General features: G+C 42.0%; 4 protein-coding genes and 1 long non-coding RNA gene across 5 annotated transcripts; 1 reads left to right on the forward strand and 4 right to left on the reverse strand.

The window, feature by feature from the left end:
• Window positions 1–30,465: 30,465 nt before the first annotated feature.
• LOC123174767 (transcription initiation factor IIB-like) lies at window positions 30,466–31,170 on the reverse strand. The gene is made up of 2 exons (XM_044590085.1): window positions 31,089–31,170; window positions 30,466–30,917 (listed from the first exon to the last, which is right to left on the reverse strand). The coding sequence occupies exons 1-2, from the start codon at window positions 31,168–31,170 to the stop codon at window positions 30,466–30,468; spliced, it is 534 nt and encodes a 177-aa protein (XP_044446020.1).
• A 2,968-nt stretch (window positions 31,171–34,138) lies between these two features.
• Window positions 34,139–36,240, reverse strand: LOC123174779 (transcription initiation factor IIB-1-like). Its single transcript, XM_044590090.1, has 3 exons — window positions 36,162–36,240; window positions 35,677–35,986; window positions 34,139–34,277 (listed from the first exon to the last, which is right to left on the reverse strand). Exons 1-3 carry the CDS (start codon window positions 36,238–36,240, stop codon window positions 34,139–34,141), a joined length of 528 nt encoding a protein of 175 aa, XP_044446025.1.
• A 5,077-nt stretch (window positions 36,241–41,317) lies between these two features.
• On the reverse strand, window positions 41,318–42,455 carry LOC123174794 (transcription initiation factor IIB). Its single transcript, XM_044590092.1, has one exon. The coding sequence runs from the start codon at window positions 42,393–42,395 to the stop codon at window positions 41,448–41,450; it is 948 nt and encodes a 315-aa protein (XP_044446027.1). The 5' UTR covers window positions 42,396–42,455; the 3' UTR covers window positions 41,318–41,447.
• Window positions 42,456–47,195: 4,740 nt separating this feature from the next.
• Window positions 47,196–49,834, reverse strand: LOC123182876 (uncharacterized). Its single transcript, XR_006492357.1, has 4 exons — window positions 49,624–49,834; window positions 48,685–48,873; window positions 47,686–47,765; window positions 47,196–47,620 (listed from the first exon to the last, which is right to left on the reverse strand). It is a non-coding gene; the product is annotated as an uncharacterized lncRNA (long non-coding RNA).
• LOC123182874 (ABC transporter B family member 5) lies at window positions 48,577–54,611 on the forward strand. Its single transcript, XM_044595548.1, has 12 exons — window positions 48,577–48,849; window positions 49,076–49,130; window positions 49,627–49,802; window positions 50,066–50,287; window positions 50,358–50,596; window positions 50,763–51,288; window positions 51,375–51,648; window positions 51,726–52,353; window positions 52,424–52,652; window positions 52,914–53,180; window positions 53,267–53,530; window positions 53,651–54,611. Exons 1-12 carry the CDS (start codon window positions 48,577–48,579, stop codon window positions 54,305–54,307), a joined length of 3,810 nt encoding a protein of 1,269 aa, XP_044451483.1. The 3' UTR covers window positions 54,308–54,611.
• Window positions 54,612–72,089: the final 17,478 nt, after the last annotated feature.

Consider the following 72,089-nt stretch of genomic DNA (forward strand, 5'->3'; position numbering starts at 1 on the left):
ACCATATAATCATCGCATGGCCATAGGCATGTTTTGGTGGCGGCATCTCGTATGGAACTTTCACTTGGTTCAACATAAGACCGACGAACGGAGCTGTCACTAGAAGATGCCTCCGAGGATCTCCTCCTCGAAGAACTCCTTCCAAAGAGGTTCAACATATTCGTGTAAAATTTTCTAAAAAAATTTGGGTGGCAAACATTTGTCAAGAAAACTTCACAATATTAATAGCAACTACTCATAGGGATGCATAGAGGCCATAGCAAGCATTCAAACTACTTAAAACTCTAAGAATTCAACATGCAAGCTCATCTAGAGCAGCACCAAGAATAGCTAATTATTCAAAACATAAACCAATAAAGCAAAAACTAATTGGACAAACGGAGGAGTCACATACCAAGCAACAATCCCCTGAAACAGTTTCAGAAATGGAGCTTCGAGCAAAGAGATTGAAATACGCGGCTTTGAGAGCAAGAACACGAGAGAGGGAGCAATGGCAATTTTTTTCTGGAGGTAGGTGGTGATTTGGGATGAAGAGATAAGTGAGGGGGGCCACGTGGGGACCACAACCCACCAGGGCACGCCTGGGGGTCCTAGCGCGCCCAGGTGGGTTGTGCCCACCTGGTGCACCTCCCTCTGATATTATTTGCACCAAAAAATCTTAAATATTCAGAAAAAAAATCGTATTAAATTTTCAGAGCATTCTGAGAACTTTTATTTTTGGCTCATTTTTTATTGCACGGGAAATTCAGAAAATAGACAAGACATGGCATTTTATTCTATTTAACTAATAAGAACAAAAAATAAAAGGTAGGGACAGAAGGTAGTGCTCACTAAATTCATCAACTTCATACCTCTCAAAAATGACCCATTAATAAGGTTGATCAAGTCTTATTAACAACCACTTTCGATTAGCATGAAACCGAAGAACTTTCATAAATCACTAAGTTACCTCAATGGGGATATAAATGTCCCCAACAATAAGCATTTCATATTTCTTTTTAATAGTAGGTAGAGGTAGTTGAAAACTTCCAATAGTGATTGTCGGAGATTTTTCAATAACATTAAAACCATTCACCTGGAATTGTTTCTTCGAAAAGTTCACCGTATGCTCATTACCATTGATATGAAAAGTGACCTTGCTTTTATTGCAATCAATAACAGCCCTGCAGTATTCAAGAAGGGTCTACCAAGGATAATCGATGATACGTCCATTTTGCATCATGTTTTCTTACTGTTATTTATGCTGTTTTTATCCATAATAATGCTTTTTGGAGTAATTCTAATGCCTTTTCTCTCATAATTTGCAAGGTACACACCACGAGGGAGAATTCTGGCAGCTGGAAATCTGGACCTGAAAAAGCTACGTCAGGCCACCTATTCTGCACAACTCCAAACAAGCTGAAACTTCACGGAGATTTTTTATGGAATATTTAAGAATTATTGGAGCCAACAAGTACTAGAGGGGGGCCACCAGGTGGGCACAACCCACCTCGGCACGCCCTGGTGGGTTGTACCCTCCTCGGCCCACCTCTGGTGCCCATCTTCTGGTATATAAGTCATTTTGACCTAGAAAAAATAAGGAGAAGGCTTTCGGGACGGAATGCCGCCGTCTCGAGGCGGAACTTGGGCATGAGCACTTTTCCCCTCCGGCGGAGCGATTCCGTCGGGGGAACATCCCTCCCGGAGGGGGAAATCATCGTCATCACCAACAACTCTCCCATCTTGGGGAGGGCAATCTCCATCAACATCTTCAACAGAACCATCTCATCTCAAACCCTAGTTCATCTCGTGTATTCAATCTTGTTACCGGAACTATAGATTGGTGCTTGTGGATGACTAGTAGTGTTGATTACATCTTGTAGTTGATTACTAGATGGTTTATTTGGTGGAAGATTGTATGTTCAGATCCATTATGTTATTTAATACTCCTCTGATCATGAGCATGCTTACCATTTGTGAGTAGTTACTTTTGTTCTTGAGGTCACGGGAGAAATCATCTTGCAAGTAATCATGTGAATTTGATATGTGTTCGATATTTTGATAGTATGTATGTTGTAATTCCCTTAGTGGTGTCATGTGAATGTCGACTACATGACACTTCACCATATTTTGGGCCTAAGGGAATGCATTGTGGAGTAGCAATTAGATGGTGGGTTGCGAGAGTGACAGAAACTTAAACCCCCGTTTATGCGATGTTCCGTAAGGGACCGATTGGATCCTAGAGTTTAATGCTATGGTTAGAATTTATTCTTAATACTTTTATCGTAGTTGTGGATGCTTGCGGGAGGGTTAATCATAAGTAGGAGGTTTGTTCAAGTAAGAACAGCACCTAAGCACCGGTCCACCCACATATCAAATTATCAAAGTAGCGAACACAAATCAAACCAACATGATGAAAGTGACTAGATGAAATTCCCGTGTACCCTCAAGAACACTTTGCTTATCATAAGAGACCGTTTTAGCCTGTCCTTTGCCTCAAAAGGATTGGGTTACCTTGCTGCACTTTTGTTACTACTATCGTTACTTGCTCGTTACAAATTATCTTGCTATCAAACTACTACGCTACTTGCAATTTCAGCACTTGCAGACATTACCTTACTGAAAACTACTTGTCATTTCCTTCTGCTTCTCGTTGGGTTCGACACTTATCGAAAAGAGCTAAAATTGATCCCCTATATTTGTGGGTCTTCAAGGCTATTTTTTGGCGCCGTTGCCGGGGAGTGAAGCGCCTTTGGTAAGTGGAATTCGGTAAGGAAACATTTATATAGTGTGCTGAAATTTATTGTCACTTGATACTATGGAAAACAATCCTTTGAGGGGTTTGTTTGGGGTATCTTCACCTTGTCCGGAACCACAATTAGCTACCCCTCAACCTACTGCACCTACTGAAAATATTGAATATGAAATTCCTTCGGGTATGATTTAGCAACTGCTAGCTAATCCTTATGCAGGAGATGGAACAGAACATCCTGATATGCACTTGATATATGTGGAACAAATTTGTGGATTGTTTAAGCTTGCAGGTCTACCCCGAGATGAGGTGATGAAAAAGGTTTTCCCTTTATCTTTGAAGGGAAAAGCATTGGCATGGTATAGGCTATGTGATGATATTGGATCATGGAATTGGAATCGCTTGAAATTGGAATTTCACCAAAAAAATTATCCTATGCATCTAGTTCATCGTGATCGGAATTATATATATAATTTTTGGCCTTGTGAAGGAGAAAGTATTGCTCTAGCTTGGGGAGGCTTAAGTCACTGTTATATTCATGCCCCAATCATGAGCTCTCAAGACAAATTATTATCCAGAACTTTTATGCTCGGCTTTCTCGTAATGATCAAACCATGCTTGATACTTCATGTGCTGGTTCTTTTATGAAGAAGACTATTGCATTATGGTGGGATCTTTTGGAAAGAATTAAATGCAACTCTGAAGATTGGGAACTCGAGGAAGGTAAAGAGTCGGGTATTAAACTTAAGTATGATTGTGTTAAATCTTTTATGGATACCGATGCTTTTCAGAAGTTTAGCACTAAATATGGACTTGACTCTGAGATAGTAGCCTCCTTTTGTGAATCATTTTCTACTCATGTTGATCTCCCTAAAGATAAGTGGTTTAAATATCACCCAACTATTAAAGAAGAAATTAAAAAACCAGTACCAGTTAAGGAAGAAACCATACTTTATAATGTTGATCCAGTTGTTCCTTCTGCTTATATTGAGAAACCACCTTTCCCAGTTAGGATAAAGGAACATGCTAAAGTTTCAACTGTGGTTAACAAAAGCTTTTTTAGAAGACCTAAACCTGATGAACAAATTAAAGTAGAACCTAGCATTGCTATGGTTAAAGATCTCTTAGAGGAAGATATGGATGGGCATGTTATTTACTTCTGTAATGAAGCTGCTAGAATTGTAAACCAGATAGAAAAGATAATCATAGACCTATTGTTGGCATGCCAGTTATCTCAGTTAAAATAGGAGATCATTGTTATCATGGTTTATGTGACATGGGTGCTAGTGTGAGTGCTATTCCTTACACTTTATATCAAGAAATTATGAAAGACATAGCACCTGCTGAGATAGAAGAAAGAGATGTTACTATTAAACTTGCTAATAGAGACACCATATCACCAATTGGGATTGTTAGAGATGTTGAAGTCTTGTGTGGGAAAGTCAAATACCCTACTGATTTTCTTGTTCTTGGTTCCCCACAAGATGACTTCTGTCCCATTATTTTTGGTAACCTTTCTTGAACACGGTTAATGCTAAGATAGATTGTAAGAAACAAACTGTCGGTGTTAGCTTTGGTGGTGAGCCTCATGAGTTTAATTTTTCCAAGTTTAGTAGAAATCTTCATGAAAAGGAATTGCCTAGTAAGGATGAATTAATTGGTCTTGCTTCTATTGTTGTGCCACCTACTGATCCTTTAGAACAGTATCTGCTAGACCATGAAAATGATTTACATATGCATGAAAGAAATGAAATAGATAAGATTTTCTTTGAACAACATCCTCTACTTAAACACAATTTGCCTATTGAAACTCTAGGAGGTCCTCCTCCACCTAAAGGTGATCTTGTGTTTGAATTAAAACAATTACCAGAAACTTTGAAATGTGCTTATCTTGATGAAAAGAAGATATATCCTGTTATTATTAGTGCTAACCTTTAAGAGCATGAAGAAGAAAGATTATTGAAAGTTCTAAGGAAGCACCGGGCTGCTATTGGATATACTCTTGATGATCTAAAGGGCATTAGTCCCACTCTATGTCAGCACAAGATTAATATGGAACCTGATGCTAAACCCGTTGTTGATCACCAAAGTCGGTTAAATCCGAAGATGAAAGAGGTGGTAAGTACGGAAATATTAAAACTTCTGGAAGCAGGTATAATTTATCCTATAGTTGATAGTAGATGGGTAAGTCATGTTCATTGTGTCCCTAAAAAAGGAGGTATTACTGTTGTTCCTAATGATAAGAATGAGCTTATTCCACAAAGAATTGTTACAGGCTATAGAATGGTAATTGATTTTAGAAAATTAAATAAATCAACTAGAAAAGATCATTACCCTTTGCCTTTTATTGATCAAATGCTTGAAAGATTATCTAAGCACACACACTTTTGCTTCCTTGATGGATACTCTGGCTTTCCACAAATACCTGTTTCTCAACCTGATCAAGAAAAGACCACTTTTACTTGTCCTTTTGGAACCTATGCTTATAGACGTATGCCTTTTGGTTTATGTAATGCACCTGCTACCATTCAAAGATGTATGACTGCTATATTCTCTGACTTTTGTGAAAAGATTGTTGAGGTTTGATGTCTACTATGCAACTTTATTCTTGTAGACTCGTGTTGGGCCTCCAAGCGCAGAGTTTTGTAGGACACTAGCAATTTTCCCTCAAGTGGATGACCTAAGGTTTATCAATCCGTGGGAGGTGTAGGATGAAGATGGTCTCTCTCGAACAACCCTGAAACCAAATACAAGAAATCTCTTGTGTCCCCAACACACCCAATGCAATGGAAAATTGTATAGGTGCACTAGTTCGGCGAAGAGATGGTGATAAAAGTGTAATATTGATGGTAGAAATATATTTTTATAATTTTAATAAATAAAAATAGCAAGGTAGCAAATAGTAAACAGGCACAAACGGTATTGCAATGCTTAAAAATGAGGCCCAGGGTCCGTACTTTCACTAGTGCAACCTCTCAACAATGCTAACATAGTTGGATCATATGATTATCCCTCAAAGTGCAATAAAGAATCACTCCCGAGTTCCTATTAGCAGAGAACAAAGGATAGGAATTGTTTGTAGGGCACGAAACCTCCTCAAAGCCATTCTTTCCGTTCGATCTATTCAAGAGTTCGTACTAAAATAACATAAAGCTATTTTTTCGTTCGATCTATCCTAAAGTTCGTACTAGAATAACACCAAAGCAAATTCATATTCATAATACTCAATCCACACAAAGAACTATAAAGAGACCCCAAAGTTTCCGTCGAAGAAAAGATAATAAAAACGTGCATCAACCGCTATGCATAGATTACCCCAATATCACCGCGGGAATCCGCGAGTTCAATGCCATAACACATATCAAGTGAATCAATAGGATACCTCATTGTCACCTCAAGTATTCATATTACAAGACATATATCATGTGTTCCCATATTTGAATATTCAATCCGACAAGACAAAACTTTGAAGGGTAAAGATTCAATTCATCATAACAAGAGTATAGAGGGGAGAAACATCATATGATCCGACTATATTAACAAAGCCCATGATATAGATCATGAGAGAGAGAGAGATCAAACACATAGATACTGGTACAAACCCTCAGCCCCGAGGGTGGACTACTCCCTCCTCATCGTGGTGGCCGCCGGGATGATGAAGATGGCCACCGGAGATGATTCCCCCCTCCGGCAGGGTGCCGGAACGGGCTCCCGATTTGTTTTCGATGGCTACAGAGGCTTGCGGCCGCGGAACTTCCGATCTAGGTCTGCCCCGAAGGGTTTTGGAATATTTGGGAATTTATAGTGCAAATAGGGGGTGCAGGAGGCCATCGAGGTGGGCACAACCCACCTGGGCGCTCCAGGGGGCCCTGGCGCGCCCTGGTGAGTTGTGCCCCCTCGGGGCACCTCCCAGGTGCAGCTCAGGCCCATTGGGTTCCTTCTGATCCAGAAAAATCTCCGTAAAGTTTTGTTGCGTTTGGACTCCGTTTGATATTGATTCCTGCGATGTAAAAAAGGCAAAAAACAGCAACTGGCACTAGGCACTGGGTCAATAGGTTAGTCCCAAAAAATGATATAAAGTTGCTATAAAATGATTGTAAAACACCCAAGAATGATAAAATAACAGCATGAATACTTCATAAATTATAGATATGTTGGAGACGTATCAGCATCCCCAAGCTTAATTCCTACTCGTCCTCGGGTAGGTAAATGATAAAAGAACTAATTTATGAAGTGTGAATGCTAGCAAAGTGCATAAGTTTGATCAATGATAATTTCAATCACTTTTCTAGCATCATAACAACAATTCTTTCTTATAAAACTTCTCATGTTATAGTAGCAACCAGTTCACATGTTAAGGTTCAAACTATGAACTCTCTTGAAACTCAACAACCTATGTTCTCAGTCACCAAGCAATTGCAATTCAACTTATTCAACAGAGTTTAAGTAAGAGCTCCACATACTCAACCATCATATAGTCTTCTATGATTGCTAACACTCACCGCATACACATGAGCAAAACGTTTCAACCGGACACATAGAAAGATAGGGGCTTATTGTTTTGCCTCCCAACGTATTCACCTCAAGGGTGATGTCAACAATAATAACTCATGCTACCCATATTCAACTGGACATATGTGCCTAGATCTTTCCTCACCACATGATGCTAGCCAAATAGAAAACAAATATAAAAAGGAATAGAGAGAAAAACTTTGACTCTTTGCATAAAAGTAAATACTGAAAAGTAAAAGATAGGCCCTTCGCAGAGGGAAGCAGAGGTTGCCATGCGCTTATTTGTTTGTATGCTCAATCCCTTAGTGCAAAAGAACGTCACGTTATATTGCCCCTTATGATAGCAACCTTTATTATGCAGTCCGTCGCTTTTATTGCTTTGCCATCATAAGTTCGTACAACGCTCAATTTTCTCTTACACTAAATGATCTAACACTTTTAGAAGCAATTTTTATTGCCTTATTGCACCGATGACAACTTACTTGAAGGATCTTGCTCAATCCTTAGGTAGGTATGGTGGACACTTGAAAATAAGATTTGGGTTTAAGGGTTTTTGGATGCACAAGTAGTATCTCTACTTGGTGCGGAATTTTGGCTAGCAAAGCTGGGGGCAAGCACCACATGTTGAAGGATCTATGACAATATGACTTCTATGTGAATATGAGCAAACATAAATCATTACGTTGTCTTCCTTGTCCAACGTCCACAATTTTGGCATATAATATTTTGATGGGGGCTCACAATCACAAAAGATTTTCATGATAGTGTATTTGCATGTGAAAGTTCTCTTCCTTATACTACTTATTTGTGAATTGCTTGTATGACCAATATTGTGATTGTCAAGCCTCAAAAGATTTCGCTTTCTAAACCCAATGTGAAGCTACCACTAGTCATGATATGATTTCAACTTCATGACATTCAATTTATTCAACAATTTACTCATAGGATATAAGTGAAGCACAAGAGTGAATGACAAACTACTCCAAAAAGATATAAGTGAAGATCATGTGAGTAGTTAAGTAAATAGGTAGCTATTTGAGGACTCTCTCTTATTCAAAAAATTTCATATCTAAGTACTTTATTAAAAAAAGCAAAAACAAAATAAAATGACATTCCAAGAATAGCACACATCATGTGAAGAGGCAAAAACTTAGGTTCAACCGATACTAACCGATAATCGTTGAAGAAGAAAGGTGGGATGCCTACCGGGGCATCCTCAAGTTTAGATGCTTGAGACTTCTTGCGATATTAGCTTGGGATGCCTTGGGCATCCCCAAGCTTGAGCTTTTGTGTCTCCTTAATTCCTCTCATATCACGATTTTCCTAAATCTCAAAAACTTCATCCACACAATACTCAACAAGAACTCGTGAGATAAGTTAGTATAAATCAATGCAAAAAACCTTATCCTTCTCTACTGTATCAAATCACTAAAATTATTATTCAACATTGCATACTAAATGCCTCTGCATATTTAATACTTCTATCCTCGAATAGAATCATTAAACAAGCAAACATATGCAAACATAACAGCAATTTGCCAAAACAGTACAGTCTGTAAAGAATGCAAGATTCATCATACTTCCCTAACTCCAAAAATTATGAAAATTTCCCACACTTTAGAAAATTTATCAGAGCTTATTATGCAAAAAGTTTCAACATTTTATCATATTCTGAATTTTCTAGGGAATTTTTCCAACAGCGACAAGCTTTCTGTTTTGAAACAGCAACATGTAGACTTGCAAAATAAGCATGGCAAAGGCTATACTTGACATTTTATTGAAAAGAAAGATGAAAAACATTATTCTAAATAACAGCAAGAAAATCCTAACAAAATAAAATGACACTCCAAGCAAAACAGATATCATGTGACGAATGAAAACATAGCTCCATGTGAGGTTACCGATAATGTGGGAGACGAAAGAGGGGATGCCTTCCGGGGCATCCCCAAGCTTAGTTGCTTGGATCTTCCTTGAATATTACCTTGGGGTGCCTTGGGCATCCCCAAGATTAGGGTCTTGTCACTACTTATTCTCCTCATATCGATATCTCACCCAAAACTTGAAAACTTCAATCACACAAAACTTAACGGAACTTCGTGAGATGCGTTAGTATGATAAAGAGCAAACCATTTCACTTTGGTACTGTCAAAGACAAGATTCATAATTTTTTGCATACAATTCCTAATGTATAATATCATTTCCACAATTTATATTGAGCAATATAAGCCATAGAAACTAGAAAACAAGCAAACTATGCATTGAAAACAGAATCTGTCAAAAACAGAACAGTCTGTAGTAATCTGTACTCCAACCATACTTCTGCTACTCCAAAAATTCTGACAAATTAGGAAAACGTAGGGAATTTGTATATCTATCACCTGTAATAAATTCATATCAAAATCACGTTCCAGTGAATTTTCCAATTTCCTTGACCGAGCGCAAAAGTTTCTAATTTTGCACAGATTCAAGTCAACTATCACCCACACTATCCCAAAGGCTTTACTTGGCACTTTATTGGAAAAAAGCAATAAAACATGATTAATACAGTAGCTTAATCATGTGAACACGCAAAAACAGTAAGTAAAAGTGTTGGGTTGTCTCCAACAAGCGCTTTTCTTTAATGCCTTTTAGCTAGGCATGATGATTTCAATGATGCTCGCATAAAAGATATGAATTGAAACATAAAAAGAGCATCATGAAACACAAGGCAAGCACATTTAAGCCTAACCCACTTCCTATGCATAGGGATTTTGTGATCAAATAACTTTTGGGAGCAAGAATCAACTAGCATAGGAAGGCAAAACAAACATAACTTCAAGATTTTCAACACATAGAGAGCAAACTTGATATTATTGCAATTCCTACAAGCATATGTTCCTCCCTCATAATAATTTTCAGTGGCATCATGAATGAATTCAACAATATAACTATCACATAAAGCATTCTTTTCATGATACATAAGCATAGAAATTTTTTTACTCTCCACATCAGCAAATTTATTCTCATAAATAGTAGCGGGAGCAAACTCAACAAAATAACTATCATGGGAGTGAAAATTAAAATCATGATGACAAGTTTCATGGTTATAATTATTCTTTATAGCATACATGTCATCACCATAATCATCATAGATAGGAACTTTGTTGTCATAATCAATTGAAACCTCTTCCAACATAGTGGAATCATCATTAAATAAAGTCATGACCTCTCCAAATCCAATTTCATCAATATAATCATCATAAATAGGAGGCATGATTTCATCATAATAATTTTTATCATCAAAACTTGGGGGACTAAAAATATCATCTTCATCAAACATAGCATCCCCAAGCTTATGGCTTTGCATATCATTAGCATCATGGATATTCAAATAATTCATACTAACAACATTCCAATCATGCTCATCATTCAAATATTTTGTGCCAAACATTTTATTGACTTCTTCTTCTAAAAAGCGAGCACAATTTTCTGATCCATCATTTTCAAGAAAGATATTATAAAGATGATCAATAATATGATGCAACCTCAATTCCATTTTTTTGTAGTTTTCTTTTATAAACCAAACTAGTGATAAAATAAGAAACTAACAGATTCAATTGTAAGATCTAAAGATATACCTTCATGCACTCACCTCCCCGACAACGGCGCCAGAAAAGAGCTTGGTGTCTACTACGCAACTTTATTCTTGTAGACTCGTGTTGGGCCTCCAAGCGCAGAGTTTTGTAGGACAGTAGCAATTTTCCCTCAAGTGGATGACCTAAGGTTTATCAATCCGTGGGAGGTGTAGGATGAAGATGGTCTCTCTCGAACAACCCTGCAACTAAATACAAGAAATCTCTTGTGTCCCCAACACTCCCAATACAATGGCAAATTGTATAGGTGCACTAGTTCGGCGAAGAGATGGTGATAAAAGTGTAATATTGATGGTAGAAATATATTTTTATAATCTGAATAAATAAAAACAGCAAGGTAGCAAATAGTAAACGGACACAAAAACGGTATTGCAGTGCTTAAAAATGAGGCCCAGGGTCCGTACTTTCACTAGTGCAACCTCTCAACAATGCTAACATAGTTGGATCATATGATTATCCCTAAAAGTGCAATTAAGAATCACTCCCGAGTTCCTATTAGCAGTGAACGAAAGATAGGAATTGTATGTAGGGCACGAAACCACCTCAAAGCTATTCTTTCCGTTCGATCTATTTAAGAGTTCGTACTAAAATAACACAAAGCCATTTTTTCTGTTCGATCTATCCTAGAGTTCGTACTAGAATAACACCAAAGCAAATTCATATTCATAATACTCAATCCACACAAAGAACTATAAAGAGACCCCAAAGTTTCCGTCGGAGAAAATATAATAAAAATGTGCATCAACCCCTATGCATAGATTACCCCAATATCACCGTGAGAATCCGCGAGTTGAATGCCATAACACATAAATCAATAGGATACCTCATTGTCACCTCAAGTATTCATATTGCAAGACATATATCATGTGTTGCCATATCTGAATATTCAATCCGACAAGACAAAACTTTGAAGGGTAAAGATTCAATTCATCATAACAAGAGTATAGAGGGGAGAAACATCATATGATCCGACTATATTAACAAAGCCCATGATATAGATCACGAGAGAGAGAGATCAAACACATAGCTACTGGTACAAACCCTCAGCCCCGAGGGTGGGCTACTCCCTCCTCATCATGGTGGCCGCCGGGATGATGAAGATGGCCACCGGAGATGATTCCCCCCTCCGACAGGGTGCCGGAACGGGCTCCCGGTTGGTTTTCGGTGGCTACAAAGTCTTGCGGCGGCGAAACTTCCGATCTAGGTCTGCCCCAACGGGTTTCGGAATATTTGGGAATTTATAGTGCCAAGAGGGGTGCGGGAGGCCACCGGGGTGGGCACAACCCACCTGGGTGCGCCAGGGGCCCTGGCGCGCCCTGGTGGGTTGTGCCCCCCTCGGGGCACCCCCCAGGTGCAGCTCCGGCCCATTGTGTTCCTTTTGATCTAGAAAAAATCTCCGTAAAGTTTCGTTGTGTTTGGACTCCGTTTGATATTGATTTCCCACGATGTAAAAAAACAAGCAAAAAACAGCAACTGGCACTGGGCACTGGGTCAATAGGTTAGTCCCAAAAACTGATATAAAGTTGCCATAAAATGATTGTAAAACACCCAAGAATGATAAAATAACAGCATGAATACTTCATAAATTATAGATACGTTGGAGACGTATCAAGGTTTTCATGGACGAATTTTCTGTTTATGGGAATTCTTTTGATGATTGTTCAAGCAATCTTGATCGAGTTTTGCAGAGATGTGAACAAACAAATCTTGTCTTGAATTGGGAGAAGTGCCACTTTATGGTTAATGAAGGCATTGTCTTGGGTCATAAGATTTCTGAGAAGGGTATTGAAGTGGACCAAGCTAAGGTTGATACCATTGAGAAAATGACATGTCCTAAGGACATCAAAGGTATTCATAGTTTCCTAGGTCATGTTGGTTTCTATAGGAGATTTATCCAAGACTTCTCTAAAATTTCTAGGCCTCTCAGTAATCTTTTGCAAAATGATATTCCTTTTGTGTTTGATGATGATTGTCTTGAAGCCTTTGAAAAACTCAAGAAAGCCTTAATCTCTGCACCTATTGTTCAACCACCTGATTGGAAATTGCCTTTTGAAATTATGTGTGATGCTAGTGATTATGTTGTTGGTGCTGTTCTAGGACAAAGAGTTGGTAAGAAACTGAATGTTATACATTATGCTAGTAAAACTCTAGACAGTGCTCAAAGAAATTATGCTACTACTGAAAAAGAATTCTTAGCAGTGGTGTTTGCTTGTGATAAATTTAGATCTTACATTGTTGATTCTAAAGTAATTGTTCACACAGACCATGATGCTATTAAATACCTTATGGAAAAGAAATATGCTAAACCTAGACTTATTCGTTGGGTTCTCTTGTTACAAGAATTTGATTTACATATCATTAGTAGAAAAGGAGCTGAGAACCCCGTAGCTGATAACTTGTCTAGGCTTGAAAATGTGCTTGATGACCCACTACCTATTGATGATAGTTTTCCTGATGAGCAGTTAGCTGCAATAAATGTTGCTAGTAGTACTCATTGGTATGCTGACTATGCTAATTGTATTGTTGCTAAATATTTACCACCTAGCTTTACATACCAACAAAGAAAAAATTCTTCTATGATTTAAGACATTACTTTTGGGATGACCCACATCTTTATAAAGAAGGAGTAGATGTTATTATTAGACGTTGTATACCTGAGCATGAACAGGGACAAATCCTACGGAAATGTCACTCCGAGGCTTATGGAGGGCATCATGCTGGAGATAGAACTGCTCACAAGGTACTGCAGTCTGGATTTTATTGGCCTACTCTCTTCAAGGATGCCCGTAAGTACGTCTCATCTTGTGATGAATGCCAAAGAAGTGGTAATATCGGTAAGCGTCAGGAAATGCCTATGAATTATTCACGTGTTGTTGAACCATTTGATGTTTGGGGATTTGGTTACATGGGACCTTTTCCTTCCTCTAATGGGTATACACATATTTTAGTTGTTGTTGATTATGTTACTAAATGGGTAGAAGCTATTCCAACCAGTAGTAATGATCACAACACCTCTATTAAAATGCTTAAGGAAGTTATTTTCCCAAGGTTTGGAGTCCCTAGATATTTAATGACTAATGGTGGTTCACACTTTATTCATGGTGTTTTTCTTAAAATGCTTGCCAAGTATGATGTTAACCATAGAATTGCATCACCCTATCATCCTCAGTCTAGTGGTCAAGTTGAACTTAGCAATAGAGAAATATAATAAATTTTGCAAAAGACTGTCAATAGGTCCAGAAAGAATTGGTCTAAGAAATTAGATGATGCACTTTGGGCTTATAGAACAGCATAAAAATCCTATGGGTATGTCTCCTTATAAAATGGTTTATGGAAAAGCTTGTCATTTGCCTCTTGAGTTAGAACATAAAGATTATTGAGCAGTCAAAGAACTCAATTATGATTTCAAACTTGCTGGTGAAAAGAGGTTATTTGATATTAGCTCATTAGATGAATGGAGAACCCATGCTTATGAAAATGCAAAATTATTCAAAGAAAAAGTTAAGAGATGGCATGACAAAAGAATCCAAAAGCGTGAGTTTAGTTTTTTTGTACAACTCTCGTTTCAGATTCTTTACAGGAAAGCTCCTCTCGGAATGGGAAGGCCCATATGTCATCGAGGAGGTTTACCGGTCTGGAGCCATCAAAATAAATAATTCCGAAGGTACTAACCCGAGGGTTGTCAATGGGCAACGAATAAAGCATTATATCTCAGGTACGCCCATTAATGTTGAAAGTAATATTATCCAAACTTTGCCACCAGAAGAACACATAAAACAGTCCTTCCGGAACACTCCAGAATCGTGAAAATAAGGTGGTACGTGATACGGTAAGTAAATGGACTCCGAAAAATCCCCAAAATTTTTTTTTGTCACTTTTGGAATATTTTAAAATTTTGGAAATAAAGAAACTACCAGGAAGCGTCCCCTGGTGGGCACAAGACACCAGGGCGCGCCCAGGTGGGTTGTGCCCACCTGGGACACCTCCCGCACTCCGTTTTTCTCCCGTATACTTGTCCTCCAAGATAAAAAAATCTATATATACTTCTCGAACCTGTTAATCACCGTATCGCGGAGAAATCCTCTGTTCCCTTTTCTTGCTGTTTTCGGTCAGATTTATTAAGCCAGGCATCATGTCTTCCTCCTCCTCCAACAACATGGAAGAAGATGCTTGGCTGATGAAGATCGAGACAAAGAGGGAGGAGCCAACGGACGCCGTCAAGGGAGACAAGAATAAGGAAGCTACCGTAGATCCATCCCCGGTGGCAGCACAAGCACTGCTGGCCGAGGAGGACGAAGAAGATATCCTTAAGCCCTACCTTACTCACCTTACTCCTGTTGAGATTGAAGCTTTTCGCGTCATTGAAATAGTTTGCATAAAAAATAAGTATCTCACTCGTGAAAATATTTTGCATCAAGAGCATATCACCTATCTCCGGAGCGTCATCCGTCGGTTGGAGAATCTATTGATCCTTAAGGATAGGATTGCTACATCACCACCACCATCTTCTTCACCACCAAAGGAGAATTGAGTATCGGGTATGGGCACTCCCCTTGGCTTACCAAGCTTGGGGAAGGTGCCCCGGTATCGTATCATCCCACTATCCTTTTGCTTTTATTTATCTTTTTTCTTTAGATGAAATAAAGTTCAGTTCGATCCTTTCTTTTCGAGAGTTTGCTTAGTGATCTATCATTGTAATCATGTGCAAGTTATATAATAAAGTTTAGTTTGAGTTTTTGCTTTCTTTACTTTCATGTTGCAACTAAAGAAAAGAAATAAGAAAGAAAAAGATAAAGGAAATAAATTTAGAAAATTATATACTAATCCTATGGTAGGTGATGGCACCACATAAGGAAAAGTATAAGTAGAAAATTTTATTAGAGATTGACAAACATAGCATTAGTCAATGATGCAACTCATGAAAAAATTAATAAGGGAAGAGAAGATTCGCATATAAATATACTATCCTAGAAATCTTTTGTGATTGTGAGCCCTCATCAAAATATTATATGCCAAAATTGTTGACGTTGGACAAGGAAGACAACTTAATGATTTATGTTTGTTTATATTCACATAGAAGTCATATTGTCATAGATCCTTCAACATGTGGTGCTTACCCCTATCTTTGCTAGCCAAAAATTCCGCACTAAGTAGAGATACTACTTGTGCATCCAAAACCCCTTAAACCCAAATCTTTTTCAAGTGTCCACCATACCTACCTAGGGATTGAGCAAGATCCTCAAGTAAGTTGTCATCGGGCAAAAAGGCAATAAAAATAGCTTCTAAATATGTGAGATCATTTAGTGTAAGAGAAAATTCAACATTGTACGAACTTGGATGACAAAGAATAAAAGCGACAGACTGCATAATAAAGGTTCTCATCTTAAGGGGCGATACAACATGACGTTCTCTTGCACTACGGGATTGAACATGCAAACTAATAAGCGCATGGCAACCTCTGCTTCCCTCGGCGAAGGGCCTATCTTTTACTTTCATGTATTTACTTTTATGCAAAGAGTCAAAGTTTACCCTCTATTCCCTTTTATTTTATCTTTTGTCAAGCATCATGTGGTGAGGAAAGATCTAGGCACATATGTCCAATTGAATATAGATAGCATGAGTTATTATTGTTGACATCACCCTTGAGGTGAGTATGTTGGGAGGCGAAACTATAAGCCCCTATCTTTCTATGTGTCCGGTTGAAACATTTTGATCATGAGTACAAGGTGAGTGTTAGCAATCATAGAAGACTATATGATGGTTGAGTATGTGGACTTGCCTAAAGGCCCCGACATGCGACTCTTCCTGAAAAGATGATGAATTGTAGTTGCAAAGTTGACTGAGAACATAGTTTGTTGGTTTCTAATAGATTTTTTGCTTTATACTTTGATTAGGTGATGAACTGTTACTTACTCATGGGAAGTATATGATAAAAGTTCTATGATAAAAGTCCTATGTTTAATTTTGTTGCTGTTATAATAACCAACATGATGCTTCTATGTCCATATTTTGTTTTTATCGACACCTCTCTCTCAAAGCATGTGGACATGTTTTTCGATTTCGGTTTTCGCTTGAGGACAAGCGAGGTCTAAGCTTGGGGGAGTTGATACGTCCATTTTGCATCATGTTTTCTTACTATTATTTATGATGTTTTATCCATAATCATGCTTTTTGGAGTAATTCTAATGCCTTTTCTCTCATAATTTGCAAGGTACACACCAAAAGGGAGAATTCTGCCAGCTGGAAATCTGGTCCTAAAAAAATACGTCAGGCCACCTATTCTGCACAACTCCAAACAAGCTGAAACTTCACGGAGATTTTTTATGGAATATTTAAGAATTATTGGAGCCAACAAGTACCAGGGGGGCCACCAAGTGGGCACAACCCACCCGGGCGCGCTAGGCAGTCCAGGCGCGCCCTGGTGGGTTTTAGCCTCCTCGGCCCACCTCTAGTGGCCATCTTCTGGTATATAAGTCATTTTGACCTAGAAAAAATAAGGAGAAGGCTTCCGGGACGGAACGCCGCCGTCTCGAGGTGGAACTTAGGCAGGAGCACTTTTGCCCTCCGGCGGAGCGATTCCGCCGGGGGAACTTCCCTCCCGGAGGGGGAAATCATCGTCATCGTCATCACCAACAACTCTCCCATCTTGGGGAGGGCAATCTCCATCAACATCTTCCACAGCACCATCTCATCTCAAACCCTAGTTCATCTCGTGTATTAAATCTTGTTACCAGAACTATAGATTGGTGCTTGTGGGTGACTAGTAGTGTTGATTACATCTTGTAGTTGATTACTAGATGGTTTATTTGGTGGAAGATTATATGTTCAGATCCATTATGCTATTTAATACTCCTCTGATCATGAGCATGTTTACCATTTGTGAGTAGTTACTTTTGTTCTTGAGGTCACGGGAGAAATCATGTTGCAAGTAATCACGTGAATTTGATATGTGTTCGATATTTTAATAGTATGTATGTTGTGATTCCCTTAGTGGTGTCATGTGAACGTCGACTACATGACACTTCACCATATTTTGGGCCTAAGGGAATGCATTGTAGAGTAGCAATTAGATGGTGGGTTGCGAGAGTGACAGAAACTTAAACCCCAGTTTATGCGTTGTTCCGTAAGGGACCGATTGGATCCTAGAGTTTAATGCTATGGTTAGAATTTATTCTTAATACTTTTCTCATAGTTGTGGATGCTTGCGGGAGGGTTAATCATAAGTAGGAGGTTTGTTCAAGTAAGAACAGCACCTAAGCACTGGTCCACCCACATATCAAATTATCAAAGTATCGAACACAAATCAAACCAACATGATGAAAGTGACTAGATGAAATTCCCGTGTACCCTCAAGAACACTTTGCTTATCATAAGAGACCGTTTTGGCCTGTCCTTTGCCTCAAAAGGATTGGGCTACCTTGCTGCACTTTTTTTTACTACTATCGTTACTTGCTCGTTACAAATTATCTTGCTATCAAACTACTACGCTACTTACAATTTCAGCACTTGCAGACATTACCTTACTGAAAACTACTTGTCATTTCCTTCTGCTCCTCGTTGGGTTCGACACTCTTACTTATCGAAAAGAGCTAAAATTGATCCCCTATACTTGTGGGTCATCAATCGATATGTTGTCGTCCTCGGGCATCTCAAGTATAACAAAGTCAGTCAAAATAGTAACATTAGCAACAACAACGGGCACATCCTCACAGATACCGATAGGTATGGCAGTTGATTTGTCAGCCATTTGCAAAGATATTTTAGTAGGTGTGAGTTTATTCAAATCAAGTCTTTTATATAAAGAGAACGGCATAACACTAACACCAGCTCCTAAAGAGAACCATGTTTTCTAGCAACAAAGTCTCTTTTATCATATCTTTAATTTTTAGATTGTGGGTTATCAAGATCAATTGCTGGTTCTATTTCAACATCATTATCTGGTTCTTTTATTTGTTTGAGTGTCTTCATGAACCTCATCATTATCTTTTTCATTATCAGTAGGTGAATGTTCATTACCAGATTGAGTTTCAGCATGAGAAACAGAAACATCATTATCATTATCAAGAGGTTTTTCCACTTCAGGTTCACTAGAAGCATACAAAGTCCTATCATTTCTCTTTTTCTTCTTCTTTTCAGAAGGACTACGTGCATCAGTGTTAACTCTTTGAGAGTCTTGTTCAATTCTTTTTGGGTGTCCCTCAGGATAAAGTGGTTCCCGAGTCATTTTACCTCCTCTGGTTGCTACTCTAACAGCAAAGTCATGTATGTTGTTATTCATTTCATCAAGCAATTCTCTTTGATATTTAGCAACCTGTTCTAGTTGAGTTTGAACCATAGAGGCACGTTTTCCTACACCTCTAACATCATTGGAGAATCCAAATAACAAGTAACTCAAAAGAGCAATTATATCAGAATTGTATTTCAATTGTTTCATAACATTTGCATTGAAGTGATCTTGTTTTCTAATGTAATTCTCAAACTCATAAAAGCACTGGCTAGGGTGCATATTGTGAGGATTATCATTATCATTGAATTTCATTAGAGAATTTACCTCTACCACCTTAGGCATTGGTGGTGTATCAAGCCCATGTATTTCTTCAATAGGAGGTAAATTTTTAACATCCTTAGCTTTAATACCTTTTTTCCTTCATAGATTTCTTTGCCTCTTGCATATCTTCAGGACTGAGATACAAAATACCCCTCTTCTTCGGAGTGGGTTTAAGCTGTGGTTCAGGAGGAGTCCAATCATCATAATTTCTCAATATGTTATTCAATAATTCTTCAGCTTGCCCAATAGTTCGTTCCCTGAAAACACAACCAGCACAACTATCTAGGAAATCCCTAGAAGCATCGATTAGTCCATTATAGAAGATATCAAGTATTTCATTTTTCTTAAGAGGATGATCAGGCAAAGCATTAAGAAATTGGAGAAGCCTCCCCCAAGCTTGTGGGAGACTCTCTTCTTCAATTTGCACAAAGTTAAATATTTCTGGTAAGGCAGCTTGTTTCTTATGAGCAGGAAAATATTTTTCAAAGAAGTAATAAATCATATCCTGGGGACTAAGCACACAACCAGGAGCAAGAGTATTGTACCAAGCTTTAGCATCACCCTTTAATGAGAATGGAAATAATTTGAGAATATAGTAATAGTGAATTTTCTCATCATGAGCAAAAAGGGTGGCTATGTCATTCAACTTAGTAAGATGTGCCACAACAATTTCAGTTTCATAACCATGAAAAGGATCAGATTCAACCAAAGTAATTAACTCTGGGTCGACAGAGAATTCATAATCCCTGTCATCAATAAAGATAGGTGAAGTAGAAAACTTAGGATCACATTTCATTCTAGCATTCAAAGATTTCTCTTTATACTTGCATAATAATTTCTCTAGATCATCTCTATCCTTACAAGCAAGAATATCTCTATTTGCCTCCTCACCCATAACATAACCTTTCGGTACCTTTGGCAATTCATATCTAGGAGAGCTAGTTCTAGTAGGTGTTTCAAGATTTTCAGTTTCAAGCTCATCATCAGTTTCAACAATATCATGATGTCTTACTCTAGCAATTTGTTCATCGAGAAATTCACCTAGTGGCACATTATCATCAAGCAAGGTACTAACTTCATCATAAGCATCGTTCATAGCAGAAGTAGCATCATCAATAACTTGCGACATATCAGGATTGATAGCATGTGGTGGTGTTTCAAGTTTACTTATAACAAAAGGTGAGCAGAGCTAGATGGCAGTTCCTTACCTCCCCTCGTCTTAGAGGGAAAAATCTTGGTCTTAGCATCCTTCAGATTCTTCATAGTGATAAATTGATAATAATCCCAAGTGACTCAACAAATATAGCTATGTTCCCCGGCAACGGTGCCAGAAAAAGGTCTTGATAACCCACAAGTATAGGGGATCGCAACAGTTTTCGAGGGTAGAGTATTCAACCCAAAATTTATAGATTCAACACAAGGGGAGCCAAAGAATATTTGTAAGTATTAGCAGTTGAGTTGTCAATTCAACCACACGTGAAGATTAATTATCTGCAGCAAAGTGATCAGTAGCAAAGTAGTATGATAGTTTTGATAATAGTAGCAGCAGCAATAGTAACGGTAACAGTGATAGCAGTAGTTTTGTAGCAAGTGCAACAGTAATGATAGTGGTAGTAACTTAGCAAGAACAATATGTAGGAAAATCGTAGGCATTGGATCGATGATTTGTTGGATGATATTCATCATGTGACAGTTATAACCTAGGGCGATATGGCACTAGCTCCATTTCATAAATATAATGTAGGCATGTACTCCGTAAATAGTCATACGTGCTTATGGAAAGAACTTGCATGACATCTTTTGTCCTACCCTCCCGTGGCAGCGGGGTCCTATTGGAAACTAAGGGATATTAAGGCCTCCTTTTAATAGAGAACCGGAACAAAGCATTAACACACGGTGAATACATGAACTCCTCAAACTACGGTCATCACCGGGAGTGGTCCCGACTATTGTCACTCCGGGGTTGCCGGATCATAACACGTAGTAGGTGACTATAACTTGCAAGATCGGATCTAGAACATAGATATAATGGTGATAACATAAATGGTTCAGATATGAAATCATGGCACCTGGGCCCAAAGTGACAAGCATTAAGCATGGCAAAGTCATAGCAACATCAATCTCAGAACATAGTCGATACTAGGGATCAAGCCCTAACAAAACTAACAAGATTACATGATGAACCTCATCCAACTCCTCACCGACCAGCGAGCCTACGAAGGAATTACTCACTCCCGATGGGGAGCATCATGGAATTGGCGATGGAGAAGGGTTGGTGATGACGAAGATCGAAGATCCCCCTCTCCGGAGTCCCAAACGGACTCCAGATCTGGCCTCCCGATGAAGAACAGGACACGGCGGCGGCTCCGTCTCATGGAACGTGATAATTCTTTCTCCCAGATTGTTTTCTGGAAAAATAGGATTTTATAGCGTCGGTTTCAGGGTCTGCGGGGCCACCATGTGGGGACAACCCACCTGGGGGCGCCTGGAGGGGGGCGCGCCCTGGTGGGTTGTGCCCACCCAGGTGCCCCCCTCCGGTGGTTCTTGGCTCCAGAAATTCTCTTTTATTTTATAAAAAATCCTTGCAAAGTTTCGTTCCATCCCGAGAACTTATATTTCTGCACAAAAAACAACACCATGGTAGTTCTGTTGAAAACAGCGTCAGTCCAGGTTAGTTTCATTCAAATCATGCAAATTAGAGTCCAAAACAAGAGGAAAAGCATTAGGAAAAGTAGATACGATGGAGACGTATCAAGTGACAGAAGCTTAAACCCTGGTTTATGCGCTATTTTGTAAGGGGCTGATTTGGATCCATATGTTTAATGCTATGGTTAGAATTTATCCTAATTCTTCTTTCGTAGTTGTGGATGCTTGCAAGGGGGTTAATCATAAGTGGGAGGCTTGTTCAAGTAAGCACAACAACCAAGCACCGGTCCACCCACATACCATATTATCAAAGTAGCGAACGCGAATCAAACCAACATGATGAAAGTGACTAGATGAAATTCCCATGTGCCCTCTAGAACGTTTTACCTATTATAAGAGACTGTTCCGGCCTGTTCTTTGCCACAAAAGGATTGGGCTACCTTTCTGCACCTATTGTTACTATTGCTACTTGTTATTTGTTACAAATTATGTTGCTATCAAACTACCTGTTACCGACAATTTCAGTGATTGCAGATATTACCTTGCTGAAAACCGCTTGTCATTTCCTTCTGCTCCTCATTGGGTTCGACACTCTTACTTATCGAAAGGACTATGATTGATCCCCTATACTTGTGGGTCATAAATAGCTTCTTAGGTAATTTCTGAAAACAATATATATGATAAATGAGCATGTCATGCGCAATTATAAATCAAAGCATACACTTCAATCCACATATATCATCAGATTCAACACAAAGCATATCTTCACATCACTACAGTATGCATATCATCAAATTACTACACTAGTTAAGCATATCATCAAATTATTACACTAATTAAGCATATCATCAAATTACTACGTACACTAAGCATATCATGATTTGGGGATAGTGGAAACACTTGGCCCTAGATCACATAAGGCACTGAATGTATTCAATCCTATCTCAATCTCTATAGTAGGTTCAAAAGCTTCCTCTTGCGTAGCTGGTAACTTATTGTAGAGTTTTTTCCTTTCATCATCAAGTTCGTGTACCTTGGTTGCAACTTGTTCAACAAAGACATTATATGCTTCGTTATTAGTTACCTCCGATAATGGATACTTCATGGATATCATCTTTACAAAATATGCAATGGTACAATTGTACTCCGACACATGGATTGTGTCAAGGACTTCGGTTTTCTCTTCGTTGCTTCTCACCATTTTAACTTATTCAACCGGGTTAGGCTCTGGTTTACCTGCAAACTTACCCAAAATTAGTGTTTGGCTCTCCGCTATTTTAGCCACTTGTGCTTCCATATTCTTGGATCTTCCTTCAAGTACCTGCACATAATTTTTTTAATTCAACAACCTTACTGGTCAAATGACCAGGTAAGTTATCATGATTCTTCAAGATATTCTTGAAGTTTTCATTATGCTTAGTCTGACTAGCAATAAAGCTTTTAAGAGTATCTTCAAGAGTATTTCTATTGCTACCATTAGCTCCATTAAAAAATTTGGATGCTCCTCCATTACTAGGATAAGGAAGTCTAGGAGCATAGTCATTATTTTTCCAATTAGGATTGTAGGTATTACGAGCAATAAAATTCACATCACTAGTTTCTTCATTAGTGATGGCATTTACGTTTACCTCTTCTTTGCCTTTTATCACGGAGATAAGTTCCTCAAGCTTGGCTGTCAACTCCGCGTTATTTTATTCCATGGCATTCACCCTTTTGGTGGTGGTTCTTTCAACATGCCATTGGACATGGTTCTCTTGCATATCATCTAGTAGTCTCTTGACATCTTCTATAGGCTTTCCCATTATTGTTCCTCCTGCAGCTGTATCAAGCATTGTTTTTGACATATGATTTAAGCCATTATAAAACATATGAAGCATTAACCATTCCTCCATTCCATGATTGGGAAAGTTTCATATAGCTTCCTTCATTCTATCCCACGCAAGCGCTAGTGGATCAAGTCCCTCTTGCTTGAAACCTGTAATCTGAAAACGTAATTGCATAATCTTTGTAGGTGGATAAAACTTAGATAAAAATTTAATGCAATAATCTGCCCAAGAAGTAATACTGCCCTTAGGTAGTGCAAGAAGCCATTCTTTAGCTTTTCCTCTCAAAGAGAAAGGAAATAGACGCCATTTCAGAGCGTCGGGATCATAATCCTTTATGTGTGTCATGTTGCACAATCAGTGAAATCGTGTAAGTGCATACCGGCATCCTGAGAAGCAAAGCCTCGAAGTTGCTCCTGTTGAACCATGGAAATTAAGTTCAATTTAATCTCATACTCAGCGGCTGCTACCTCAGGTTGTGCTATGGGTTCACACATGAAGTTGTTGCCGGGAGTAGCAAAACTCCCAAGATTACGAGCCATAGTAATCTTTTTGTTTTTCAACTGACAAGACTTGCAACAAGAACAAAACTTAAATTAAAAATAGAAAGGTAAAAAAACTAGAAATTAACTTTAACAAAAACTCTAAACACACAGGCTAGGAATACTAAACTCCTCCTGGGAAACAGCGCCAGGAAAAGGGCTTGATACCTCCTTTTATTGATCCGGTATTGAAACATAAAAGAGTATCCCACACCTATTTCCCCATAGGTGACCTTGGTTTATTGAACCCACGAGAGGAACATTTCCTCAAAGAGATGGTCTCTAGCAAGCTTTTGTCAAAGTGTCAAATCCAGATTTTGACCGGACCAGCAAGCAAATAGTGATTCAAACACTTACAATAAATAGAGGTACGAGTATGAGGTCTTATGCTTACAACCTTATATTTGTGTTGAGATCAAATAGGACATTAATTTGCGCCCTGGAAGTCACCCATTGAGATGTACTTGTTACAGATCGAAGTGGGGAATGTGTTAAAATAACATCTTGACCGGCGCGAGTCCTGCATCAAGAATCAGTTGTCCTACTGCAGGCCCTATATATCCGTCACGCGGGGTTGCCTCAATAATTAAGATAATAAAATTAGACAAGAGCTTTGGATGTTTAATGACTACACCTCATTTAGCCCCAAGGATATGATCCATGTTACCCTAGTGAACCTTACTATCACTAGCACTCGGTATAACACTTCACGGTCTCCTTGCTCCTAGCCTCACTGGTGCTCGATCTCCATGATCCGGGCTACTTGCAGCGATGAAGATCGTGGACAAGACAAGAGACATCTTCACGGAACAATTTTATTTCACACATACGGGACGTTATGTCAAAGTCTTCCATTGATCCCCTCAACAAATACCTCGGGTAGTTTACATTGAACTGAAAAAATGTCTTATAGTCTACCAAAATATAAGATGTTTATGTAGTTCATTTTGAACTACAAAAATGTCTTATATTTTGATACGTAGGGAGCACCAAAAATCGATCCATTTTATTTTACCTTTGTTATCCCCTCTAATCTACGCGTATATAAAATCTACTACAATCTCAGTCTTGAATTAGTTGACTCATATTACCTCTGTCCTAAAATAGCTTTCAAATCTAAGCCAACTAATTTAGGACGGATGGAGAGGCAACAAGTTTGCTAGCAGAGACGAGGGAGACGATTAGGGATTAACACAGAGATCTAAGTAATGTGATCCATTCACATTATGTATAGTAATAAACGGCCTCGTACCAACCGCTACCTTATGTATCCCTCCTTGGAACCAGCTACATTACGTGTCCGTCCTTGGAGCCAGACGGGTTGCTACCAGTAAACTAAGAGTAAGTACAATAGGGTGACATAAGCAGGCTACAAGGATTAAAAAGTATTATATTTTTACTTAGCTGGAGGAGAGAAAAGAGGAGAGAGAAGGGGGGCGGGTTGTAGAATAAGATACGGCTATAGCACGAGACCCAAGTCATTTTGTGAGAATGTATAACAGGCCAACTATTAATAAAGTACTACATATTTAAATTTTACTATTGTACAAGCCGGCTATTAGGTTGACTCTAGATGACATGACAACTTCTTATAGCCAACTGTTGGCTACATTATTAAGAGCAAGTACAATAGAGCTGAGTCAGCTGGCTATAAGAAATAAATTAGTATATTCTTGCTTAGTTGGAGGAAAGAAAAAAGGAGAGAGAAGGTAAGCCGGCTCTTGGTGAAGAGCTAGCTCTAGCACGTGCTCCTAGGCACTTTGTAAGAGTGAAAGGTGGGCCATATAATAAAAAAATAGTACACTCTCTAATCAACTATTGTACATATTGGTTATAAAATGGGCTATAACCAGCAGTTGGCTATACTATTAACCATGCTTTAACCATGCTCTAATATATCGCTCCTCCTCCTTCTCTTCCTCCATTACTCCCTTCCTCTTGTTCCATCCATTGGCTGCCAACCAAAAAGAGTGTGGTTTGCGCCACCTCATCGATCCATGGCAGCAGGGTCTCCTCATTCTTCTAATCCATCGCTATATATACTAGAAACATTCATTCATCCTCGTGCGGGGTACGCGTGTGACTTAGGACTTGGGCGTGGCCACAGCATCCACGGCGTTCCGAAAGAGGTCGATCGCGAGGATGGACGTAGGCGCGGACGTTGGCCCTAATCGGTATGTTTGCGACGCCGATTAGATCGTCGTTGGCGCCTGGGCTCGCCGAGGAGGAACGACGACAGCCTCAGCGGGAGGGAGTGGTGCTGCCTCCGCCCTCCTCTCCTCGCCCGGTACACAAAAACAAGCTCCCTCTCTCCATCTTGTGCAGCCTGTCCATGACATATATGTTGCTTTGATTGAATCTGGCTCCAAATTCTTGCTTTGATTCTGATCAATTGTTAATAACTTAATATAGCGGCAATCTTCGCACACAAACAACGGATGTCGAAGTACTCCACGGGGATTAAAGTAAAGATGCTATGCAAATTTCCTAGAGCCAAGCTACTTTGCAACGGTGTGAAGGAACTCTCCTACTAATGTGTAACTAATTCTGTAGCTAGTGGAGTAAGCAACAGGGAAATAGAAAAAAAGCATAGGAGGATGCAGATCTAGTAATTGCTTTCAGGTCTGACTTGTAAATGCCAACTCGTGTGTAGTTTGTTTTCTTCGACAGCATACCACTTCTTCCTGTTACAGAATTTTGTGAGCCTCCTCTGCTCCAAACTTTCATTGTCAGAGGTAAAACTGCTATCATCTGAGCTTTCTCTCCGATTAATATCCTCGCTATTAGATGCTTCTACAGATCTATGGTGATGTCTTTTCTTAATCTTCTTATTCTTAGTATTCAACTGATCACTTTCCGAGCTAGCAAAATCAGATCTTTTGTTAAACTTCCTTGGCACCTCTGCTTCATCAGTTGCCTGAAGCCTATTCCTTTTATTTCTGATATGTGGGTTCAGATATTGACTGTCATATGATGATTCTGCTTTCTTTCGATTCGTCCATATCCTACCAAGTTTACTCCTTTTTTTTGGTAAATTCATTCATCCTGACTGAAATGCATATTATTCCTCTTCCTTATAGTGTGAACTCTTTGTTCAGACTCTGTACTTTCAATGTCAATTGATTTTTTAACTTATGATTTTTTTGCAAACATACATGTCGACTTGTACTATACAGAGTTGTACTAAAGCAGCGACCATTAATTTGGATCGAAGGGAATAACATATTTTCAAAATTTCTAGCGAAAACTCCCACGGCTTGTCAAATTTTTGGCCTTGTTTGCAAGAAAATGAAAACTTTAGGGTGTTCACAGCAAAATGTTAGGGTCTTGGCTGCGTGATTGTGTTATTTTTAGGGTTGAAACAGGAAAATGGTAGGTTTTCTTTTACACTATCTTATATTTTGATAGAGAGAGAGAGCACTTCTCTTTGTATGTTGCTTACAATTGGATTTGTATGTTGCGACTCCTTTTTCCACAACTTTGTTGCCACAAGTGGGGATCTACATACGTAGAACGTTCCATTGTGTCACAAGTTTCAAACGTGATGTTGGTACTGCCCAAAAAACACAATACGATCTCCTCCCAGTATTGCATTTCCTTCGGCTATTCCGTTGCTGAATATGGTCTTCACAAACGCTACCCACTGAGGATAGATGCCATCAGCAAGATAGTCTCCCATGTTGTAGTCACGGCCGTTGACAGTGTAGTTGCACGACGGCCATTCCCCATTACAAAGCCTCTTGAACATGGGAGATCGTTGAAGCATGTTGATGTGAATGTGAGAACCCGACACTCCAAAGAAAGCATGCCAAATCCATAAGTCATGTGATGTCACTGCTTCTAGTATGATGATGGCCTCTTTGGTGTGACCTTGATACATTCCCCACAAACTTTTGGTGCAGTTCTTCCATTGCCAATGCATGCAACAATTGGTCAGAGCATTCCTGGAAACCCTCTGGCCTCTCCAATAGCCAACAACTTTTCTGTGGCATGCACATTTGGTTCTCTCATATACTCTGCTCCAAACACCTGCAACATGACACGTGCAAACTTGATAGTAGTCTTTAGGCATTTGCTCTCCCCCTTGCGGACCATCTCACTGACGACATCGATGGAAGTACTAAGTGCAAGCATTATGGAGGGGCCCACTTGTTGATGATCCAAGGGTCCTCGGTCCGGCCCATTATGGAGGGGCCGACGTGGTTAGCACCCCGTAGTCCAGGACACCGTTACTCCTAGAGATTAGTACTTGGATGCCTTGGATTGTGATGGAACCAATAAAATTATGAAAACAAGGAGATCGCTTATTTCATGTGAAATGTACAGAAAATGAGTGGCATGGACTTTTATGTCCTAGGGTAAGGAGAGATAGGTGGGTCTCGGTGTCCCGAGTCCTTGGCGATCTTGAGTGATATAAGGTGACCGGGAAATTGGATCTTTTGCCCCACTTTACTTCTCCATTGGATCATTTGCCCCCCCCCCCCCCTGAGAGGCTACCGGGTGGGGCCTGGGGCCACTGTCATTGAGACAATCAAAGGGCAAATCATCCAACCCCTTGTAAAGTGGGGCAAATCATCCAATCCCCCCTTAATTGAGATATGGAGGCCCTTTGCTCACACAGGGAGTATAAAGCAACAAAAAAATACAATTGCAACAAGAAAACAAACATTCACCATAGACTGCAGAATTATTGCAACATTTCTTCCACATAGACACACTGGCGGAATCATTGCAACTGCCTTCCACGTATACACACTGTTAGGAGGTTAAAACAGCCAATGCACAAGTGCAATAATTCTGCAGTCTATGGTGAATGTTTGTTTTCTTGTTGCAATTGTATTTTTTTGTTGCTTTATACTCCCTGTGTGAGCAAAGGGCCTCCATATCTCAATTAAGGAGGCGAGCCAACCCTCTGGCGACCCTTGCATCACCTCCCCTGGCAGCGGCAAGGGAACCCCTACCAGCGCCGCTGTAGGACCCTTCCATTCCGCCCCATCTCCTCACGGCTCCCAGGAAGGTGGTGGCAAGGCGTGTCGTCCCATCCTCGTGCTCTTGCCCCCCACCCGGCGGCAGCGAGTTCTCTAGTGGCGAACCCCACGTCCATTGACGTATACTTCAGGCCACTCGGATCCGCGCCAGGGGCTGCCGTGTCACCTCCCTCGCAGCGCCTCAGCCGTGGTTCACCAGAAAAGTGGCTTTAGGTTGATCCATATATTTATTTTGTAAGGCCTTGTTGAATAATGCAATAAAGATGGTTGTGTAAGATGTTTTTGGAAAAACAAAATACTCCCTCTGTATAAAGATATAAGACTTTTTTTGACACTGTATGGAACGTTGTCTTTTGCTCTATCTTCGTAGAAACAGCTCCTGTTGATTCCTTCTTCCTCCATTCTCCTTCGATTCCATTTGCACACGTGATTTCTTCCCTTTTTAGCCTATTTCTTATGGAAACACATCAAAGAGAAGGATTTGTGGAATCATTTGCATTCATTAGTCATTAGTACCAATATCGGAGCGAATATTTCTTTTTAAATGAAATATCTTGGTTTAAACAAACGTGAAATGAGTGTAAAAATATCACTCATCAGTAGGCCCATCGCATTTTTCTCTACCTTCTAAAACTGATAATTCTTTTTTGGAAAGATGAAACTGGCAATATTGATGAAACGAAGCTGGCGATTTCTCCTTGTCGCGATCTCACAACATTTCTTTCCTTTTTTGCGGGAAACAATATTTGTTTCCTAATACATTGGACCTATCATATGCATTAAGGAAAGTAATAAATGCCCAGAAATAGCACAAATCAAAAAAAGATTCACATCGACGAGTTAATTGATAATTTCGAAATCATCTCTGTCGAGCTCCGATTAACTAACCAAACAAGTATTATCACGGACAAAATGAAGGAAAGACATAAAATCTTACAACAAACGCATACAAGTCCCTAAGACTTGTATTTTCGGACAAGCAAGGTACAATACAGATCTCCATGAGAATAGGGACAGAGAAAGAAACCATGGCACACCATCCTTCATCCAAATAGCATCTCGGCGTGCGGGCGCAACTTCTTGCACACCACCTGGATGGTATGCATCGACACCCCAGTGACCTTTGCCACATCACTGGCGACTGGCCTATTGTCATCGCTGTGCTCTAGGACCATGCACACGATGCCGGCTGCTATGGACTCGCCGGTGTTTCGCATGCCAAGGTCGTCCTCCTCCAGCCGTCTCGCCGCCTCCTTAGCCGCTGCGACTTCCTGACCACTCATATCAAGTTGCTTACCAAAGTGGTACAAATAGCTCGATGCGCGCACCACACCGACTCCCGTCAGCCCGACGCCCTCCTCCCCGAGGTGCTTCCTGATGCGCGAGGTTAGCTTTGCGATTTCCTTTCTTGCCGCCAAGCCTTCAGCCGTTGCCGAAGCTAGCTCATTGATCGACCGCGGTGAGCCCTCGCTACGGCATGTGATGGCGAGGCACGCTGCATATAGAAGATCATTATTTCAGTGGTTGGTCTTGCTGGGAACCGGCGGCCATGCCCTATCCTTCTCCATCTTCCTGAACACCTCCTTGGCACGGTCTTGGATGGCCGGTGCAATCCCAAGGCAACCCGCCATGCGAGAGATGGCGGCATCGGACCCTTCAGCCCCACCTAGGCCCTGCACAGGCCCAAGTCTGAGCGTGAGGTCGACATGCACCATCGGGATGTGCGTCTGGCACCGCTTCTTTCCCATGGTTTGAGTGGGCGGAATCGAAGTTGTAGTTGATCGTTGTCGCCGGCGTGACACCGCTGTAGTCCGGGCGATGCTACATGTCTAAGTGGGCGACGCCTGGCCCCGCAAGCGTATTGGTGTCCATTGGGTGGCACCAATTGGACCAAGTATTGTGTGGGTGGAGGCGACTGCCGGCATGCCATTTATATAGGGGAGGTTGGCGGCTTGGCGCAGCACACCCTCGTGTTGGTCGTCCATTCTCAATTGTACGGCCTAGATCATAGTTAATAGATCTTTCCTTTTATTTTTCTTTACATGTTTAGTTCTTTTGGTTTGCTAAATATACAAAGTCTAGAAGTTTCCGAGCCGCTAGATGTCTCTGCGCAGACATTCCAGGCACGATAGGGGGGATGCGTTGTCGCATATATTATTTCAACCTTGATCAAACGCTTATTCCAATTCATTACTTTTACTTTTCTGTTGCAATCAAATCTACCATATACTTATTCTTTTAATCCTTGTAACTATTCCCTCCGTTCCATATTATAATAGCATTTTTGACACTACACTAGTGTCTAGTGTAAAAAAACGCTCTTATATTATGAGACGAAGGGAGTAGCAGACTGATAATCCCCAAGTGGAGGGAATCCTCGTAGCAATTCCCAATGGTGGAAGTGATAAGTATGGAGTGTCGAACCCACAAGAAGCTAAAGGTAAGATCAATATTCTCTCAAGTCCTATCTGCCACTGATACGACTATACGTGCACCGAACGTTTGCTTCCAACTAGAAACGAGAAATAAAACTACGTTGTGGGTATGAAGAGGATAACTTTCCATGATATCGGGGAGCTAAAACATAAAAGTAGGTGATGTTATCATAAAGTTAGAATATATTACTAAATATTATAAATAGCGAGCGTGGAATAATGGATCGGTGTGCTGAATTGTCCTAGGCAATTGTTAAAAAGACCGATAGTCGTCATTGCAATTTCATATGAGGGAGAGGCATAAGCTAACATACTTTCTCTTCTTGGGTCATATGCACTTATGATTGGAACTCTAGCAAGCATCCGCAACTACTAAATATCATTAAGGTAAAACCCAACCATAGCATTAAAGCATCAAGTCCCCTTTATCCCATACGCAACAACCCCCTTATTCGGATTTATGCTTCTGTCACTCAAGCAACCTACTATAAGCGAATCATAAACGTATTGCAACACCCTACAGCGGGAATCCCTCACACTTGCGCGACACGGAGGGCACAATAGGACAACACCAAAATAAAACATGCAACTCATACCAATCTAGATCATCAATCAACCCAAAGACAAAGGATATCTACTCAAAACATCATAGGATGGCAACACATCATTGGATCATAATATGTGGCATAAAGCACCATGTTCAAGTAGGGATTACAGCGGGGTGCGGGAGAGTGGACTGCGTAAAAGAGATGAGGATGGTGATGATGATGGTGATGTTGATGAAGACGATCACCGCAACGATGATTCCCCTCCCGATGGCACTCCGACGCCACCGAGAGAGAGGAGGAGAGGTTCTCCCACTTGTGCTTCCTCCTCCATGGCCTCCCCCTGGATGGGGAGAGGTTCTCCCTCTGATCCTTGGCCTTCATGGCGATGATGGCCCCTCCGGGATCCTCCTCCATGGCCTCCAGTGATGATGGCCCTTTCCGGCAGGGTGTCGGAGAGGGCCTAGATTGATTTCTCGTGGCTACAGAGGCTTGCGGCGGCGGAACTTCCTATCTAGGTTAATTTCTGGAGGTTTTTGTATTTATAGGAGAGGATGGCGTCGAGAACAAGTCAGGGGGCCTCACAGGGAGTCCACGAGGCAGGGGGCGCGCCCCAGGGGGGGTGGCCGCGCCCTCCACCCTCGTGGGGCCCACGGGACTCCCCTCCGGTAACTCTTCATTCAAGGTATTTTTTATATTTTTCAGAAAAATTCTCCGTTGATTTTCATTGCATTCCGAGAACTTTCATTTCTGCACAAAAACAACACCACGGTAGTTCTGCTGAAAACAGCGTCAGTCCGGGTTAGTTCTAATGAAATCATACCAAAATCATATAAAATTATTGTAAACATGGCATGAATACTTCATAAATTATAGATACGTTGGAGACGTATCACAGACTAGTGAGATTGACAACCTCGATAGTTCTGGTGGGGGACAAGGTAGTTTTGTATGTGTGTGTATGTGTTGATCATTGTGTGTGTTACTAAACTCTTGTTGGTTCGATAAACCTTGATCTCACTTAAGGAAAATTGCTGCTTCCTACAAAGCCTTGCACTTGGGAGATCAACACCTTTCTTGGTTGAGAGGAAGCACAGAGCCAAGAGACCTTTCCTCTATAAGACATAATCTCCAATGCTAGGACGTGGATACCAATGGAACACATCATATAGGGAAGGTATCATTTTTTTTCAAACATCGACTTTAACCTGGACAACCCATTGGTCCACACTTACGTAGAAAAATACCCAAATGTAACCAAACCCTCAAAGAGCCACTACCCTAACTTCAGTAAACCACCAATAGCCCATCTCATTTTTCTCTACCTTCTAAAACTGATAATGCTTTTTGGAAATATGAAACTGGCAATATTGATGAAACATAGCTGGCGATTTCTCCTTGTCACGATCTCAGAACATTTGTTTCCTTTTTTGCGGGAAACAATGTTTGTGTCCTAATACATTGGACCTACCATATGCATCAAGGAAAGTAATAAATGCCCAGAAATAGCACGAAACAAAAAAAAGATTCACATCGATGAGTAAATTTATAATTTACAATTATCTCTATTTAGCTCTGATTAACTAATCAAACAAGTATTATCACTGACAAAATGAAGGAAAGACATAAAACCTTACAACAATCCTGTACAAGTCCCTAAGACTTGTATTTTCGGACAAGCCGGGCGGATCTCCATGAGAGTAGGGACAAAGAAAGAAACCATGGCACACCATCCTTCATCCAAAGAGAAGCTCGGCGTGCGGGCGCAACTTCTTGCACACCACCTGGATGGTATGCATCGACACGCCAGTGACCTTCACCACGTCATTGGTGACGAGCCTCTTGTCATTGTCGTGTGATACGTCTCCAACGTATCTACTTTTCCTAACGCTTTTCCTCTTGTTTTGGACTCTAATTTGCATGATTTGAATGAAACTAACCCCAGACTGACGCTGTTTTCAGCAGAACTACTATGGTGTTGTTTTTGTGCAGAAATAAAAGTTCTCGGAATGGAACGAAACTTTGCGAGGATTTTTTATATAATAAAAGAGGATTTCTGGAGCCAAGAGCCACCGGAGGGGGGGCACCTAGGTGGGCACAACACACCAGGGCGCGCCCAGGTGGGTTGTCCCCACCTGGTGGCCTCGCAGACCCTGAAACCGATGCTATAAAATCCTATTTTTCCAGAAAAATCAGGGAGAAAGAATTATCACGTTCCACGAGACGGAGCCGCCGTCACCTCCTGTTCTTCATCGGGAGGCCAGATCTGGAGTCCGTTTGGGACTCCAGAGAGGGGGGTCTTTGTTCTTCATCATCACCAACCCTTCTCCATCGTCAATTCCATGATGCTCCCCACCGGGAGTGAGTAATTCCTTCGTAGGCTCGCTGGTCGGTGAGGAGTTGGATGAGATTCATCATGTAATCGTGTTAGTTTTGTGAGGGCTTGATCCCTAGTATCCACTGTGTTCTAAGATTGATGTTGCTATGACTTTTCCATGCTTAATGCTTGTCACTTTGGGCCCGGGTGCCATGATTTCAGATCTGAACCATTTATGTTATCACCATTATATCCATATTCTAGACCCGATCTTGCAAGTTATAGTCACCTACTACGTGTTATGATCCGGCAACCCCGGAGTGACAATAGTTGGGACCACTCCCGGTGATGACCATAGGTTGAGGAGTTCATGTATTCACCGTGTGCTAATGCTTTGTTCCGGTTCTCTATTAAAAGGAGGCCTTAATATCCCTTAGTTTCCAATAGGACCCCGCTGCCGCGGGAGGGTGGGACAAAAGATGTCATGCAAGTTCTTTCCATAAGCATGTATGACTATTTACGGAATACATGCCTACATTATATTGATGAACTGGAGCTAGTGCCGTATCGCCCTAGGTTATAACTGTCTCATGATGAATATCATCCAACAAGTCACCGATCCAATGCCTACGAATTTATCTTATATTGTTCTTGCTAAGTTACTACTGCTATCGTTACTGTTGCACTTGCTACAAAAATACTGCTAACACTGTTACCGTTACTATTGTTGCTGTCACTACTATCAAAACTATCATACTACTTTGCTACTAATCACTTTGTTGTAGATAATTAATCTTCAGGTGTGGCTGAATTGACAACTCAGCTGCTAATACTTACAAATATTATTCGGCTCCCCTTGTGCCGAATCTATAAATTTGGGTTGAATACTCTACCCTCGAAAACTATTGTGATCCCCTATACTTGTGGGTTATCACCGTGCTCTAGGACCGTGCGGACGTGCCGACCACTATGGACTTGCCGGTGTTTCGCACGCCAAGGTCGTCCTCCTCCAGCCATCTCGCCGCCTCCTTGGCCACCGCGACTTCATGACCACTCATATCAAGCTGCCTGCCAAAGTGGCATAGATAGCTCAATGCGCGCACCACACTGACGCCCATCAGCCCGGCACCCTCCTCCCCGAGGTGCTTCCTGATGCACGCGGTTAACTTTGCGATTTCCCTTCTTGTCGCTGAGCCTTCAGCCATCGCCGAAGCTAGCTCATTGATCGACCGCGGTGAGCCCTCGCTACGACATGCAATGGCGAGGCGCGCCGCGTAGAGTTGATCATTATTTTGGTGGTTGGTCTTGCCGAGAACTAGTGGCCATGCCCTGGCCTTCGCCATCTTCCTGAACACCTCCTTGGCACAGTCTTGGATGGCTGGTGCAATCCCAAGACAACCCGCCATGCGAGAGATGCAGCATCAGACCCCTCAGCCCCACCTAAGCCCTGCATAGGCCCAAGTATGAGCTGAGGTTGACATGCTCCATCGGGATGTGCGTCGTGCACCGCTTCTTGCCCATGGTTGAGTCGGTGATATCGAAGTTGTAGTTGATCATTGTCGCCGGCGTGACACCGTTGTAGTCCATGCGATGCTACATGTCTAAGTGGGTGACGCCTGGCCCCGCAAGCATACTGGTGTCCATTGGGTGGCACCATGTGGACCAAATAGTGTGTGGGTGGAGGCGACTACCGGCATGCCATTTATATAGGGGAGATCGACGTGGCACACCCTCATGCTGGTCATCCATTCTCAATTGTATGGCCTAGAACATAGATAATAGATATTTCATTTTATTTTCTTTACATGTTTAGTTCTTATGGTTTGCTAAATATACAAAGTCTAGAACTTTCTGAGCCGCTAGATGTCTCTGCGTAGACATTTCAGGCACGTAGGGGGATGCGCTGTCATAAGGGAATGCCCTATCTCAAGTCAGGTATTAAGAGCATCTACAACCGGACTCGACAAATCCGGCTCCCTATACGTCCACGAACGCATTCGGATTGCCTCTCATATTTCGTATCCGGTATTCACATACCTCAAATCCGGACTCGCAAATCAATGCATGTCCATCATACATGTCAATGTTGCACGTAAATAACAAATGTTGGTAGCAAGAATACATAGTTCTTACATATATTTATTTTAAGTGCACAACTCAAACATTAGCTCTTTGGTTTCGATTGTGAGTCCACATATGCTCCACAAAATCACTTGGTAGCTGTGTGTGCACCTGATGATCTCGAAGATTCTGATGCATCCATAGAAAGTTCATAAGTTGATTTACATCTTGATCTCGGGATTTAAACTTGTTCTCAAGGTGCTTCAAAATCATTGGTTTGGGTAACACCATCACCCTCGTCCCCGACAATCATATTGTGCAAAATAACACAAACATGTCATCAGCTACCATAAAGTTGATTCCCACATCATTGTAGCTCCATGAAATTCCCCAACGATCTTGAAGCGCTCTGAAGGCCCTCTCCACATCCTTCCTAGTCGCTTCCTGCATTGTTATGAAGTGGCTTTGTTTTTTGTCATGTGGTTTGGATATGGTCTTCACAAACGCCGCCCACCGAGGATAGATGTCATCAGCAAGATAGTCTCCAATGTTGTAGTCACGGCCGTTGACAATGTAGTTGCACGGCGGTGATTCCCCATTACAAAGCCTCTTGAACATGGGAGATTGTTGAAGCACGTTGATGTCAATGTGAGAACCCGACAGTCCAAAGAAAGCATGCCAAATCCATAAGTCATGTGATGTCACTGCTTCTAGTATGATGGTGTCCTCTTTGGTGTGACCTTGATACATTCCCCGCAAACCTTTGGTGCAGTTCTTCCATTGTCAATGCATGCAACAATTGATCAGAGCATTCCTGGAAACCCTCTGGCCTCTCCAATAGCCAACAACCTTTTTGTGTCCTGCACATTTGTTTCTCTCAGATACACTGCTCCAAACACCCGCACCATGGCGCGGGCAAACTTGACAGTAGTCTTCATGCATGTGCTCTCCCCATGCAGACCATCTCACCGACGGCATCGACGGAAGTACTAAGTGCAAGCATCCTCGGAACAGCCGTGCATTTCTACTTAGAGAGAAAGAAAGTTGGTTGCATCAATCCCTTGTGAGGTTGAAGTATTCATCATGTGCCTTCACTCCCTCTACAATGCGCAAAAACAATGGTTTCCTCATGTGAAAACAGCGATGAAGCCATGGATCATCTGGGAAATTTGGGTCTAGAGCAAAGTACTCCTTGTGCAGTAGTTGTGCTCCGGAGACCCTATCCCGATTGATCAATCCTCTCCCTTTCATTGAGCCCTTGAAGTTGAGGATATGCTCCACCTACGGGTACATTTCCTCTTGCATGCTCATGAGCATGATCATGTCCACTTCTTCGTCCAAATCCAACGAATCGAAGAACTCATCTTGAATCATTTTATCAAGCTCCATCAGTCCATACTTCTCATCCAACGAAGAATTATAATTCATTATTTTCCCTACAAATAAATCACAAAAAACAGGTTAGACAATGTATCAAACACATAGAGCGCAAGGGGCAACCCGAGGGTTGCCGGACATACCACGGTGGCGTCCGGGGCGGCGACGATGTCCGCGGTGGCGAGCATGGGAGAGAGGACTATTGTGGCAGTGCTAGTGGCACAGAGGCTCAGAAGGGTTGCGAAGCAAGGGTGGCGGCGGAGCTGCGAGACGTCCACCGCAGAGGTGAAAGAAGAGATGAGAGAGCAAATGGATCTGGTAGGTCGAGGGGTGGATTTGGTGCAATTTGTGGTGCGGTATGCCTGTTGGGTCTGATGTGGCGGACGTGACCAGACATCCTCATATCTGCCCTACATTTGGGCTGGATACGAGGGGTGCCAGTCCCGGTCACTGACTAGGCCGACCGCCCAGGCGTATGGAGGGGGTGGGTTTGAGGCCCCCGGCAGTAGATGCTCTAACTTAGAAAAAAATTGTTTAGTGACAACTGCAACACGATGACTTTTAAGCAAATGAGTAAATAATTACTGTTTTTGATATTTACTCATATCAGTGTGGGGAATCTTGTATCAACACTCTTATGATAGGTTTATTTTTTGAAAAGACCTTTTAAATTTTGAACACATCTCGAGGTTTCAGGTATGTGATGTTCGAAACTTCCGGGGACGTTGCTTTTTCTTCCAATAGTCATATTTTTAGGCATGCCTATGTAAGACACCCCTATACCTTGGGTGGTAATAGGCTTCGAGACCATTTACTATAATAGAACAATCTTTGCATCTTAGCTCTTTCACTCCCTTTGTTCTACCCATCCTTTATGAGAAGAGAGAGAGGGAGAGGAGATGAGTTCTTGACTTATTTCTTAAAAATATTTAGAAAGAGTTCAAACCAAGTGATTTCTACAAGGTTTTTGTTCTTTTGGAGGGTGTGCCTCTTCTAGAGATTGGAGTCACTTGGAAGCCTTCGAATTATGAAGGAGACAAAAGATTGTGAAGATAAAGCGATTGCGGATACGTCTCAAATGTATCTATAAGTTTTGAATATTCATGCTATATTCAGATCATTTGTATGTGCTCTCTTGGCACAATTTTATACCATACTTATTTGGACTACCATATTAATCTAGTGCAAGAGGACATACACTATTTCCTATTGTTTTGGGCTTTTAGGTGAAAATTTTATAGAGCCAGAAAATCAGTTTTTTTTCTTTCAAAATTTAACTAAGGACTCCAACAGCTAGAAGATGGAGGCCGGGGGAGCCACCAAGTGGCCATGCACCCCCTCCACGTGCCCTAGGGGGCACGTGGGCCTACCATGTTGCCCCATGTAGGTCGGTTGATGCTCTCCTTCGGCCGCAAGAAAGATCCTAAAATATCGGAAATTCGCTTAAACTTGCAGCGTCATCGGAGTCACACATCTCTGCTTATTAAAGAGATAGTGTTTCGGCTCAAAACAATACCGAAAATAGAGAGAAATAGAGAGAAGAGAGATTCAATCTTGGAGGGGCTCTCGCACTCCAAGATCCATGAGCACCAAGAAAAAGAGGTGGAAACCTCTCCCCACCTAGGGGAGAGGCCAAGGAAGAAGAAGAAGGAAGGGGCCTCTCTTCCCTCTCTTTTGGTGGTGTCGGAGTGCCGCCAAGGGAACCATCATCACCACCATCGTCTCCACCGCCTTCATCAACATCTCCATCACCTTCCTCCCTCTGTATTCAGTGGTCCACTCTCCCAAAACTGTCGCAATCCCTTCTTGAACATTGCGTTTGATGCCATCAACTATTATCCAATGATTTCTTGCATCTCCGTTATTGTTCAGTATATTCATTTTGTCCTATGGTTAATTGGTGATCTATTATGATTTATTTGAGTTGTATGTTGATATGTTGTTGTCCTTTGGTGCCCATCATATGAGCGCGCATATACGTGGATCACACTTAGGGTTAATTGTATGTTGAGAAAACTATTCATAGGGCGGTCAGAGTAACATATATTATCAAGCCTTAACCCACATGTCTCATATACTACCATATGGTATTGTATATACTACTTTATTATTATAAATATGTTCATAAATTATAATAACATATTCCAAAGTGAGTTACATGAAAAAATTGCAAGCTAACCCATGATTTTTATTATATTTGTGAAATTGTACGTAAAAAAGAGCATCCTACCACCCATGGGTAGTTACCCTTCTTATTTTCTATCATCAAACAGCATTGCAGAAAACAATGTGACAGTGAACAACCAAAAAATTTGAGATGATTATACAACAATAAAAAATACAGGTACTATCAGTTTCATGTCAAAAAAAGAAACAAAATTTTGGTTTCTGCTTGCTAGCCTGATTACATGCAATCGTAATAGTAGTGCTCTTTTTTATAACATGCAGGACATCGTTAAGTACGCATGCAAGCAGCGACAAAGTCCCCATAATGTAAGATGTTTTTTAACACTGTTAAAAAATGTCTTACATTATGGGACGGAGGGAGTATTTAATAAATTAGTTAAAAAGGACATCTGTCGCCCGTCCGGATAAAATCCTGATCTTATATGTTATAAGTACTTTGTTTGGTGTAGTGAATCTGCAACTCTTTATGCGCCTATTCAACATGAAGATGTAATGATTTCCCCGCCCTGAATGTCCAATTCATTATAGACTGGCAAATAACATGCGTGACTAACATCACCTCAGCAATCCATGTCAGATTCCTTCAATTGGTTATTAACACGAGGCGATTCTTTCAGTACATTGCCACATGAATTTGTCAGATGACCTCACCTGACAAGAACGCAACACATTACCATGCCAATTTTCTAACTCTAAGTAATCCACATTGTGGGTTTCTGATTTAGTTTTTGGTCCAATTACCGTGAAATTAACTACTATTTCAGTTTTGAACCAGGCCATATTCTGGTTCCAGTTTCAATGAAATTCAACCAGATTTGAGTTTTGCCTAGCCCATATCGAAGTGTCGCCGCCTAGAGACAAAAGTTAGCGAAATTACCCTCTTGTTCATGAGATCGATCATTCACAGTAGTGTAGTTAGCAAACTGGATTATGTCTCAGACCACAGTTGATGAGTTTAACTGGAACAAACGAATCAAGCACGAATGGTTCTTCAGTACTTAGAAACGGAGTCCAACACAAACTTCACATGTCCGAGCTTAAGATAGTTGCCCAAGAAGAACACACACGTTCCGAACTGGACCTGCCAAAGAATGGGCGGGCGGTCAGGCGAAGAGCATCTGGGCGTGCGGGGTGAGGTCCTTGTGCGCCTCCTTGATGGTGCCCTCGGCGACGCCGGTGGCGACGGAGACGTCCTTGACGGCGGAGTTGGGGTTGGTGGCGCCGGCGCGCTGCACGACCATGTAGATGACGGCGGCGGCGATGGACTCGGGGTTGCGGCGCACGTCGAGGCGCTCCTCGAGCCTGCGCACGGCCTCCTGCGCGTCGCGCACCTCCTGGTTGCCCAGCCCGAGCCGCGAGCAGAAGCGGCGCAGGTAGTCGGAGGCGCTGACGACGCCGATGTCCATCACCTGGCCGTCCTCCTCCCCGAGGAGCTTCTTGATGTGCGTCGACATCTTGCCGATGTCCTTCTTGGCGGCCGGGCCGGCGGCCGTGACGGAGGCGAGCTCCTTGTAGGTGCGCGGCATGCCGAGGTTGCGGCAGGCGATGTAGAGGCAGGCAGCGTAGACCGAGTCGCGGTTCCGGCCGCGCGGGACGCCCTTGGCCTCGTCCAGCTTCTTGAACGTCTCCTTGGCGTGGTCCCGGATGGTGGCGACGAGGCCGAGCCGGTCGGCCATGTCGCCGATGCCGCGGAAGCCGTCGACGAGGGTCTTGTCGGAGGCCGCGCCGGCGCCGTCGCCGGACACGGACGTCCGCGGCAGGGCGCCGGCCTCGCCGGAGGACTTGCCGGGCTTCTTGTCGTAGGCGATGACGGTGGAGAGCTTGGCGTTGAGGAAGGGGTCCCCGGAGGCGCCGACGCGGCTGGGGTCGCGGTCCTCGCCGCCGCCGTCGTCGGCGAAGTTGCGCCACTCGAAGCCCTCGTCGATGTAGTGCGCGTCGAGGACGAGCGCGCACTCGGTGCAGATGGTGTCGCCGGTGCCGTGGTCCAGCACCACCTCCGTCGCGCGGCGGCAGTCCGGGCAGTAGACGCGCTCGTCGGCGCCGGTGGGCATCGTGGCGCGAGAAACTCTCGGGACTTGGTTGCGGCGGCGGCGGCGGCGGCTCGGGGAAAGTGCTGGGGAAAAGGGTTTGGGAAGCTGGGGCGGCTGGTATTTAAAGCCTCATAGGTCGGTGCGGCGAGTGGGCGTGCGCGCCACGGACCCGGAAGCGACTTCGACTCGTTTTGTGCACGGACGCGGCACGCTTTAAATTCACCGTATGATTTTTCTTATAAAGACTAGGCCCGTGCGTTACGACGGAAGGAAAATAATATCTCAGCATTCCCTATATCCCCGCACACACTCTTCCACGTCCTCTATGTGAACACAACGCCCGATCTATATTGTTGCTTAGCCTGTTTTCTGCCATCGTTGGCCCGCGAGATCTTGATAGTGGTGGAGTTGGTCGGTGTGGTGCCGACCACCCAACTGATGCCCTTTTCTCCTCCGGGTCCACCTCCGTCTTGAAGTTGTGTTTGCATTCTCATTTGGTTGCTACACGACGACCTTCGAGGCACGGTTGCTTCGACTATTCTCTCCTGCGACGATGTAACCGGAGGATTACTAATTGCAGCGCATAAATTTTGTTTGATTGGCATAATTAGCGCATAACCAGGCATGAATGTCCCTTCATTATCAGAGTTTATTCTCTTTGACTATTTTTGCGCTCATGTGCCCACATTTTTTATTAATTAGAGCAAAATCAGCATATTCTCTTTTATTAGCACATGCCCACAATTTTTTTAATTATAGGCTATAGCCAACCAGCATATTGTTTTTTATTGGCATGTGCAAGTTACCTCCGGCAATAATTTGTGGAGTACCACGTTCTGCACATGATTCTCGAGACAACTTCCTTATTGTCACACAACCTTCTTATTTCCAGACAACTTAGGCACATATAAAAACGGGTGTGATTTAGTATAAAATTCCAAGGTGAGACTGTTCCTATCATAGTTGCAAGTTATCTGAGTTTTGACTTTGTCCGTCGACACAATATGGAAGGTTCATAGTTCAATCCCCTCGCGCCCTTAATATTTTGCTTCTTGTCAGTGTGACAGAAAAAAGAAATTCGTGGTAGGCCCAGTTGGGGATAAGCGAAAAAATGGGGAACTATGCGTGGAATGGACGGAACAAAATCTATACGTATTTTTTTGCTTTTCGTTGGGCAGCTGTGTGGGAGCTACTATATGACGCTAGTTGCACCAAATAGTGCGTGGAACGCACAACCAACCCCGTCTGGGCCAGCTACTGGCAGGCACCAAAATGACATGTGTTTGCAGGGCACGACTAATAATCCAGAAAAATGACAGGTTGAACGATCGAAAAGATGACCTTAAAGACTCGACCACGTGCTGCTAGCCATGGCAACAAACACCTCCAGCTAACGAATGGCCAACGCGAATATTTAAGAACATATTACAACATCAGATTTACTTATTTTTGAATTTTTTTTAAAAATATGAATTGCCGAATATTCTTGGAAAATTGGACATTTTTTGAAATTACGAACAATATTTTTAATATTCCATCCAATTTGAAAAAAAAGCATGAACAAAATCTGAAACCGCATCATTTTCTGAAGACATGAACCTTTTATGAAAACACAAACGTTTTTTGAAGTTGTGACCGACTTTCAAAAATGGAACATGTTTTGAACATTCCGAACAATTTCATAAAATTCTTTTTTAAATGCGGACATTATTTTGAATTTGTGAACATTTTACTAAAACAAGAATATTTTTTGAATTTGACATATTTTCAAAATGCATTTTTTCGAAAATACCTTTTTTTAATATGTCCTTAATTTCGAAAAAAATGGGAACGATAATTTGTTCCAAACATTTTAGGAAACCGGGACACAATATTGTAATTCTGAACATTTTTCAAAAATATGAAAATAAAACAAAATTCTGAACTTTTTACTCCCAGTGCAGCAGATAGTCAAAATAAATAAATGGAAAGAAAAACGAAACGGGCCGGCACGGTTTTCTTCGCCCCGTGCAAAGGTCTAACTATCTGCCGCAGCAGGCGTCAAATAGTGTCTTCGCAGCTTCCTGAGCAGGCAAATAAACGGGTTGGCTATGCTGGCCCACTTCGTGTGCGGCCCAAATACGAAAAATCTGGATTGCTAAAATAAAAAACAAGCGGACGCACAAATATTTAGTACCACCTCGGATAGAACAATAAATTTCGACGGTGAACGGATGAAAAAATTGGAGAAACATACCTTGCTTTATTAGTAGGTATAGATATAGAAACACTTGGGAACCCTAACTGATCGTTGATGCGCATTGGCCGCCTCAGCAATCGTCCGATTAGAGCATGGTTAAGGCTAGTCATAGTGGAAGTAATTTAGGTAGTAACATATATAGCATATAATATGTTACTGTAAGATTATTGTACTTGCTCCTAGAAGCACATGTTTATTGTATTTACTCTTAGTCTTTTTTTAGTAACGATAAGTCTTTATTTAATCTGGTGCGCAACACGAGACCTGCTGGTCGATGCCTATATGCGTCACAAAATGCGCTGACGACGAGTGAAGGCTGTGGGCCGGCCCAATCTGATGAGCTCCCTTGAATGTTTTTTCTATTGTTTTCCTCCTTTTTGGAAAATTGAGTGCTGGATATTTCTGGTTTTTTCTGCTTTTTTAAGAGATGTTCGGTGTCTGCATTAAAACATTTTCGTGTGTATCCAAAAATGTTTAACATATATTAAAAATAATCATTGTACATTGGAAAATGTTCACAGTATGTTATTTTTACAGTAAACTAAAAAAGATGGTTCATCCTAGCTTTTTTTATTTCTATTAAAAAATGTGCATCATATGTTAAATAGAATTTTATTGTACATTACCAAATGTTCACTGCATTTAAAGAAATTGTTTACAGTTTCCAAAAGGAAAAAATGCAAAATAATACGAAAGAAAACCAACCAAAAGGAAAAAAGCACTAAAATGCAGAAGAAAAACCAAAACTGGTACCTCTTGCAAATGTGACTCCCACATTCCCTGACAAGTGGCACACTGTGCGCCACTTATCTCAACCTGAGAGTTTTTCTTTTTTTCGCGTATTCATTTTTTCAAAACAGTATATCTTTAAACCGTGCATCCAAATGCAGAACCATTTTCACCTCCGGATTTCTCGCGTCGAGATCTCCGAAACTATATCCAAAGTTTATAGATTTTGACGAACCTTCTTCCACAGATAAACGTGAAATCCGAAAATCATAAAAAAACCAGAAATAAAAAACAAAAAACAAAAACAAAAAAACAGCAACAAAAACACAAAAACGGAAGAAAAAATAAGAAACCCGAAAGTTCAGTTATGCTTTTCATTTTTTTTTGGAAGCACAATTTGTGTTTTTCTCTTTTTAGGAAGCATAGTTGTGCTTATCATAGACGCACATGTTGTGTTTTTCCTTTTTCAGAAAATAATGATTGTGCTTCTCTCGGAAGCAATGCCTCTCCCTTTTGGGGAAGCACATGTTGTGCTTCTTGCGAAAACAGGGAAGCACAGTAGTGCTTCTTGCAAAAGCACATGTCACGGAAAAGCGTTACTTTTCGGAAAAACAATTTTTTTCCCATCAAACCTAGGGAAAACCAAGAAAAAACTAAAGAGCCGAAAAACCCCAGATAAAACTCAAAAACGCGTACATATATAGAAAAACAAATCATGCTCCTGCGGGGGGCGACAGGTGGTGGCGCTGGGGCAAGCCACATGCGCCATGGGAGTTACCCCTGCAGAGGGTGGCATTTCCTAAATGGTGCTTAAGGTGCCTGTTTATTTAATACATGCTAACGTGTGCACACCCTTGCCTCCGCTTGTGCCGGCCCATCTTACACTTTTTTTCTTTTTTCTGTACAAACCTTCCAAATAAGTTCACAACCAGAGTTCACAAACATCTAGTTTCGCAAAGCTTTTTTGTGTTTTTTATTTTCTTATTTTTTCCTTTTATTTTTTAAAATTCGTTGAACTTTTTGTAAATCGATTTTTTTTCAAGTTCAATGAACTTTTTTCAAAATTGATAAACTTTTCTTTAAAATTGATGATTTTTTTTCAAATCAATGAACTTCTTTTTTCTAATTAGATGATCTTTTTTTCTAATTCGCTGGACTATTTTCAAAATTGATGAACTTTTTTTAATGTTGATGAACATTTTTTTTTCTAATTTGATAATCATTTTTTCCAAACTCGATTAACTTTTTTCAGAATTGGTTTAATTTTTTAGTGGTGATGAAATTTTTTCTAAATGCGATGAACTTTTTAAAATTTTGGTTAACTTTCTTTCAGTTTTGATGAACGTTTTCAAAATTGATGAACTTATTTTCAAATTCTTGAACTTTCTGAAGTTTGTGAACTTATTCATAATCCGCAATTTTTTTGAATTCATGATTTTTTTTTGCGAAAATTACGATTTTTTAAGAAAAATACTTTTTAAAAAAGTCAATGGTTTGACCAGACTGGTCAATCACGACAAAATGCGACCGAGCGAGGAAAACCGGCCAAGAAGGGATCGAGCACTCGCCCTCTACATGGGCGGGCCCGGCCCATAAGGAGGGGCGCGCGAGCGCCGGTTCCCCCTAATGGCGCTTAAGGCCCCACATAGGAGCATCCGTAGATGGTAACCATTAACTTTTTATTTTAGTGCTGGGTACTCCCGCAAGACCGTAGTATATATTTGGCTCAACCGACTCAGCCACGGGCTCACACCAACAATGCAATGCAAGGCCGAGTTGTATGCGAGGAATTCTCATTCATTCCCAGGCCCGACTAAACGAAAGCTGACGCTTCCTTCCAACGACAAAAAAAGAAAAAAAACTAACGCTACTGTAATTTGGATGTGAGATTTTCTTCCCACGCATACAAACATAATCAATGAAGGAATAGTATATATCTTCGGTCAGAAACAAATACAAATACACTCGTCTAAAAAACATAGAAATACACAGTACCCCCTACTTAGGTCCTACACGCCATGCCCTAATCTGCATAAGAAGGATAAGAACAAAAAGAGAACGGGGCCAGGCCATGCCATTTGCAGAAGGTCTCACACACATCCGAACAGAGCTGATGCTCCAAGCATCCAACGCTCAGGTCCTCCGGGATCTTCCATTTGGCTCACTCCAGCAGCTGCCAGATCGCCATCGTGGCGCGAGCGACTAGCTACAAATCTGGGCGCTGAACACCCTGCGATACCTCCTGCCACTGCCAGGCAAGACGAGGCCTACTAAGCTCCTGCCAGAAAAGTCGAGGTGAACTTAACATTAGGAAAATGATCAGCAACAAAAAATTATGCTTACATCTGAGCTGACGCAGCCAAACCGATGCGTACGACCGAGCTGATGCACCAAGTGTCCTAGTCATCCTCTGATGTGGACACCTGCAAAAAAAAAGCTCCTCGCATTAAAATTACCGGCAGAGTTTGCCCCTAGGCCAGCCGCTATCAAGGAAGAGGGGTTTTCATCGGCCGTCACTTTCCCGGCGAAGAAGATCTGGTTTCACAATGTTGAATCAGTTTGGGTCTGCAGGACAAAGACAGCCCTTAATTAAGGGTGCACTCCTACCATCATTCAGGCACTTTCTACTGGTGGTACTGGCACTGAAACGGATCGGTACATAAATTATTTCACCACCATGGCGAGTGCAATGAAAGCTCTGGGGATTTTGTTACTGCGTAATTCTCAAATGTTTACTCAGTCTATGTATTATTTAGACAGCTGCATGCACTTGAGAGTAAAAAACAGAGGAAAACTTGAGAAGCAATAGAAGAAGAGGATAGTGAACAAAGAAAAAGATAGACAGGTTCCTTCAAACAGCTTTTGTGTTTGAAGTTGAAATCTAATGTTAAAAATCCAGCAAAAACAAAAAATCACGGTGAGTTACTGACTCAAATGGGAAAAGGCCATCTGTGAAGGAGTGCACTTCGAAGGGTGAGCGAATAGGATATGTAGCTCTTGTGGCCAGTTTCGTTATCCTACTCGTTTCTAGGTTGGCATCGCACCTTGTTGACACATTTATCTGTGTCATTTTCCTTTTTTTACCCAACTGTCAACCACATCTAACTTTATGGTTGCTCTTGTGAATGGACTTACCTGTGAACTAACAAGACAATGACACTATAAAAGCAGAAGTTCACTCAGCCGCTAGAGCAATAGACACACGGCGCTAGTCAGTTACCTGGTAGGCATAGCATGGGAGAAACAAATAATGCAAGAGCTGATGGTGTAGTCAAGGGTGGAGAAGAGGAAGAGAAAGGCAGGAAGAAGATGACCAAGGGTGGTAAGGCGTCGTTCCATGACCTGTTCAACAACGCGGACGCCGCTGATGTGGTGCTGATGCTGGTTGGCACGGTCGCCGCGCTTGCGAGCGGCATGTCACAGGTGGTCATGTCGATCATCTTCGGGCGGATGGTAGATGCCTTTGGAGGTGCCACCCGGGACACCATCCTTCCCCGAGTCGACAAGGTACCCTTTTGCTTCTGTATGAATCTGCAAGCATGCAACGCCACTGAAACTTGTTACATATTTGCTGATAAGAACTTGCTTACAGGACACATGAAATTACACATTAACCTGATAAGAGATTCTTGATTTTTCATGCCCTCAATTTACAAATACACGCATCATGTTCTTTTATTTGAATATTCAGAAGAATATGGATCTTGTAATATGGCTGTCATATTTCTTTCAGGTGGTTCTAGAGTTTGTCTACTTAGCAATTGGAACATGGCCTGCTTGTTTTCTCCGTAAGTATGACCTACACATATGATCTTTATGGTATCTTCACGTGGCCTTTCCCATTATTTATGTATTTCCCAGAAACAAGTAGATCCTATTGAATGCTACTATTCATCAAGCCACCAACCACCCAAGCTATGATACTCAATTACCATAAGAGTCAGAGGTTTTTCAATAACAAAATTTGTTGCAGAGACACTTCAGTACCATGACATATTATTTATGTACTCCAAATATGTATGATGTTGTACGTTGTCATACTTGATCACGTGTAAATATAGCATATGAGTATGTCTTTGATAGTTCAATTCGGTATAATTTGAGTATGCTAATACCTATGAATATAATATGCTCAAAATCAAGTGTTTTGAGCATCATAATACCTAGGAATACCACAGGCGCATACTCAATATCAGATCGCCCATTGATGCTTCTACTGCATCATGAGTTTCATTTAATATCCACTGAAATCATTCTTTCAATAATAATGCATATGCTTACCAGAGATATCATGCTGGACCGTGACTGGGGAGAGGCAGGCAGCTCGCTTTCGATCTTTGTATCTCAAGTCGGTTTTGAGACAAGACATGGCATTCTTTGATACAGAAATGAAAGGTGGACAGGTAGTGTTCGGTACATCTGCTGACACAATACTAATTCAAGATGCGATTGGCGAGAAGGTACAAAGAATGCAGCTTCTTCTTTTCCTTTACCTGCTACAAAAGAAGAATATGTTGCTTAGTTACTACCCCAGTGATGCTTTAACTTCTATTAGAATATATCTATTGTTTTTGGTGTTTGGTGGATGATCACCGAAAGCCAATAAACATGACAATAATTATACTTGTAGTAAGACCTTGATATAATTCAGCATTAACAGTTTGCATTAAGTCATAATCTTATTTAGTTCTTGTTTTACATTTTTCCCATTCCTTTTCCCTAGGTAGGGAAGTTTCTACAGCTTCTTACCACTTTCATTGGTGGGTTCACGGTGGCATTTATCAAAGGCTGGCTCCTAACCCTTGTAATGCTTTCTACTATACCACCACTAATCGTTGCAGCTGCAATCGTCTCAAAGATGCTTTCCAAAGTATCTAGCGAGGGCCTAGCATCATACATCGATGCAGGAAATATTGTAGAACAGACAATTGGATCCATAAGAACGGTAGGCCATTTGTTGATAACGTAATCATGAACGACAAGTCCTTAGCTAACCAGTATTCATACTGTAACAGGTGGTTTCATTCAATGGTGAAAAGAAAGCCATGGTCCAGTACAACAATCTCATAAAGAAGGCATACAAGGGTACGATCAAGGAAGGGGCTATTCAGGGCTTTGGCCTGGGTTTCCTTTCTTTGGTCTATTTCTCCAGCTTTGGACTAATTGTATGGTATGGCAGTAAGTTAACCCTTGACAGAGGATATAGTGGAGCAGATGTCATGAACATATTGTTTGCTATCCTTGTAGGAGCAAGGTTAGTAATGACACAAAAATATCTGCACCCCAGCTACTAACCAAGTTCCACTAATATAGATCAACATGCTATAGTGCTTCACAACAAATTGCTAAATACTTCCATAAATCAAACCTTAAGATGAAATATGTGTTCTAACTTGCAAATTTTCAATTGTTTGGGTTAGAGCATTGGGTGATGCAACCCCCTGCATTGCTTCCTTTGACGAAGGAAAAGTTGCCGCATACAGATTGTTTACAACAATCAACAGGAAACCAGAGATTGACTATGATGATACTACTGGTGTTGTGTTAGAAGACATCAAAGGTGATGTAGAGCTGAGGGATGTGTCTTTCAGTTACCCAAGCAGGCCAGAGCAACTAATATTTGATGGATTTTCAATGCATGTATCAAGCGGCACAACAATGGCCATAGTTGGGGAGAGTGGGAGTGGCAAAACAACAGTCATTAATTTAGTTGAGAGATTTTATGATCCACAGGCTGGCGAAGTGTTGATCGATGGAATGAACATCAAGAGTTTTAAGCTAGAATGGATGAGAGGGAAGATTGGCCTTGTTAACCAGGAACCAGTACTCTTCATGACATCTATAAAGGAGAACATAGCCTACGGAAAAGAGGATGCAACATTGGAGGAGATCAAGAAAGCAGCAGAGCTTGCCAACGCGGCAAGATTCATTGAGAATTTGCCTAATGTACTTACATAAACACAATCTGTTCAACAATAGCCCGGGCCCACGTATATAAACATAAACCTAATGATGTCTACATATGTTTTCAGGGTTATGATACAGCAGTTGGACAACGTGGTGCCCAGCTTTCAGGGGGGCAGAAGCAAAGGATTGCGGTTGCGAGAGCCATCCTAAAAAATCCGAAAATCCTTTTGCTCGATGAAGCGACTAGTGCATTGGATTTAGAGTCTGAGAGGGTTGTCCAAGAAGCACTAAGCAACATCATGGTTGGGAGAACCACGATTGTCGTGGCACATCGTTTGAGCACTGTTAGAAATGCCCACTGCATATCAGTTGTTTCTGGAGGAAAAATAGTCGAACAAGGTTAGTATCTCCCCTGCTCGATCTTTACTTTGGTTCTGTACCGAAACAGATGAACTAATTTGAAATGATCCACTCAGGACATCATGATAAATTGGTAAAGGATCCTGACGGAGCATACTCTCAACTTATTCGGCTACAAGAGACACACCAAGAAACTTGCGAGCAGTTAAATGCTGGATTATCAAGCCCATTATCTAAAAGAAATCAAGCACAATCAATCAGTACAAGTTCAGCTGGGAGCAGCCATCATTCTGTAATTCCCCCTATCAACTTGCCTGGCCCTACTGCATTACTTGATTATGATGGTGCAGATGGTGAGAAAGCAAGCGAGAACACAGATGTCAAGGTTTCCAAGAAGGCCCCAATGGGACGCTTAATTAGCCTAAACAGACCAGAGACGGCATTTCTTCTATTTGGTTCTCTTGCGGCAGCAATTGATGGAACTGTCTACCCAATGATGGGTTTGGTAATGGCTAGTGCTGCTAAAACATTCTATGAATTACCAGCAGACAAGCGACAGGAAGATTCTATCTTTTGGGGATTGCTGTGTATTGGGCTGGGTGCAATGGGTATGATATCAAAGCTAGCAAATAGCCTTCTATTTGCAATAGCTGGTGGGAAACTTATAGAACGCATTCGTGCTTTCACATTTAAAAACATAGTGTACCAAGATACTGCTTGGTTTGATCATCCTGCAAATTCTAGGTGAGATATCTTAATTTATTCTCAAAATGGAACAATGAAGATACTAACAATCCCTTTCATCTCTTATTAGTGGAGCACTTGGTGGAAGGTTATGTGTTGATGCCCTTAATGTGAGACGCCTTGTAGGGGGTAACTTGGCCTTAATAATCCAATGTACTGCAACACTTATTTGTGGAATAGTAATAGCTATGATTGCAGACTGGAAGCTTTCATTGGTCATCTTAATTGTAGTTCCTTTAATGGGTCTCCAGGCTTATGCTCAAGTGAAGTTCCTACAAGGGTTTAGTCAAAATGCTAAGGTGAGCCATGAATTAGCACTATTCTATGAAAAAGTTCTTTAGTCTTATTTTTGCCTCTTTTTTCCATTTCTAAAGTACAAAATCTTGAAAGGTAGACTCGATACACACCTCATGCTGACAAAAGGAGGATAACTTAGAACAGCTGATTAACAGTTGTCTCTGCTACTATGATGTCAACAGTGCTTTCTTTCTTATGAACATTGCTATATTGGTGACACTTGTAATATATTTTCCCCATCATTTCTGAATATGTGATAACAGACCATGTATGAAGAAGCAAGTCAAGTGGCAACTGATGCAGTTGGTAACATGAGAACAGTGGCCTCTTTTTGTGCCGAGAAGAGAGTGGTGACAAAATACAATCAGAAATGCCAAGCTTCTAAAAACCAAGGAATTCGAACAGGAATAGTTGGAGGCATTGGTTTTGGTTTCTCATATACGATGCTATATGTCACGTCTGCTCTTTGTTACTATGTTGGTGCAAAGTTTATTAGTCAAGGCAACTCCGATTTTGGCGGCGTCTTCAAGGTAACCACTAGGAATCATTTCAATACAACAAAACATTCTATCCAGATATCCTACTATGATATTTACTTCAAATTATTATAATGCAGGCTTACTTTGCTCTGGTTTTGGCCATGATTGGAGCATCACAAACTAGTGCTATGGCTTCTGATTCAGCCAAGGCAAATGATTCTGCAACTTCCATATTCAAAATCTTAGACAGAAAATCCCAAATCGATTCCAGCAGCGAAGAGGGTTCTACCATGGAGCTTGTCAAGGGTGACATTGATTTTATGCATATCAGCTTCAAATACCCATCCCGTCCAGATGTTCAAATATTCAGCGACTTCACCTTGAACATTCCCTCTAGAAAGGTCTTATTCAAAACCAGGAGTTATTTTTTTCATTTTCTCACTGTTATTCTGAGAGGGTTCAATTTACTATTTTCTGTAAAAAAAATCCCAGGAATTTACTTAGAAACATGTTTGTTGCAGACTGTTGCGCTTGTTGGTCAAAGTGGCAGCGGCAAATCTACAGTAATCGCTTTACTAGAGCGTTTCTATGATCCAGATTCTGGTGCGATCTTATTGGATGGAGTAGAAATCAAAAACCTAAAGCTCAGTTGGTTGAGGGACCAGATGGGACTGGTAAGCCAAGAACCAGTCCTTTTCAACGACACAATACGAGCCAACATAGCGTATGGAAAGCATGAAGAGGTGACCGAGGAAGAGATTGCTGGGGCTGCTAAAGCAGCCAATGCCCATGAGTTCATATCGAGCATGCCACAGGGGTACAGCACGTCAGTTGGAGAGAGAGGGACCCAACTGTCCGGCGGGCAGAAACAGCGCATAGCTATTGCAAGGGCTATTCTGAAGGACCCACGGATACTGCTTCTGGATGAGGCAACAAGTGCGTTAGATGCAGAGTCAGAGAGCGTCGTTCAAGACGCACTGGACCGCGTGATGCTTGGGAGGACAACTGTCACCGTGGCACACCGCCTCTCGACGATCCAGGGGGCTGATATAATTGCAGTTCTGAAGGACGGCGCAATCGTGGAGAAAGGAACGCATGAGACCCTGATGGGCATCGCGGGCGGGGCATATGCTTCGCTTCTAGAACTGCGCCCCAATGGCATCGATTTGAGCTACTGAATTGTACTAGTAGTACAGTTGGCTTAGACAATTTAGTCTGTTAGATATACTACTGCTGGAAATGCAGGCGTCTTATCGAAATATATAAGAAATGTTCCATGGGTGAAGATTTGCGGCAGCCAAAAGGGGAACGCGACATTTCCAAGGCCTGGCGTTCTGTATAAATCTAGCATACAGTGTACCTAAGGTCGTATGTTTGCTACTCTCCAGATCAGTGCTTGCATCAAACCGAATAATCCATGGGATACCATGGGAGAAATTTATTGGGGGGCTGAACTGCTGAAGCCAAGGGTATTCGCAGGATATGGTGGTGGGTACCTTGTGAGGAGGCTACTGGTGGCCGTCTCAGGGGATCCTCGTCGACGCTGAGACAGCAACAGGCGCAGCCATCACCGAACGAATCTGCTCTGCGGCGAGCCAGACTGCGTGCGGCGCTTGGCTCCGGCTCGTCCCGCCGTTCGCTGCGCCACCCCGTGCAGCGCCGGCGACCTCCTCGCCGGCGAACGCGAACCGGAGGGCCGAGGCCTCCGCCGCTGCGAGGGAGCATGCGCCGAGCAGGGGACAGGCGGACGCCGGCGGCAGGGGAGGGATATTCGGCTCGCGAGAGAGGATGGGCTGGACTAGGTGGGGAAAGGACGAGGTCGGCCTATCTAGACCACAGCTGCGACCGAATTAAGGAGTAATCCTTGGAGAGCCCTGCAAGAGTCATTTTCGGCTTTTAGACGACTTTTTGTTTCGATTTTTTCGGCTTTTTGGATTTCTCTGGTTTTCTTTAGGTTTTGAACAAGAAAAAATGCAAAAGAAATTTGTGAGAGGCGCATATTTACTTTCCGTAGAGGCATCGATTTGCTTCGGCGAGAGGCAGCTGTGCCTCTCGAAAAAAGAAGGAAAATGTGTTTTTCTTTTTCTACCTTGAGAGGCACAGATTTGCTTTTGCGAGAGGCCTCTTGAAAAAGGAAAATGCATGTTTTTTTTTCTTTTCGCAAGAGGCACATATTTATTTCTCATGAAGGCACAAATGAAAAAATGTGTCCTTTTTTTTTCTTTCGCGAGAGGCACAGTTCTGCCTCTGTGCCTCTCGAAAAAGGGAAAAAACGTGTTTTCTTTTCCCATCAACCTACTAGCAATAGGGGAGAAAACTTAGCATGTGGCAACAAAAGCGTCGATTCAAGGCGTCGGCTTTTTCTTCCGCAAGAGGTACGGTTGTGCCTCTCGGAAAAGTGAAAACACGTTTTTTTTGTGAGAGGCACATATTTACTTCCCTGTGGAGGCACATATTTGCTTCTACGCATAGTTGTGCCTCTCAGAAAAGAAAAAATGTGTTTTCTTTTTCATGAGAGAATTTACTTCTCATGAAGGTACACATTTGCTTTCATGAAAGGCACAGTTGTGCCATTCAGAAATGGAAAAAAAGAAAAAAAAATCTATTTTCGGAAATCTCCTCACCGTTTATTCATAAAGAAATGATGGCATGTTGTAAAGAGCGGTTGTATAAATTTTGCAAGGACTTTCAGGATGAAACTCTGAACATGTGACCTATTAATACTGCATATATTTCTGTCATTCCTATAATGAATACTTCAGAGACCCCTGCTTACTACATGTTATTCCATGGTAAGCATGCCAATTAAAGTACTCACTAAACTATTGATAAATAGGGTTTAGAAATATATCACTCCTATAATCAACAGAAATCAATGTGGATTCATCAAGAATAGAAATATACAAGACTGCCTTTCATGTGCATATGAATACCTAAAGAATACTATAAATCTAATAAAGATACTATTATCTTTAAGATACAATTTGAAAAAGAATTTCATAAAGTGGAGCACGTTGCTATCATATGTATGTTACAACATCTGGGTTTTGGTCAGAAGAGGATTAGATCGGCATTTCCTATACCCCCATCATCATCTATGTGATTCCTAATAAGAAAATCACATGTGATAGAGGGGTTAGACAGGGAGACCCAATCTCTCCATTGCTATTTGTTTTGGCTGTTGAACTACTTTGGATTGTGATTAATGAGGCATGGCACAATGATGGAACAAAACTACCTATTGATGATCTTTTGGTCTGGGATATCCTATTGTCCAATATGCTGATCCCCTGCTATTGGACAAGCTCAAGGATATCTTGCATAGATTCTCTAAATCTACTGGTCTTATGGTTAATTACAACAGATCCCCTCTTGTTCTTATCAACTCTCCTAGGATAGGGCTGCAAAACGAGCTCGGCACCTGGGTTGCAAAATGAGAGTATGCCATTCACCTATTTAGGATTTCCTATGGGCATCTACAAGCGTATAGTTGATGATCTATAACCATAGTTACCAAATTGGAGAAGAGGTACTCTAGCATTACTTCTAGCTATGACATGTTGGCAAATTAGTGCATTGGAAAGAAGTTATATCTGCTCTGCCTATATATGCAATGTTCTCTATCAAAGCGTCATTTACTATCACTAGCCATTTTGAAAAATATGGAGGATCTTTATTATGGTATGGCAAGAATATCAACAAACAAGGAAAATGGATGGTTAAATGGGATAATGTTTTCTTACCCAAGGTTGCTAGTGGATTAGGTGTATTGGATCTAAGGTGGCAGAACAGAGCTTTTCTGATGAAAAAAGTTTTCAAAATTTCCGACCATCATAATACTCCCTAGGTGTAAATCGAATGGAAGGCTTTACTATAACAATGGCTTTGTCTCAACGACCTCGTCTAATGTGGGGTCATTCTGGTTGAAGGACTAGTTCAACCTTTTAAACAAGTTCAAACAATTAATTGCATGCAAAACTCGTAGTGGTGACGCGTCATTGTTATGGAATGATCATTGGCATGATGATCTCTTCAAGATAATTTCTCACAGCTTCATTATTTTGCCAAGAATGAAGATATTATTTTTATTTGTGTAAAAATTATAGCATATGACAATATATGTGATATGTTCCACTTGCCTCCTCTACTATTGCTCTCTATCAATGTGAGGCTGATGACCCAGAGGTATAGGGGATCTATCGTAGTCCTTTCGATAAGTAAGAGTGTCGAACCCAACGAGGCGCGGAAGGAAATGACAAGCGGTTTTCAGTAAGGTATTCTCTGCAAGCACTGAAATTATCGGTAACAGATAGTTTTGTGATAAGGTAATTTGTAACGGGTAACAAGTAACAAAAGTAAACAAGGTGCAGCAAGGTGGCCCAATCCTTTTTGTAGCAAAGGACAAGCCTGGACAAACTCTTATATAAAGGAAAACGCACCCGAGGACACATGGGAATTATCGTCAAGCTAGTTTTTATCACGCTCATATGATTCGCGTTCGTTACTTTGATAATTTGATATGTGGGTGGACCGGTGCTTGGGTACTGCCCTTCCTTGGACAAGCATCCCACTTATGATTAACCCCTCTTGCAAGCATCCGCAACTACAAAAGAAGTATTAAGGTAAACCTAACCATAGCATGAAACATGTGGATCCAGATCAGCCCCTTACGAAGCAACGCATAAACTAGGGTTTAAGCTTTTGTCACTCTAGCAACCCATCATCTACTTATTACTTCCCAATGCCTTCCCCTAGGCCCAAATAATGGTGAAGTGTTATGTAGTCGACGTTCGCATAACACCACTAGAGGAGAGACAACATACATCTCATCAAAATATGGAACGAATACCAAATTCACATGACTACTTATAGCAAGACTTCTCCCATGTCCTCAGGAACAAACGTAACTACTCACAAATCATATTCATGTTCATAATCAAAGGGGTATTAATATGCATAAAGGATCTGAACATATGATCTTCCACCAAATAAACCAACTAGCATCAACTAGAAGGAGTAATCAACACTACTAGCAACCCACAAGTACCAATCTGAGGTTTTGAGACAAAGATCGAATACAAGAGATGAACTAGGGTTTGAGATGAGATGGTGCTGGTGAAGATGTTGATGGAGATTGACCCCCTCCCGATGAGAGGATCGATGGTGATGATTTCCCCTCCCGGAGGGATGTTTCCCCGGCAGAACAGCTCCGCCGGAGCCCTAGATTGGTTTCGCCAGGTTCCGCCTCGAGACAGCGGTGCTTTGTCCCGAAAGCTTCCTTCTGATTTTTTCCAGGGTGAAAGACTTCATATAGCAAAAGATGGGCACCGGAGGCCTGCCAGGGGGCCCATGAGGCAGGGGGGCGCACCCAGGGGGTAGGGCGTGCCCCCACCCTCGTGGATGGTGGGTGGCCCCCCTCTGGTTGATTCTTTCGCTAGTATTTTTTATTAATTCCAAAAACTGCCTCCGTGAAGTTTCAGGACTTTTGGAGCTGTGCAGAATAGGTCTCTAATATTTGCTCCTTTTCCAGCCCAGAATTCCAGCTGCCGGCATTCTCCCTCTTCATGTAAACCTTGTAAAATAAGAGAGAATGGGCATAAGTATTGTGACATAACGTGTAATAACAGCCCATATTGCAATAAATATCGGTATAAAAGCATGATGCAAAATGGACGTATCAACTCCCCCAAGCTTAGACCTCGCTTGTCCTCAAGCGGAAGCCGATAACGAAAAATATGTCCACATGTTTAGAGATAGAGGTGTCGATAAAATAAAATACGGGCATGAGGGCATCATGATCATTCTTAGAATAGCAACATATATACAAATTTTCATATGGTTTCTTATGCTAAAGTAACAATCTATTCACAATGTCAAGTATGAATCAGAAACTTCATTGAAAACTAACAAACTATGAGCTCGGTCATTGAAGCAATTGCAATTTATCATAACATCGGAAAGAGTCAATATAAGAGCTTTTCAGCAAGTCCACATACTCAACTATCATTTAGTCTTTCACAATTGCTAACACTCAAGCAATACTTATGGGTATGGAGTTTTAATCGGACACAGAGAAAGATAGGGGCTTATAGTGTTGCCTCCCAACCTTTTACCTCGAGGGTAATGTCAACAATAATAGTTCATCATAACTTACATCCAATTATATATATATATATATATATATATATATATATATCAGGATCTTTCCAACACTATGTGCTTGCCAAAGGATAAAATGTAAAAAGGAAAGGTGAAGATCACCATGACTCTTGCATAAGACGAAAAATAAAAGATAGGCCCTTCGCAGAGGGAAGGAGAGGTTGTCATGTGCTTTTATGGTTGGATGCACAAAATCTTAATGCGAAAGAACGTCACTTTATATTGCCACTTGTGATAGGGACCTTTATTATGCAGTCTGTCGCTTTTATTGCTTCCATATCACAAGATCGTATAAAGCTTATTTTCTCCACACTAATAAATCATACATATTTAGAGAGCAGTTTTTATTGCATGCAACAATCACAACTTACTTGAAGGATCTTACTCAATCCATAGGTAGATATGGTGGACTCTCATGGCAAAACTGGGTTTAAGGATATTCGAAAGCACAAGTAGTATCTCTACTTGGTGCAAAGAATTTGGCTAGCATGAGGGGGAAAGGCAAGCTCAACATGTTGGATGATCCATGACAATATACTTTATTTCGGATATAAGAAAACATAACCCATTACGTTGTCTTCCTTGTCCAACATCAACCTTTTAGCATGTCATATTTTAATGAGTGCTCACAATCATAAAAGATGTCCAAGATAGTATATTTATATGTGAGAACCTATCTTTCTTTATTACTTCCTATTAATTGCAACGATGACCAAAACTATGTTTGTCAACTCTCAACAACTTTTATTCATCATACTCTTTAAATGTGAAGTCTTTACTCTCCATAAGATCAATATGATCTCTTTAATTCTTTTTATTCTTTCTTTTTCTATTATTCCCTCAAGATCATAGCAAGATAATCAAGCCCTTGACTCAAAACTAATCTTTATTATATATAGCTCACGGACTCGATTACATAGAAGGATCATAAATCATAACTCAAAACTGGATCATACTAAAACTTTATTCTACTAGATCAAGATATTACCAAAAGGATCGAACTAAGAAAAGAGGTAAAGATAGAAGTGTGATGGTGATACGATACCGGGGCACCTCCCCCAAGCTTGGCAGTTGCCAAGGGGAGTGCCCATACCCATGTGATTATGTCTCTTTCCTCCGATGTGGTGATGATGGAGTGTCGCACATCGAGCGTAGGAGATCCTCCAATTTGCGGATAATGCCCTTGAGTGCGGTGATATGCTCCTTCAACAAGATATTTTCACGTGTGAGATACTTGTTTTGTATGCGAGCTAACTCAATCATCTTGAAGGTTTCAATATCAGTTGGGGTAAGAATATTGTGATGAGGTTGAAGGATGTCTTCTTCTCCTGCTGCCGGAGCTTGATCCTCCATGGCCTTCTTGATCCTATAATCCTTGTTGATCTCCCCGGGTTCTTCTCTCTTCAGCTCTATCTTCATTAGCCAAGCATCGTTGCCCTCATTGTTGGAGAAGGGGGACGACATGATGCCTGGCCATGACAATTCTGACAGAAAATAGCTTGAAACAAAAACAGAGGATATTTGCGTGATACGAGGGTCAAAACCCTCGGGAGATTATATGATGAATTTTTACCGACCAAAAGAGGTATCGTGCAAGAAAACGGAGTCCAGAGAGCACACTTAAGGAAATATGCCCTAGAGGCAATAATAAAGTTGTTATTTATATTTCCTTATATCATGATAAATGTTTATTATTCATGCTAGAATTGTACTAACCGGAAACTTAGTACATGTGTGAATACATAGACAAACAGAGTGTCACTAGTATGCCTCTACTTGACTAGCTCGTTGAATCAAAGATGGTTAAGTTCCCTAGCCATAGACATGAGTTGTCATTTGATTAACGGGATCACATCATTAGAGAATGATGTGATTGACTTGACCCATTCCGTTAGCTTAGCACTTGATCGTTAGTATGTTGCTATTGCTTTCTTCATGACTTATACATGTTCCTATGACTATGAGATTATGCAACTCTCGAATACCGAAGGAACACTTTGTGTGATACCAAACATCACAACGTAACTGGGTGATTATAAAGGTGCTCTACAGGTGTCTCCGATGGTGTTTGTTGAGTTGGCATAGATCGAGATTAGGATTTGTCACTCCGATTGTCGGAGAGGTATCTCTGGGCCCTCTCGGTAATGCACATCACTATAAGCCTTGCAAGCAATGTGACTAATGAGTTAGTTGCGGGATGATGCATTACGGAACGAGTAAAGAGACTTGCCGGTAACGAGATTGAACTAGGTATGAGGATACCGACGATCGAATCTCGGGCAAGTAACATACCGATGACAAAGGGAACAACGTATGTTGTTATGCGGTTTGACCGATAAAGATCTTCGTAGAATATGTAGGAACCAATATGAGCATCCAGGTTCCGCTATTGGTTATTGACCGGAGATGACACTACAAAAAAATACACTTCCGTGATGATACATGTTTGTCACAGTAGGTCACGTTTTCTGTCATGCATGTACATCCATGACAAATTTATGACAAATTTATGACAGAATCAAGATAGTCATACATGTGTTGTTGTAGAAGTGTTCCATGACATTACCAAAATTATCATCACGGAAGTGTCCACTTCCATGACGATAAATCGCGCGTCACAGAAGTGCTTTCGTCAAGGGTGACCGACACATGGCATCCACCGTAACGGAACACCATTAAGCTATCGGGTCCGGTTTTGGATCCGATAACCCGTTAACAGCCCCGACCAATGGGTATTTTCCACGTGTAAAATCATCATTGGCTGGAGGAAACACGTGTCGGCTCACCGTTGGGACAGATGTCATCCACTCATTGGACAGGAGGCGCCTATGATAGGTCGACACGTGGCACGGCCCAACAATGGCCCATTCCGGTGAAAAGGCCGGCCCGTTTGACTTGGTCAAAAGGTGGCGGGCTGGCCCACGGCAAGCTTGTTAACGGCCTGTTCGCATATAGCCCATTTACAGCCCGCTAACCCAGGGCCCGTTTACGGCCTATCCAAATTAGGCCCAGTAGCGTCATCTGGGCCGTCCAATATAATTCCAGCCCGTTTTAACTTCCGGCCCATGTATGGCCCATGACGTCTTTTGGCCCATATGAGGCCCTTAGTAAACCTTGGCCCATTAACGGCCCGTGGTAAAACTGGCCCGTAATGAACAGTGTATCACTTTATACCCATTAACGGCCCATTATTCCGTTGGGCCGTCTCCAGCCCATGTTATCTTTCGGCCTTCTCAGGGCCCATTTATTCTTGGGCTCATTTCCAGCATCCGTTTACTTTCGGCCCATTACTGTCATTTTCTGCTTGTGGGCCAAATACAGCCCGTGGTTACAGTCGGCCCGTTTGTGGCCCGTTAATACGTTGGGCCGTTTTCATAGCGTCATCAAATACGGCCTATTAACGACGGCCCGTTATGGTCGGCCCATGAACGGACGGTTTCAACTCTAGCCCATTTACGGCCATAACATGGTCTATTATTGGCCCATGTTTGGCCAACCGATCATACGGCCCGTAGAAGGCCCATTGATGATACGGCCCGTAGAAGGCCCATTGTGTCTACGCCCGGTAGAAGGCCCATTGTTTCTACGGCCCTTAGAAGGCCCATTGTTTCTACGGCCCTTAGAAGGCCCATTGTTTCTACGGCCCGAAGGAGGCCCATGTTAACTACAGTAAATATGTAGCCCATTGTTAATGTGGCCTAGTTTTAAAAAATAGGTTATTCCGGCCACTAGCAAACCGCGGAAAAAGAACTGCACTGAAATAAATAAACAAGACAACGGAAATAAATAAGCAAGCAACTTACGCTAGGCTATCACGGCTATTACACATATTACATCCACTGGGCATCAAAGTTCGCCACAAGTGCAAATATAGGGAACAAAGCAGCATATAAACGCCGCAGCAAAACAAGTCCAGAACTAAAACCACTTCAGAAGAGCTCAAGAAACAATATCCTGGGTACCCGTAATGCTGGCAAGATGCTTAGCAAGCTTATTAACTTTCTCTTGTTTGGCGCTTAAATCCTCCAGCACTTGCTGTTGCACCAGAAAGTATGCATCTGAATTCTGCGGGGACTTCCTCAGTCCTTCGGCTTCCTGTCGCATAACATCTGATCGATGTCTTTCAACTTGAAGTTGAGACTCAAGAAGCCGAACTGATTCAGGCAGCGAGTTCGAAGAGCTGGTGCCAGCAGTAGTAGCGAGTAACTCGAACACTACATCAAGACAGGACTTTGGGGTTGTCTCAGTGTCTTCAATATAGTTTTTATCAGCTTTCTTGGAGAACAACAAGGATGTCTCACTATCTTGAACCTGATCTGCATTACTTCCTTTACCATTGCATAACGGGGTACTCTTCTCCAATATTTTATCCGCGTTCTAAAGGAGAAACAAACAAACACATCACAGGTTTACAATGTAGTATATGAAACTCATTTTGGTAAACCAGTTCAGTAGTAAGGTGGACAGGATAACAGCATGAAACAAACATATATCTATGTAGTATGGTCACTATATGGTCTATATCATTCTACTTTTATGTTGCCAAATCAAGATAGATACGGTTCGAATCATATCTATTTAAGACAAAGCAGCATAGACAGAATATAAGTGTGGGAAACTACACAACAATAACAGCACTTGTAATGTGCATGGCATGAGAACATAACTGTTTATTCAATTGAAACTGAAATCAACATAGAGCAAGTTACAACAGCAAACACGTTAAAGAAACATGTTTAAAACATACCTGTTGCGCCATTGGAGTTTCAATTGCATCCTTCAAATTTGAAATTAGTTGGTATGAGTAAATACAGTGATGCAAGAGCAAAGTAGTATGAACCATAGCTACGGCCTGACCTGAGAACAATTCTTCTTCTGCTTTAAGCGTTGACTTGGGGTTCGGAGTGGTGGTACTCATGCTTTGGGCACTGCAGTTGCCTTACTAACTGCTCGTGTTTGGGTGCTCTGTGGTGGAGACGGTGCTGTGTCAACGGGAACTGGGTTACTATTTGCTGGGGTTGGGGTTAGAAGGGGTGTAGCTGGTTCTCTGTCCAACTGGGTAAGGGTACAATCTGCGTGAGTCTGGGTTATGTGTGGTGGGGCTGGTTCTTGGGCAAGTACAACCATGGTTCTATCTCCGTCGATAGGTAGTACGATCTTTTCTGAAGACCATGTTTTTACTCCCACAGATACTGCCATCACCCCCTCCAATTGAAATGGCTGATAAACAAGAAAAGTAATTGAATGTACAGACATTGTAAGATAGACAGGTGCAATGGATAGTAGGGAAGAAAACAGGGCATGAAATAATTCACATTTATGTTGTCTAACCAAACAGAATAGCAGGACATAATTTCAAATATATGATGACTAATTAAACAGGATAACATGACACAATTTCACATGTATGATGGCTAACTAAACAGGATAGAATGACATACTTCAAAATATGATGACTATGTAAACAGGATGACATGATATAACTATACGATGTGTCTATTAAAGTGGTTGGCATGCCATAAATCACAAACATGCCGTCGATGGAAACATGTTGGCATGATATAATTCACGGATAGAATGACATAATTCAAAATATGATGACTATGTGAACAGGATGAGATGATATAAATATATTATGTCTTTAGAAAATGGGTTGGCATGCCATAACTCAGATACATGCTGTCTATGTAAACATCATGGCATGATATAATTCAAATATATGATTTATATACTAAGGAAGTGAGCAGAGGGCAATCACATATATGATGTGTCAACTAAGGAGATGGCATTCAATATCGTGTATATGATGTAAAAACTAAGCATTGCAATACAACATATGCATGATATGACTAATATAACCTGCCAAGTTTGAGCATACACCTCAGGGGGATACTAGGACTGGTCATCTGCCTCTGAATCCTCCTCTGAAGAGCTATCTGTAACCAGCAAGATATCTGCTTCACCAGGTAGCATTGTCTGCTCTGAAGACCTTATTTTCACTCCAGATTTCTCCATCACCAATTCAAATGGCTGATGCACAGGAAGAGCAGTTGAATATACAAACATTGTCGACAAAAGCAGTGAGAAATACAAAAAAAGGATGGCATGATATAATTCACATATATGACGCTTGGCTAAACAGCATGGCATTGCATAATTCACATATATAATGCCTTGCAACAAGATAGCATTGCATAATTCACATATATAATGTCTTGCAAAAAGATGGCATTGCATAATCCACATATATGGTAATTAGACACTAAACAGGTGGCATTCACACAAATCATGTCTAAACTAAGCAAATGACATAGCAATGCAAGATACCATACGCACGATATGAGCAACATAACCGTGCCAAGTTAGAGCATGCACCTAGAGGGGGGGATAGGACTGGTCATCTGTCTCTGAATCCTCCTCTGAGGATCTATCCATAACCAACGAGATATGCGCTTCGTCAGATAGCATAGTCTGCTCTGAAGACCTTGTTTTCACTCCAGAATTTTCTATCACCGTGTCAAATGGCTGATGCATACGAAGAGTAGTTGAATGTACTAACATTGTTGACAAATGTAATACGTAACGAAAAAAAGGATGGCCTGATATAATTCACATATAAGATGACTGGCTAAGCAGGGCGGCATTGTAAAATTCACATATATGATGCCTGGCTAAACAAGATGGCATTGCATCATTCACATAAACGATGAATAAACTAAACAGATGGCATTCACACAAAGCATGTCTAAACTAAGCAGTTGACATATTTGATGTATAAAGTAAGCAATGCAAGGCACCATATGCATGATATAACCAGCATCAGCATGCCAAGTTAGAGCAAAGACCTCATGGGGTAAATAGGAGTGGTCTTCTGCTTCTGAATCCCCCTCGGAATACTTATCTTCCTCTTGATTACGATCCGAAATGGGTGGAGGGGGGCTGCCTTTGCGCCCACCATGGAGCGACGTTTGCATGAAATTTTATTGCCACGCAAGGCTCGTCTCTTTTGCTCTACATGTTCAGTTCCATTGTGTACAATAACTGACATGCATAGGAATAAAACATAGTGAGATTATGTAAGGAGTGCATGCACAAATCCAGAGTGATGGTAGCAAACTGTGGATAGACCCAAAACCAATGATAGTAGGCAGATAATAGCTTTAGTTAAAAAATACAGATAATGGCTCCTTTAATGTTTGTTTGCACCCAACATGAAACTCATAGTAGACACCCGAGATTAACCAGATAGTAGACAGATAGTACTGATTGCTGCCCCAATATGTACCCCACAACCATTTAAAAACTCAAGTTTCAGCATAAGTTTGGACCTGAGTCGGAGTCTAATAGGTGAACACGACGATAAAGTAGCATGTCATCATATTAAGCGATGCATAACGTAAGCAGATACGGAAGAGTGCGACCTCTCTTGCGGACCCGTGTAGTCCTCAAGGTCATCTGCTCAGTTGATGATGGTAATGCAGTTGTCGTGGCTGCCGGCGGTGGGGAAGAAGATCTGAGGCGGCGAAAGACAGTCTGGAGAGCGGATCCCTGCTGTGGTGAACCCTTCCGTCATTGGAGCAGCTGAGCTGGGGTGGAACACAGCACCGCAGGAGCAGGACAAACCACACAAGGTTTTCTTTGACACATATCTGTAACAGAAGTAATTGTGTAAGGGCTTGTTTGAATTTGAGGATTCTAACAATGCAGGGATAGGAAATAGATAGGAATAGGATAGGAATGCACGTGCAAAACAGAGAATTTAAAAACACAGGATTTCTGCCAATCTGGGTGTTTGGTTCACAAGAATTGGAAGATCACAGGATGCAAAGAAGCATGTTGAGATTAAGTCAAACCACAAGAAGTGTACAACCTCTTTGGCAAAGCCATGTCGGTCTCAACGTGATTGGGTTGGCCGGTGAGGATGCTCCGGCTGACTTGGCTGTCGGAGGAGGGGAAGAAGATCTTAGGCATCTGGAGATGGAGCCCGAGGTACTGCTCTGCTGTGATGGAGGGTTTCGTCGTTGGAGCAGCTCTGGTGAGTTGCACGACGCCGAGGCTGAAGCAGCACAAGAGAGACAACATTAACCTGAGTGGAATTCTAATAGCATCTCCAATAGATGACGTAAAATACATAACCAAAAAGTGCTAGATGTATACATCAGCCGCTCATCTCTGAACTTAACTGTCAAAACTGAATTTAACCGTCGAAACTGAACTTAACTGTCGAAACTGAATTTTGCTGTCGAAACTGAATTTTACTGTCAAAACTGAACGCACTAGAGGTGAGGCTACACGTCAGTCGACTGACTTTTTCATCTCTGGTCAGTCAATTTTGCAGCCGTTGGATACGAAATCAAGGCATGCAGTTCATCTTCAACCTCCACCCCCCTGAGTCGCCAGCCACCACTGGCCAAACAGCCGCCCCCCGCCGCCCGCGGCCGGCGGTGCGCCGCCCCGCCCGCCCCGAAAACACTCCCCACCGCCGGTCCGCCGCCGCCCCGGCCATCCCTCTAGGCCCCCCCGTGCCGAGCTTTTTCTCCGGCGATCCCCACGCCACCGCCCCACCACCGCAGCGACCACCGCCCCCACCCTGAACCCTAAGATAGATAGTGGGGTACTTCTCCGGCGAGCCCCCCTCCCCGTTGTGGCTGGTTCTTCCTTAACTCCGGCGAGCCCCCCCACCCCCTGAAAATCAACTGACCCAAAAGTCGATTCAGTCGACTAAAGTGTAGCTAAATCGGAGCAGCATCGCAAGCAAGAGCAAGAGCGAGAGCAGCAGCGCGAGCAAGAGCAGACCAGGCAGGGGACCGAGAGCAAGAGCAGAGCAGCAGCGCGAGCGAGAGCTAAAGCAGCAGCTCCTATTGATGTGGACGTCACCGCCGAGGGAGCGACGTCGTGGAGGAAGTGGCCGGTGATGCCGCAGTGGATGGAGCCGCGCCGTGTCGGCTCAGGACCGAGCACCGGCAGCACCGTGAGATCGAATCAAGAAGAAAATGCGGCGATTAGTGTACAACCTCTTTGGTGGCGCCGATTAGGCCGCAGCTTCATCCGAGAAACGGTGATGCTGATGCTCTTCCGGTGGTGCAGGTGAAGACGGCGGTGTGGGAATGGAGGTGGCGCGAAAGACGAGGGGAACGTCGGGGCAGCTCCTTGGAGGTGGAGGACGGGGTGGCTGAACCGGCGGGATGACCAGATCGACGACGGATCCTCATCCGGTATGGTGGATGAGGGACGTCGAGGTGTTGCTGTGGACGACGTCGTCGGGGAAGAGGCTCCGGCTGGGTGGCGGACGGAGGAGGGTGTGGGGCTTCGCGGGTTTTCCCGGCCTCGGTGTATGAATGGGTGGGCGGATGGGATGGGAGTGGGGAACCATGGCTTAGGGACGCGCTTGTCCGAAATGTGGGGTAAGTTACGAAAGTACCCCCACCGATTTGAGGCGGTTCTTTCGGTTCAGGGGTATCACGGGCATTTCGCGTGTCGGGATTTCACAGGAGGTGGGAGTTTTCGCGCGCGTTGTAATTTTGGAATAGCAAGGCGCGGGTTGAGATGGAGGGAGTTGTCGGAGCACAACGAGACAAAGATATATCTTAAATATTTCGGGCTAACAAGGCGCGGGTTGAAATTTCCGGACAAGCCTAACGTGTACTGTACCAAATCAATTCGCACTACAAATGTCATTCAAAACTTTGAATTCATGTTATGTTCAATTAAAATATTTCGCTACGTGTATAATGCATGCAACCTAGTACTCAAATGAACGTTTTAGTGCATTCCAAACGTATATACTACCGCTTCAATATGAACTAAATTTGAATTCGTTTCTCTATTTGAATAAGATCTACAATAATGATTGTTGTGAAGTCAAAGCATTTGAATTCGTTTCTCTGTTTTAATAAGATCTACAATCGTCATTATTGTCAAGTTAAACCATCGTTTGTGTATTATCTTCACAGCACACCACATGATTAGTCTCGAGTTACATATGAACTATGTGTACTATATGAACTCGAACTCGATTTTTTGAATCCACTTTATGTTGATTTCAAATCATAGTACATTTCAAGCTCTAGCTAGATCTTCACAAACTAAACCATGTCTCATATGTATAATGTGTTTATCACATTATGTATGGTGCCCCGCCCCCTACGCCTACAAGTATTTAGATGTGAGTTGCAAACACCACACATTACCACAAATTCAAATAAAATGTGAGAATGTTCGATATATAGTATTGTTTAGATTGTTCGATATTTAGTTGTAAGCTGCAAACGCCACACATTATCACAAATTCAAATAAAATGTGAGATTGTTCGATGTATAGTATGGTTTAGATTGTTCGACATTTAGCTGTGAGTTGCAAACGCCATGCATTATCACATTATGGTATAACATGTGCAAAACCACAACACGCGTATCACCGCTATATTCATGCATGCATATGTTTAAAACACTATGATCTCCTATTCAAATATATGAATCCACTTTCATATCAAATTATGATCTTTGTTAGTCTCTTACACCCACACAATCCTCTAACCTTTGTAGCTACCACTAACTTTCTCTCGTGCATGCACACGCCCTCCTCGCCCTCCCCTCCTCAGCATTCTATCCATCGCGCACATTCATTTTTTCTTCTTTAGGTCGTTCTCCCACAGTCTCCACAACTCCTTTCCGACACACACCGATCGATAAACCTCTCCAGCGATGTCTGCCTACAACATACACACGCACCTTCAATCTCCTCCTTTATGTGTCCTTGCCTCGTGTCTCTCATACGGTCCCACTCACGTGTAAACTCTCGCCCCTCTTTTCATCGATCTCACAACCGCACACTCCTCCTCCTATCTAGCTAGTAGCTGGGCCTCTCGCACCACCTCCTAGCTCCATTCTCTCTGTCTATCCGTCTCGCCGGGCCTTATTTGCCTCTAACAAATGGACGTACACCGACCGATCTCCCGCTATACATATAGCTAGCTAGGTCCTTATAACTCGTTTTTCCCCACGCGTCGATCGATCTACCTCATTAGTTATGTCTCTCCCTTCCTCCGACAAACAACAATTGATTACTGATCTAGTTAGGTTTGCTTACCAAACACATGGTTCCCCTTCATCATCCATGGATGTGTTCGACAGATCTATCACGCACAGGCACACACAGAAACACATCCCCACTCTTATTGATAATATTGCAGTTCCACCGTCAGTTTGTCTAGTAGGCCTCTCCCACCATCTTCGAGAAGCAACTCCATCACCCATCCAGCACTCTACCCCTCTCCCTCTCTCTCTCTCTCTCTGTCCCATCCTATTTCCCGTCCTTCAGTTATGTATGGATGTCGACCTATCTCCCTGAAGACATAGCTGGGTCTCTCCTTCTCAACACATATACGAGTCCTTCTACCTCTATAGTTAGGCCTCTGCCTACCCCTCCCCCCACCCCCTCGCACACACACACACACCGATACATCGAGCGCTCTAGTCATGTCTCCCTGCCACACACAAACTTTACCTGTGCCCTCTGACGTTCCGGTAGCTAGGTCAGTCGCACTATATCTTTGACTTGCACACACACACAATTTCGATGGCTCTCTTCATCGATCTCGCACCCACCCACTTGATCCTCTCTTCGACTCTATCGATATCTATGACCCCTCCCTCTCTTCTCGTGGATCGCCCGACCCTCTATATATGATATGGATAGGCCTCCATTTCACACACATTGCATGCAAAATTTTGTTTGAGATGTCATCGACACATATTCCCACAAATACATTCACAAAATCAACCTCCCCCCCCAAACAAAAAACACTCACGAACGCACAAGCCATTTGTCTAGGTTTGTATCTCTCACACACACCCACGTAGGTGGGGGACGTGCACGAAGAGAAGAGGTGCACGCACGGCGCACGTACTCCCGTCTCTTTCCCAACCACACCCGCGCGGGTACACGGTGGAGCTCATTTCTGTACGAAAAGGCAGCCCACGTGGTAACTTGACACGTGTACTGGTTGTCCACTAGATGGAGGGAGGATCGTCTACCACGGGTGAACAAACAAATTGCGACTTGACGCGTTATGTTAAAAAAGAGGCAAACCATGTGGGGCCTACCTTAGAGGCAAGGCTCTATACACTGGAGTACTTTTGATGTGTCCCGTCAACTCGTAGTATGCCGTCTCCCCCGCCCACGGGCGCGGTGGCTCACAGGATGAGGTGAAGCTTTCTTACTACGCCTTACGCCTGCTCACTCGCCCACGCCCGCGGTGGCTCGCATGACGAGGAGAAAATTTTACTACTACTCCCTCCGTTTACTCCTCGTCCCTACCTTGGTTAGAGAGATTATCATATTGTTTGGAATATATGTCCTTTAGTAGATTTCAATATGAACTACTAGTACATACTCCAAACACTGATGTATATAGACGTATTTTAGAGTGTAGATTCACTCATTTTGCTCCGTATGTAGTCCATATTGAAACGGGCGTAATAGTACGCACTCTCCCTTGCCCCTCGACCCTCGCCACGTGGTGGACGTGCAGCAATTCATTCGGTCTCATATAGCCAGAATGATATATACTACAGTACCATTATTGCTCGACTTCCCGAAGAGGCGAAGAGCCAATCGCAAGGTTAATAGTTTGGAGATGCCAAGCACAAGGTTTATAGGAGAACGAGTAGTAGGTGCCGCGTCATTTATAAATAAAGTTTTTTTCTTCAGTGGCACGTACGCAATATAAATAGGTTCATATGGAGAGAAAAGGAAACCACTCCACTATATACATAGGCAGGACGAGCCTACACGGTTTC

Source organism: Triticum aestivum, chromosome 1D (genome assembly GCF_018294505.1).
Source record: "Triticum aestivum cultivar Chinese Spring chromosome 1D, IWGSC CS RefSeq v2.1, whole genome shotgun sequence".
NCBI lineage: Eukaryota > Viridiplantae > Streptophyta > Magnoliopsida > Poales > Poaceae > Triticum > Triticum aestivum.

Excerpts from the sequence above, each read along its gene's own strand:
- LOC123182874 (XM_044595548.1), top strand. The coding sequence starts at position 48,577 with ATGGGAGAAACAAATAATGCAAGAGCTGATGGTGTAGTCAAGGGTGGA. Across the intron at positions 51,649-51,725 it reads AGGAAAAATAGTCGAACAAG|GACATCATGATAAATTGGTA; the intron begins GTTAGTATCTCC and ends TGATCCACTCAG. Across the intron at positions 52,354-52,423 it reads GATCATCCTGCAAATTCTAG|TGGAGCACTTGGTGGAAGGT; the intron begins GTGAGATATCTT and ends ATCTCTTATTAG.
- LOC123174767 (XM_044590085.1), bottom strand. The coding sequence starts at position 31,170 with ATGGGAAAGAAGCGGTGCCAGACGCACATCCCGATGGTGCATGTCGAC. Across the intron at positions 30,918-31,088 it reads TGGGCCTGTGCAGGGCCTAG|CGTGCCTCGCCATCACATGC; the intron begins GTGGGGCTGAAG and ends TTCTATATGCAG.
- LOC123174794 (XM_044590092.1), bottom strand. The coding sequence starts at position 42,395 with ATGCCCACCGGCGCCGACGAGCGCGTCTACTGCCCGGACTGCCGCCGC.
- LOC123174779 (XM_044590090.1), bottom strand. The coding sequence starts at position 36,240 with ATGGGCAAGAAGCGGTGCACGACGCACATCCCGATGGAGCATGTCAAC. Across the intron at positions 35,987-36,161 it reads CTTGGGCCTATGCAGGGCTT|GCCTCGCCATTGCATGTCGT; the intron begins AGGTGGGGCTGA and ends TCTACGCGGCGC. Across the intron at positions 34,278-35,676 it reads AAGTCCATAGTGGTCGGCAC|ATACGTTGGAGACGTATCAC; the intron begins GTCCGCACGGTC and ends TAGGAAAAGTAG.